The following is a 72,089-nucleotide window of genomic DNA, read 5'->3' on the forward strand; positions in this document are numbered from 1 at the left end:
TTGGCTTGGATGATATGACTCATGAGTTTAATTTCTCTAAATTTAGTAAACAACACCGTGAAGAAGAATTGCCTAGTAAGGATGAAATTATTGGTCTTGCTTCTATTGCCGTACCTCCTAATGATCCTTTAGAACAATATTTGCTAGACCATGAGAATGATATGTTTATGAATGAAAGAAGGGAAATAGATGAAGTATTCTTTAAACAAGAACCTATGCTAAAACACAATTTGTCTGTTGAAATCCTAGGGGATCCTCCTCCACCTAAGGATGATCCCGTGTTTGAGCTTAAACCGTTGCTTGATAATCTTAAATATGCTTATCTTGATGAAAAGAAGATATATCATGTTATTATTAGTGCTAACCTTTCAGAGCATGAAGAATAAAGATTATTGAAAACTCTAAAGAAGCACTGTGCTGCTATTGGATATACTCTTGATGATCTTAAAGGCATTAGTCCCACTCTATGTCAACATAAAATAAATTTGGAAGCAGATGCCAAACCAGTTCGTGATCCTCAACGATGTATGAATCCTAAAATGAAAGAAGTGGTAAGAAAAGAAATACTAAAGCTTCTAGAAGCAGGTATAATTTGTCCCGTTGCTGATAGTCAGTGGGTAAGTACTATTCATTGTGTCCCTAAGAAGGGAGGTATTACTGTTGTTCGTAATGATAAAGATGAATTGATTCCACAAAGAATTATTACAGGTTATAGGATAGTAATTGATTTCCGCAAATTAAATAAGGCTACTAAGAAAGATCATTACCCCTTACCTTTTATTGATCAAATGCTAGAAAGATTATGCAAACATACACATTACTGCTTTCTAGATGGTTATTCTGGTTTCTCTCAAATACCTGTGTCGGCTAAAGATCAATCAAAGACTACTTTTACATGCCCTTTTGGTACTTTTGCTTATAGACATATGCCTTTTGGTTTATGTAATTCACCCGCTACCTTTCAAATATGCATGATGGCTATATTCTCTGACTTTTGTGAAAAGATTTGTGAGGTTTTCATGGACGACTTTTCCGTCTATGGATCTTCTTTTGATGATTGCTTGAGCAATCTTGATCGAGTTTTGCAGAGATGTGAAGAAACTAATCTTGTCTTGAATTGGGAAAAGTGCCACTTTATGGTTAATGAAGGTATTGTCTTGGGGCATAAAGTTTCTGAAAGAGGTATTGAAGTTGATAAAGCCAAGGTTGATGCTATTGAAAAGATGCCATGTCCCAAGGACATCAAAGGTATAAGAAGTTTCCTTGGTCACGCCGGATTTTATAGGAGGTTCATTAAGGACTTCTCAAAAATTTCTCGGCCTCTAACTGATTTATTACAAAAAGATGTACCATTTGTCTTTGATGATGATTGTGTAGAAGCATTTGAAATACTTAAGAAAGCATTAGTCTCTGCACCTACTGTTCAGCCACCTAATTGGAATTTACCCTTTGAAATTATGTGTGATGCTAGCGATTATGTTGTAGGTGCTATTCTAGGGCAAAGAGTTGATAAGAAATTAAATGTTATCCATTATGCTAGTAAGACTCTAGATGATGCTCAAAGAAATTATGCTACTACTGAAAAAGAACTTTTAGCAGTTGTATTTACCTGTGATAAATTCAGACCTTATATTGCTGATTCTAAAGTAACTATCCACACTGATCATGCTGCTATTAAATATCTTATGGAGAAGAAAGATGCTAAACCTAGACTTATTAGATGGGTTCTCTTGCTACAAGAATTTGATTTGCATATCATTGATAGAAAAGGAGCTGAGAACCCCGCTGCAGAGAACTTATCTAGGTTAGAGAATGTTCTTGATGACCCACTACCTATTAATGATAGCTTTCCTGATGAACAATTAAATGTCATAAGTACTTCTCGTAGTACCCCTTGGTATGCTGATTATGCTAATTACATAGTTGCTAAATTTATACCACCTAGCTTCACATACCAACAAAAGAAAAAGTTCTTCTATGATTTGAGACATTACTTTTGGGATGACCCACATCTTTATAAAGAAGGAGTAGATGGTGTTATTAGACGTTGTGTACCTGAGCATGAACAGGAACAGATCCTATGCAAGTGCCACTCTGAAACTTATGGAGGACACCACGCGGGAGATAGAACTGCACATAAGGTATTGCAATCCGGTTTTTATTGGCCTACTGTCTTCAAGGGTGCCCATAAGTTTGTCCTTTCTTGTGATGAATGTAAAATAATTGGTAATATTAGTAGACGTCAAGAAATGCATATGAACTATTAACTTGTTATTGAACTGTTTGATGTTTGGGGCTGTGATTATATGGGACCTTTTCCTGCCTCTAATGGATATACACATATTTTAGTTGCTGTTGATTACGTTACTAAGTGGGTAGAAGCTATTCCAACTAGTAGTGCTGACCATAACACTTCTATTAAAATGCTTAAAGAAGTTATTTTTCTGAGGTTTGGAGTCCCTAGATATTTAATGACTGATGGTGGTTCACATTTTATTCATGGTGCTTTCCGTAAAATGCTTGCTAAATATAACGTCAATCATAGAATTGCATCTCCGTATCACCCACAGTCTAGTGGTCAAGTAGAATTGAGTAATAGAGAACTCAAATTAATTTTGCAAAAGACTGTCAATAGGTCTAGAAAGAATTGGTCCAAGAAACTTGATGATGCATTATGGGCCTATAGAACTGCATATAAAAATCCTATGGGTATGTCTCCGTATAAAATGGTATATGGAAAAGCATGTCACTTACCTCTCGAACTAGAACATAAGGCATATTGGGCTATTAAAGAGCTCAACTATGATTTCAAACTTGCCGGTGAAAAGAGGTTATTTGATATTAGCTCACTTGATGAATGGAGAACCCAAGCTTATGAAAATGCCAAGTTGTTTAAAGAAAAGGTTAAAAGATGGCATGACAAAAGGATACAAAAGCATGAGTTTAATGTAGGTGATTATGTATTGCTATACAATTCTCATTTAAGATTTTTTGCAGGGAAACTTCTCTCTAAATGGGAAGGCCCCTATGTTATCGAGGAGGTCTATCGTTCAGGTGCCATAAAAATCAACAACTTCGAAGGCACAAATCCGAAGGTGGTAAACGGTCAAAGAATCAAACATTAGATCTCAGGTAATCCCATAAATGTTGAAACCAATATTATTGAAACCGTAACCCCGGAGGAATACATAAGGGACACTTTCTAGAACGTTTCAGACTCTGAAAAGGAATAGGTATGTGGTACGGTAAGTAAACCAACTCCAAAACAATTTTTAAGGCAATATTTCTCCGTTTTGGAATATTTAGAAAAATAGAAAATTAAGTAGCAGTCCGGGAAGTACACGAGGGCCTCACGAGGGTGGAGGGCGCGCCCTACCCCCCTGGGCGCGCCCCCTACCTCGTGAGCTCCTTGTGTGCCTTTCGGACTCCGTTTTCTTGCACGATACCTATTTTGGTCAGTAAAAATTCATTATATAATCTCCTGGGAGTTTTGACTCCCATATCACACAAAAATCCTCTGTTTTTGCTTTGAGCTATTGCTGCTGCAGATTAGAGCAAGATGTCTTTTCAAGAGTCAGTCGGGGAGAGCCGAGTATCTAATCCGGCATCGGAACCAAGGGCAAACAGCGACCCTGGCCACTTTGGGCCAGCAACAGAGGAAGAGATGGAGGCTGGCCTAATGAGGGTAGATGCCATGGAGGATCAAGAGGTCACCTCTCGCTTCCATGCTGGATTCACAATGGGAGAACTGCAGAGCTCAGCTATTCCAAACTCGGTTATCCCTTCCAATGTTAGATTTCTTTCTTACGAGAATATGAAAAAGAGTGTCACTGGTTTTCCTGTAGCTATGCAACACCCTTGGGTGCAGGGAGCTTTGGCTGTTATAGGAAAACTCCGAAAGAAAATAATGGATCTCAAGAAGCAAGTCAACAAGCTTGAGGAGGAGAATCGTATTTTGAAGGGCATCATCACCAAAAACATCACATCACCATCCCCGAAAAGAGAGACATAATCACATGGGTATGGGCACTCCCCTTGGCAACTGCCAAGCTTGGGGGAGGTGCCCCGGTATTGTATCACAATCACAACTCCTACCTTTACCGTTTTCCTTAGTTCGATCCTATTAGTAGTATTTTGATCTAGTAGAATAAAGTTTATGGCATGATCTAGTTGTGAGTTTTGCTTTATTACCCTTCTATGTAATCGAGTCCGTGAGCTATATAACAAAGATTAGTGTTGAGTCAAGGGCTTGATTGTTTTTCCATGATCCTAAGTGAATAAAAGAAAAGAGAAAGAAATAAAAAGAAACAAAGAGATCATGTGAGTCTTGTGGAGAGTAATGAGCTCACATAGAAAGAGTATGATGAATAAAAGTTGTTGAGGGTTGACAAACACAATTTTGGTCATTGTTGCAACTAATAGGAAGTAATAAAGAAAGAGAGGTCCTCACATATAAATACACTACCTTGGACATCTTTTATGATTGTGAGCACTCATTAAAATATGACATGCTAAAGAGTTGACATTCGACAAGGAAAACAATGTAATGGGTTATGTTTTCGTACATCTGAGATAAATTATATTGTCTTGGATCCTCCAACATGTTGAGCTTGCCTTTCCCCCTCATGCTAGCCAAATTCATTGCACAAAGTAGAGATACTACTTGTGCTTCCAAATACCCGTAAACCAGTTTTGCCATGAGAGTCCATCATAACTACCTATGGATTGAGTAAGATCCTTCAAGTAAGTTGTCATCGGTGCAAAGCAATAAAAATTGCTCTCTAAATATGTCTGATTGATTGGTGTGGGAGAAATAAGCTTTATATGATCTTGTGATGTGGAAGTAATAAAAGCGACGGACTGAATAATAAAGGTTCATATCACAAGGGGCAATATAAAGTGACGTTCTTTCGCATTAAGATTTTGTGCATCCAACCATAAAAGTGCATGACAACCTCTGCTTCCCTCTGCGAAGGGCCTATCTTTTATCATTATCTTCTACCTTATGCAAGAGTCATGGTGATCTTCACCCTTCCTTTTTACATTTTACCCGTTGGCAAGCACAATATGTTGGAAAGATCCCGGTATATATGGCTAATTGGATGTGGGTTTTCATGAACTATTACTGTTGACATTACCCTTGAGGTAAAACGTTGGGAGGCAAGACTATAAGCCCCTATCTTTCTCTGTGTCCGATTAAAACTCCACACCCATAAGTATTGCGTGAGTGTCAGCAATTGTGAAAGATTATATGATAGTTGAGTATGTGGACTTGCTGAAAAGCTCTTATACATTGACTCTTTCCTATGTTATGATAAATTGCAATTGCTTCAATGACCGAGATTGTAGTTCGTTGGTTTTCAATGAAGTTTACGATTCATACTTGATATTGTGATTGAATTATTACTCTAGCATTAGAGATCATATGACAAAAATTATATAAGTTGATGTTCTAAGAATGATCATGATGCCCTCATGTCCGTATTTTATTTTTATCGACACCTTCATCTCTAAACATGTGGACATATTTTTGATTTCGGCTTTTCGCTTGAGGACAAGCGAGGTCTAAGCTTGGGGGAGTTGATACGTCCATTTTGCATCATGCTTTTATATCGATATTTATTGCATTATGGGCTGTTATTTCACATTATGTCACAATACTTATGGCTATTCTCTCTTATTTTACAAGGTTTACATAAGGAGGGAGAATGCCAGCAGCTGGAATTCTGGGCTGGAAAAGTAGCAAATATTAGAGACCTATTCTGCACAACTCCAAAAGTCCTAAAACAACACGGAACACCTTATAATAAATAATGAAAAATCCTCGCCAAAGATGAAGAGCAGGGGGCCCACACCCTTCTCACGAGGGTGGGCCCCCCCTAGGGCGCGCCCCCTGCCTCGTGGGGCCCCTGGTGGCTCTCTGATGACCATCTTCTCCTATATGAAGTCTTTCGTCAAGAAAAAAATAGGCAGCAACCTTTCGGGATGAAATTCCGCCGCCACGAGGCGGAACCTTAGCGGATCCAATCTAGAGCTCTGGCAGAGTTGTTCTGCTGGGGAAACTTCCCTCCCGGCGGGGGAAATCATCGCCATCATCATCACCAATGCTCCTCTCAACGGGAGAGGGAAATCTCCATCAACATCTTCATCAGCACCATCTCATCTCAAAACCCTAGTTCATCTCTTGTATCTGATTCTTGTCTTCAAGTCCGGGATTGGTGCTAGTAGGTTGCTAGTAGTGTTAATTACTCCTTGTAGTTAATGCTAGTTGGTTTAATTGGTGGAAGATCATATGTTCATATCCTTTATGCATATTAATACCCCTCTGATTATGAACATGTTTATGCCTTGTGAGTAGTTACATTTGTTCCCAAGGACAAGGGAGAAGTCTTGCTATTAGTAGTCATGTGAATTTGGTATTCGTTCGATATTTTGATGAGATGTATGTTGTCTAGCCTCTAGTGGTTTTATGTGAACGTCGACTACATAACACTTCACCATTATTTGGGCCTAGAGGAAGGCATTGGGAAGTAATAAGTAGATGATGGGTTGCTAGAGTGAAAGAAGCTTAAACCCTAGTTTATGCGTTGCTTCGTAAGGGGCTGATTTGGATCCATATGTTTCATGCTATGGTTAGGTTTACTTTAATACTTTTGTTGTAGTTGCGGATGCTTGCAATAGAGGTTAATCATAAGTGGGATGCTTGTTCAAGTAAGAACAACACCCAAGCACCCGTCCACCCACATATCAAATTATCAAAGTACCGAACGTGAATCATATGAACGTGATGAACACTAGCTTGACGATATTCCCATGTGTCCTCGAGAGCGCTTTTCCTTATATAAGAGTTTGTCCAGGCTTGTCCTTTGCTACAAAAAGGATTGGGCCACCTTGCTGCACTTTATTTACTTTTGTTATTTGCTGCTCGTTACAAATTATCTCATCACAAAACTATCTGTTACCACTTATTTCAGTACTTGCAGAGAATACCTTGCTGAAAACCGTTTATCATTTCCTTCTACTCCTCGTTGGGTTCGACACTCTTACTTATCGAAAGGACTACGATAGATCCCCTATACTTGTGGGTCATTAGGACTACCCAGCTATTTATTCGCAATCGTCCGATTGCGATCGGAGGGACGAGTTAGCCCCTAACCTAGATTCGTCTGATATAAATATCAGTCTAAACCCTAGCCCCTACCGGTCCAATCCACCCATTCCCATCCTGCCGCCGCCAGCCAACCACCTCTTTCATGTCTTCCTCGGGATCCCCTCCCACCAACTAGATCTCCGACAACCTCCCTCGTTCTGCGCGCCGCCCAAATCGCAGCAGCCTCGATCCCGAGCTCCTCCTCTGCTTCTTGCCCAGGCGCCTGAAGCCTACCTCTTCTTCCTCGATCCCGAATGGATCGTGTAGCTGCTCGATGCCCCGAGCAGGAGCGCTCGGCCTCATCCCCTCGCGCCACCGTCATTGGAAACTGGAACCACCAGGAGCTCCAGCGCCATGGCCATCCCAAGCTCGGCCCGCACAGCTCAAAGACTCCAAGCCCCCTCGTTCCAGCAGTCCAGGAAGATGCCGCCGTGCCCGTGCTGCATCCCGCGAACCCGCGGGTGACCCCGACCTTCAGGCTACCACGACGCGCCCGATGCCTCCTCGACCCCACTTTGAACCCCGATACCACCTCATCCTGCCGCCGCCGGCGACCAGCAGGAGCTCGTCGCCGTCATCCTCGCCTGCATCCGCCTCGTCCTCGCCAGCAAGCTGCCTCGCGCCAACTGCTTCCCTCGCTCTGCAAGCCTCATCACGGGTCAACCGCGTCCGCTGCCATGGACGTCCTCGTCCAGCCACCGTGTGCCCTCTTCTTCCCGTCTCGCATCGCCCCAGCACCGCCAAGTCCATCCCCGGCTGCCTCCGCATCGGAGCTCCTTCCTCTGCTCTCTGCCGAACCTCCGCCTTGCCAGAGTTCAAGCCGCGCCAGTCCGCCAAGCCGCGCCATGGATGCGCTCGTACTCCTTGCCCAGCCACATGAGCTTCTCCCAGCACCGCTGCCCCGACCCTCCACATCGCATCGCCGGCAAGCTCCGGTGAGCCGTAGGCCGTCGCCATGCCCTGCCTTTCTCTCCCTGACTTGCCGATGCAGAGAAACGCCGCCGCCAGGGAGCCTCCCGTGCCCAGCACCTCCTCCACCCTGCAGCCGCGCCTCCACCTTCACCCACTGCCGGCGAGCAGAGCCACCGGAACCCGTCGTCGCGCTGCCGTTTCAGGCCTCCTGCCGCTCAAGTCCCGCCTTGTCGTGCCTCTGCTTTGTGCGAACCGAGAACGAGCACGACCGCGCGCTCATCCCTGCTTGCGTTGACCCCCGCGTGGGCTGACTGATCTCGAGGCCCAGCTGCCTCCCCACCAGCGCCTGGGCTTGGCCCATGGTGAGGAACCCCCCCCCCCAAGCCCCTCATGTGCTTTGTTGGGCTAGCCGGATTTGGCCTGATTGTTTTGTTTCCTAACCTGTGAATTTGCTAATTATTCCTGGTTTTACAGATTTGCAGAAAACCCCTCCATGTTCATGCATATAATAATTAATTAATCATGCATCATATGTAAATAATTTATATATGTGTCACAGCCCTACCTTAGCCTTTGCTTGACCTTGCATGATCATCATGTCATCATGTTTAAGTTTTATGAAACTCTGAAATGGGGATGGTCAAGCCCTAGCACAAATGCAATTCAAATAGTTTCAAATAAAAATATTTTCAATGAAATCAAAATGCCTTTAAAAATGTTCATCATCTCTGGTTTAAGGTGGAAGCATCTACCCAAGATGATTTGCAATTTTGCTGGACACATTTGGGCTTTAAATTAAATCACTAGGTATTTGAATTTGGGCATTTAATCAATATAAATATTTTAAATGCTCGAATAATCCTGTAAACAATTTTGGGCAGTCGTAAATATTTCAAATAAAGCCTAAAATATATCCCAGGATTTATGGAAATGAGTTAGTATTATTACTAATTCCTAACATATCAAATAAATAGAAAACAGAAAACTAATAGAAGGAGAGAGAGAGTTTCCTTACCTGGCGCCACCTGGCGGCCCAGCTGGCCCAGCCAGCCCACCAGGGGCACGGGCGTCTTCTTCCCCGCGCCAGCGCACGAAGCAGCTCGCTGGAGCGCGCCGACGCCGCCTTGGCCACCTCCTGCTTCCTCCCCGGGCCTTCTAGCGACGCCACGGAGACGCCCCGTGGCCCCTCGCTCCTCTCCCTCACTCTCTGCTCTCCCCCTCGCCCTCTGCTCCCTCTCCCGAGCACACCCGAGCGGAGCTCGTCGTCGCCGACGCAATTTACCGCGGACACCGTCCATCCCGTGCCTCCCCGATGGGTCCAGAGGAACCGCCTCGACCCCCGCGTCCTCTGCACCAATCCAGGCACCGCCAGGAGCTCCGTGACGACGATCCCGAGCTCTTCTTCCTCCTCGGACCCGTGGGTCACCGCCGGTCGATTCGCGCCACCGAGGACGTCCCCAAGCCCGCTGAGCCGTTCTTTGACCTCCCTGTGAGCTCCTGTTGTTTCCGCCTCGCTCTCCCCCTCCGTTGCTGTTCCCTAGCCCAGTCTTCCGATCAAGCCCGAATCTCCCCGCCGCCGGCCATGTCGCCATCGTAGCTATGGCCGCGCAACTTGGCGTTCGACCTCACCGTTGCACTCACCACTCTTCCGTGAGTCGAACACGACTAACCACAGCTCCTCCCTTGCTCGGCATCGCCCAAACCATTGCCGGCCGAACTCCGGCCACCGCCCAACTCGCCGCCGCCGCCGCTACAGGCCACCCCAGCTCCGGTCACTACCACCACTGGATGCGCGCGTGTGCCAGCAACCCATAGCCGCAAACCTCGCCCGAAACCGTCGCCCGTAGCTCAATTCCGAGCGGACTCCGCCACGGCTTGAGGTCGCCGCCGGCCAAACTCCGACGTGCTGACGTGGCCGCATAATTAGTGCTAATCACCGCCAGCTAAACCACTTTTAGACGCTGACAACGGGCCCCGCAGCGGGTCAAAGCCCAAGTCAACGCAGGATTAGTGTCTGACTCACTGGCCAATGGACTCCACGGGTCAGTTTTGACCCTGTTGACCTTGCTGACGTCGTGCTGTCGTCATGTTGACGCAGTAAGTAATTTTCTAGATTTTAAAATAATCCAGGAATTCCAAAAAATTGCCTAAACTTCGAAAAATCATAGAAATTCAACCGTAACTCCAAATGAAATAATTTATATATGAAAAATTATCAAAAAATCAAGGAATCTGTTTATGGCATTTTCATGCATGTTAGAACAACTTATGGCTGCTGTTTAGGCCAATTCACATAAATGGAATTTAAACTCTCACATATGGAGTTTGAATTTGAACCTAGGGTTCAAACCAACTCCATTTAACATGTTGCTAGTTGCATTAGCTCAAAACACAGCATATTGACATGTCATGATCATGCATCATATTGTGCATTGCATTGATTGTGTTCATTCTCTGTTGCCGGTGGTTGTCCCCTCTCGATAGACGTTGTACCGACGTTGTGATCGTTGACACTGATGAAGACACAATGATATCTTCAGAAGTGCCAGGCAAGGAAAACCCCCTTGTTCATTCTGATACAATCCCACTCTCGCTCCTGCTCTCTTTTACTGCATTAGGACAACGACGATTCAACTGTTACATGCTGCGGTAGTTGAACCCTTTTCCTCTGCATGACCTGTCATTGCCACAGTAAATAGATGAAACCCACTAGCATGAGTAGGAGTTGTTTGAGCCCTGATGTGCCTACTCATTCATGTTTGTTTGTCATGCCTGCTACTGCTCAGAGTTGAGTCAGGTCTGATTCATCGGGGATGAATCGGAGGTGTGTAAACATGTCCTACTATTGAGAGCTAAGTGTGTGAACACGATTTGGTAAAGGTGGCGGTGAGAGGCCATGTAGGAGTACATGGTGGGTTGTCTCATTGAAACCGTTCTTAGAAACTGAGTTCTGTGTTTGTGATCCATGAAACAGTTACTACCATGCATTGGGCCCGAAACCAATGGACCCTCTCGGCTTCTTGATCAGCCTTGTCCTCTGTCCAGGAGTTGCAACTAGTTTCTGGGGTTTATAGGATATGTGTTGGCGGCCGTGCGTAGCGCTGACCCTAGGGGTGGGCTATGATGCGGTAGATACACCGTGGCCGGGCATGCCGGGTGCCCGTTTGGTGTCTCGGAACCCTGTACACATCGTCCAGGGCCGTATGTGGAAACCTCGGGCGGACTCCCTGCGGATGGAACCTAGATAGGCGATAAACCTGGACTAGAGACTTGAGTGTTTAGGTAGGCCGTGGCCGACACCCTCGTTGGGCTTCCGCTTGAAGGTTGCCGAGTACATGTCGTGTAAACGGTGGTAAGTGGCGAGAGCGTGTGTGAAGAAGTACACCCCTGCAGGGTTATAAATGATCTATTCGAATAGCCGTGTCCACGGTAAAGGACTTCTGGGTTGCCTATAACAGTTCATAGACAAGTGAAAGTGGATACTCTAAAACTCGCAAGATAAGTGTGAGTGCTATGGATGGCCTTCTCGTAGGGAGACGGGAGCGGATCCATAGTGGTGTATTGAATGGTGAATATGTGGACTCGTGTGCGCCACCTCAAAAGAGTTGCTTGCAGTCGTAGTTCAGGTTAGCTACTAAGTTAAAGCTGGCTTGCTGCAGTTAAACTCCACCACCACCCCTTATTGATACCGATGCATATGTAGCTAGTTCTGATGTAAGTCTTGCTGAGTACCTTTGTACTCACGTTTGCTTAATTTATGTTTTGCAGAGATATTTCAGTCTCGCTAGTATTTCCGCGTGGACTTCGACATTTAGCCTGATACCGCAGCTTCGATCTTGTGCCCTCGGCAGGATCTGGTAGATAGTCAGGCTTCTCAGCCTTTTTAATTTATAGATGTCTGTACTCAGACATGTTAAGCTTCCGCATGTGATTTGGTTTGTATGCTCTGAATGTTGGGTCATGAGACCCATGCTTGTATTTCTCGCTCCTCGGAGCCTAATGAATAATACTTGAGTTGTAGAGTTATGTTGTGATGCCATGTTGTATTTACACATATCGAGCATATTGTGTGTATGATTGAAATGCTTGGTATGTGTGGGATCCATCAATCTAGTTGTTTATCCTTGGCAGCCTCTCTTATGGGGAAATGTAGTCTAGTGCTTCCATGAGCCATAGTAGTCCGCTACAGCCCGATTCACCGGAGTCCTGTTAGCCCAGCACTACTGCTCAGGACTCTTGACTGGCCGGCATGTGTTTCACTTTGTTCCTATGTCTGTCCCTTCGGGGAAATGTCACGCAGTGACATCCGGAGTCCTGCCTAGCTGCTACAGCCCGGGTTCCCGGAGTCCTGTTAGCCCAGTGCTACAGCCCGGATTCACACGCTGCTGACCGACATGCTCGATGTGATTCATGTATGCATTTCCCCATAGGTTAGTGCCGCTTTGGGTTCACGACTAGCCATGTCGGCCCGGGTTCTCTGTCGTATGGATGCTAGCGACACTATCATATACATGAGCCAAAAGGCGCAAACGGTCCTGGGCCATGGTAAGGCGACACCCATGGGAATACCGTGCGTGAGGCTGCAAAGTGATATGAGGTGTTACCAGCTAGATCGATGTGACTTAGAATCGGGGTCCTGACAGCTTTGGTATCAGAGCCTGACTGCCTGTAGGATTACCAAGCCAAACCGGTCGAAGTTGTGTCTAGAAATGCTTTAGTTATGTAGGGGAATTCATTGTGGTAGGGAACGTAAGGCTCTTTTTACTCCTTATCCTCATGACCTTCTGATCTGAGTCATCTTATCTTTTCTACGGGGTTAAGTACTAGGCTTCTCTTCTATCTCTCAGGATGACGTGTTACTAAACCGTAGTTGCCTAGGATTGTTGAGTTCAAGCCTCAGTTCAGTTCCTACTACTTCCATATGTTCATAATTGGTCTCAGAACCTTGATATTGTGATGTTGAGTGGTTATGCCACCATTTTTGCAGGATGTCTCAAATCATTTTGAGCATTTACAGCCGTTATGTTGTCCGAGTCATCTCAGGTTTCTAAACAATCTGATGCATTTGCAAATCCTTCCTCCCAGTTCCCGATGTCCTTTTGGGCCAGTTTAAGCACACTAATCCGTTTGTTGAGGTACTCCGCTGCCTCGGCATTTATGTTGGAGCTATTATTATGACCCTAGGTGTCTAGAGTATCACCTGGTAATCTAGTAATGCTTTGCATCCCCAGTGTGATGATTCTGGCCACCATTCTCGAAAGCGTCCCGTGATGCCATTTAGTTAGTAGGCATTCTATTCCTGGGTTCTTGGCCCAAGATCCACTCTACTTACCTCGTGTTGATAGTGTTGCTCGTACCTTTAGGATATTAGTAGCCTTTGCGATGGTCCTCAAGGTCCATGGTATTTCCTTCTTCCAAATACCATGAACCATTAAGGCAGAAGTTCTTTGAACCAAAAGATCACCATTAGAGTACTCCTGAGGAGTTCTCCATTCATAATTGTGACTCTGCCAGTCCTACCTCTCAGCATGGGTTATCCGGAAGAAATATGTTGAACTTGTTCGACATACTAACCTATGCATCCACAACTCAGAAAGATATATGTTCCTTTGAGTTGTCCCTCTGTAGTTGTATTCCGATCCTTTTCTATCAGTTGATAGCCAAGTTTATGTCGTGCATTCGTGTTATCAATGCCTATTATTCTTGTGGTCCATCGAGCCATTCTATTCCAGAATGACTAGGAGAAACAAACTCCAGCACCTCATCCATTTCTTGGACTGGTCAAAGTAGTTGTATTCCGCAGATCAAAATGCCAATCCAGCTTTTGTTCTGTTCTACCTCAGAGTATTACCCCCTTTATGTCAGGATTGTCATAGGAAATGCAGCATCTCTCATGAATTCTTGACGTAGTGATACTCTCTCCATCATTATTCATTTCTCGGTTTCCGTGTTGTTGCAACCGGAATTTCGACAAGTGAATCATGATGTGTGAAATCAATACTCCTAGCAACCCCGTTGCTTGGTAGTTAAAGGACAATAACTTCATTCTTAGCATGTTGGTTATTGAATCATCGTTCTAAGGTAGATTGTGCTACATAATCATTGTTTCTGGTGCACTCTTCGACCAATGTGTTAGGAGTGTGTCAATCCATCACTCTCTTGATCACATTGTCTTGCCATGAAAAGCAAGATTGTTCTCGAGCTTAGTAACATATCGGCGGTTCGTGATGTTCCGAATATCTTCTTGGAAGTATTACCAGATTGTCACCTGCCCGCTATGTTGAGTTCGTGATCATGTTGGTTTTCCTCCAAACCGTCCTTTCTCCAAGAATCTGTGTCGGATACCCTGAGCAAGTTGGTTAAGCTAAACAACAACTTGGAGAGTTGAAAGATAAAAGCTTGTCCGACTCAGTTCATTCCAAAGGGATATCTTGCGTGTGTGTGCGTGTGTGTTGGAGAAAGATGATATCTTCATCAACCGATCCTCGTGATCAATTGTCGGTGCTAATGTCTTACCCAAACTTCGATTTGAGTGTGGGCTATCGTCAAATCAAATCAGAACCAACGATATTCGTAATGTTGTCCTACTCGTGGTTGATTCCTCGAGCATACATCATTATATTCTTTGGGTCTGACCAATGCTATCACCGTGTTCACTTAATTATGGATTTCCATTTATATGGAAACCTGGATGAATTGTTGTTGAGCCCATCGACAACATCCATGTCCTCTCCATGATTTTGTCAAACATTAAGCGAGTGTTGGAAACTTTTGAAATCATCTCTTCATGCTAGCTCATGAAGCATATGTTGGATGAAAGAAGTGACTTCCTCTGATTCACGTGCATTTGGTGCAAGTTGCCGCCGTGAGTTCGAGAAAGTTAGTTTTGCTTCCTCTGGAATCATCCCAAGTTAGTCATGCACGTGTGAAGTATTCCATGGTCTAATAGACTGATCATCTTCATTCCATATGAATTCCATAGCACACTAAGCCACTGATTGACCTGTTCCAGGAAAAGAAGTTCTTGTTCTATCCTAGGTCATGCACAAGATTTCGATATCCTCAATGATGGTTCCCCACCAGAACTCGGTAGTGTTTTATTATAAGACTACTGTGTGGTCATACTTGTCTGGGACAACGTGTTCACATGTTGTAGCAGAACCATCTCATGTTTTGGAGCTTGCTATCGCAGTTCATTCCCCGAGAATCTCGCAACATCGTCTCGTCGATTTGTGTTGCAAACTTTCATTTTCCTTTCTAGACTCGATGAGTCTGGAATATCCTGACACCAACCAGATCTAAATCTCAGGTAGATATGATGGTTGGAGCATTTTCCAAGAACTACAATATTGGTCCCTCGATAACCGGTAAAGTGGATGTCGTGGCCAACACATCCAGCCGGAAGACCTATTATTGTAGTATCTCGATTGAAGAAAGTTGGCCACCTCCCCATGAGGATTTCGTAGGATTTACCTCCGTAGTTAATCCTTACGGATTCTTGTGCTCCCGAAGTCCGACCTTTTACTTGATGTCCTAGATACCAAACCATATCAATAAATGGGTTATCCTAGCACATCAAGGAGAACATTAGAAGCGGAGCGCTAAATGTCTCTCGGTCGATCATCGAGATTTTGTTTCCTTGGCCTCGCTAAGGTGAAATCTGAGAAAGTGTTATCTTCCTTTGCATCTGCATCATCCATCACCATTCATCATGGTGGTATCTTGTGTTGCCAGGATCCTTGACACAGATATTGGTAAAACCTTGATGAATATGGAGATGCTCAAGTTCTTGAGAGCACGCGCAAGCACCAGGTTTTACCATTGGCGTTAACTGGGATTTGCTTCCAGTTTCCTCGGTTATGTTATAACCTTTTCAAACAGTGGACTCACTCTTGACTGTTGAGCTCTTCCCCAGTTACCAGAATCATTCCCAACATTTGCATTTTGTTCCCAGCCTGCACATCAGTAGTTGTTGTTCAGGATCATCTTCAAAAGTGGACTTACCATGGGTCTCATCCATTTCCAATGATAAGCAAAAATCATCCATTGCGTTGTCTTCAACAAGGTAGTCCACATCATCCATCCTAGTCCGAGTATGTCATTCTTTCGAACTCCTTCAAATGATCGTTTGTGATTGCCTTAGGCTGGTATAAAGAGTTTCAATGATCTCCGAATCAAAAGTAATTATTTTTGCCACTTAAGGGAATAATTCTACGAGTCACCTTCCCCGAGGTATCATGTTACGAAATCATGGCAAATATCTCCTTGCTACTTTGAAATTCATGCTCCATCTTATTCGAGTATGGAATGGTTGCCTACCTAGTGAACCTTCGCCAACCATTTCACTCCATCCCTTTAGGTGTATGCTTCGTGTCTCAGCTCGAGAGATGTTACTATGTCTCATTCCATGAGTTGATCTTGTGATCATTAAGATGATCCTAAGTTGCTCGAATCCCAGGAAGGTTGATTCTTCTTAAATTCTCCCTTTCTACTCATTGTCATGTTGGATGTAGTTGTCAAAGCAAGATGTCTGGATCGTGAAGATTGTGTTAGCTTGTGTCCCTCTGTCTTCTTACCTCACGGCTTGAATCTCGGGACAAGATTCTTGTTTAGTAGGGGTGAGTTGTCACAACCCTAGCCTTAGCCTTTGCTTGACCTTGCATGATCATCATGTCATCATGTTTAAGTTTTATGAAACTCTGAAATGGGGATGGTCAAGCCCTAGCACAAATGCAATTCAAATAGTTTCAAATAAAAATATTTTCAATGAACTCAAAATGCCTTTCAAAAATGTTCATCATCTCTGGTTTAAGGTGGAAGCATCTACCCAAGATAATTTGCATTTTTGCTGGACACATTTGGGCTTTGAATTAAATCACTAGGTATTTGAATTTGGCATTTAATCAATATAAATATTTTAAATGCTCGAATAATCCTGGAAACAATTTTGGGCAATCGTAAATATTTCAAATAAAGCCCAAAATATATCCCAGGATTTATGGAAATGAGTTAGTATTATTACTAATTCCTAACATATCAAATAAATAGAAAACAGAAAACTAATAGAAGGAGAGACAGAGTTTCCTTACCTGGCGCCACCAGGTGGCCTAGCTGGCCCAGCCAGCCCACCAGGGGCACGGGCGTCTTCTTCCCCGCGCCAACGCACGAAGCAGCTCGCTGGAGCGCGCCGACGCCGCCTTGGCCACCTCCTGCTTCCTCCCCGGGCCTTCTAGTGACGCCACGGAGACGCCCCGTGGCCCCTCGCTCCTCTCCCTCACTCTCTGCTCTCCCCCTCGCCCTCTTCTCCCTCTCCCGAGCACAACCGAGCAAAGCTCGTCGTCGCCGACGCAATTTACCGGGGCCACCGTCCATCCCGTGCCTCCCCGATGGGTCCAGAGGAACCACCTCGACCCCCGCGTCCTCTACACCAATCCAGGCACCGCCAGGAGCTCCGTGACGACGACCCCGAGCTCTTCTTCCTCCTCGGACCCGTGGGTCACCGCCGGTCGATTCGCGCCACCGAGGACGTCCCCAAGCCCGCTGAGCCGTTCTTCGACCTCCTGTGAGCTCCTGTTGTTTCCGCCTTGCTCTCCCCCTCCGTTCCTGTTCCCTAGCCCCGTCTTCCGATCAAGCCCGAAGCTCCCCGCCGCCGGCCATGTCGCCATCGTAGCTACGGCCGTGCAACTTGGCGTTCGAGCTCACCGTTGCACTCACCGCACTTCCGTGAGTCGAACACGACTAACCATGGCTCCTCCCTTGCTTGGCATCGCCCAAACCATTGCCGGCCGAACTCCGGCCGCCGCCCCAACTCGCCACCGCCGCCGCTATAGGCCACGCCCGCTCTGGTCGCTGCCACCACTGGATGCGCGCGTGTGCCAGCAACCCATAGCCGCAAACCTCGCCTGAAACCGTCGCCCGTAGCTCAATTCCGAGCGGACTCCGCCACGGCTTGAGGTCGCCGCCGGCCAAACTCCAGCATGCTGACGTGGCCGCGTAATTAGTGCTAATCACCGCCAGCTAAACCACTTTTAGACGCTGACAACGGGCCCCGCAGCGGGTCAAAGCCCAAGTCAACGCAGGATTAGTGTCTGACTCACTGGCCAATGGACCCCACGGGTCAGTTTTGACCCTGTTGACCTTGCTGACATCATGCTGTCATCATGCTGACGCAGTAAGTAATTTTCTGGATTTTAAAATAATCTGGGAATTCCAGAAAATTGCCTAAACTTCGAAAAATCATAGAAATTCAACCGTAACTCCAAATGAAATAATTTATATATGAAAAATTATCAGAAAAATTCAAGGAATCTGTTTATGGCATTTTCATGCATGTTAGAACAACTTATGGCTGCTGTTTAGGCCAATTCACATAAATGGAATTTAAACTCTCACATATGGAGTTTGAATTTGAACCTAGGGTTCAAACCAACTCCATTTAACATGTTGCTAGTTGCATTAGCTCAATACACAGCATATTGACATGTCATGATCATGCATCATATTGTGCATTGCATTGATTGTGTTCATTCTCTGTTGCCGGTGGTTGTCCCCTCTCGATAGACGTTGTACCGATGCTGTGATCGTTGACACTGATGAAGACCCAATGATATCTTCAGAAGTGCCAGGCAAGCAAAACCCCCTTGTTCATTCCGACACAATCCCACTCTCGCTCCTGCTCTCTTTTACTGCATTAGGACAACGACGATTCAACGGTTACATGCTGCGGTAGTTGAACCCTTTTCCTCTGCATGACCTGTCATTGCCATAGTAAATAGATGAAACCCACTAGCATGAGTAGGAGTTGTTCGAGCCCTGATGTGCCTACTCATTCATGTTTGTTTGTCATGCCTGCTACTGCTTAGAGTTGAGTCAGGTCTGATTCATCGGGGATGAATCGGAGGTGTGCAAACATGTCCTACTATTGAGAGCTAAGTGTGTGAACACGATTTGGTAAAGGTGGCGGTGAGAGGCCATGTAGGAGTACATGGTGGGTTGTCTCATTGAAACCGTTCTTAGGAACTGAGTTCTGTGTTTGTGATCCATGAAAAAGTTACTACCATGCATTGGGCCCGAAACTAATGGACCCTCTCGGCTTCTTGATCACCCTTGTCCTCTGTCCAGGAGTTGCAACTAGTTTTTGGTGTTTATAGGATATGTGTTGGCGGCCGTGCGTAGCGCTGACCCTAGGGGTGGGCTATGATGCGGTAGATACACCGTGGACGGGCATGCCGGGCGCCCGTTTGGTGTCTCGGAACCCTGTACACATCGTCCGGGGCCGTATGTGGAAACCTCGGCCGGACTCCCTGCGGATGGAACCTGGATAGGCGATAAACCTGGACTAGAGACTTGAGTGTTTAGGTAGGCCGTGGCCGACACCCTCGTTGGGCTTCCGCTTGAAGGTTGCCGAGTACATGTCGTGTAAACGGCGGTAAGTGGTGAGAGCGTGTGTGAAGAAGTACACCCCTGCAGGGTTATAAATGATCTATTCGAATAGCCGTGTCCGCGGTAAAGGACTTCTGGGTTGCCTATAACAGTTCATAGACAAGTGAAAGTGGATACTCTAAAACTCGCAAGATAAGTGTGTGTGCTATGGACGGCCTTCTCGTAGGGAGACAGGAGCGGATCCATAGTGGTGTATTGAATGGTGAATATGTGGACTCGTGTGCGCCACCTCAAAAGAGTTGCTTGCAGTCGTAGTTCAGGTTAGCTACTAAGTCAAAGCTGGCTTGCTGCAGTTAAACTCCACCCCCCCCCCTTGTTGATACCGATGCATATGTAGCTAGTTCTGATGTAAGTCTTGTTGAGTACCTTTGTACTCACGTTTGCTTAATTTATGTTTTGTAGAGAGATTTCAGTCTCGCTAGTAGTTCCGCGTGGACTTCGATGTTTAGCCTGATACCTCAGCTTCGATCTTGTGCCCTCGGCAGGATCTAGTAGATAGTCAGGCTTCTCAGCCTTTTTCATTTATAGATGTCTGTACTCAGACATGTTAAGCTTCCGCATGTGCTTTGGTTTGTATGCTCTAAATGTTGGGTCATGAGACCCATGTTTGTATTTCTCGCTGCTTGGAGCCTAATGAATAATACTTGAGTTGTAGAGTTATGTTGTGATGCCATGTTGTATTTACACATATCGAGCATATTGTGTGTATGATTGAAATGCTTGGTATGTGTGGGATCCGTCAATCTAGTTGTTTATCCTTGGCAGCCTCTCTTATGGGAAAATGTAGTCTAGTGCTTCCATGAGCCATAGTAGTCCGCTACAGCTCGTTTCACCGGAGTCCTGTTAGCCCAGCACTACTGCTCAGGACTCTTGACTGGCCGGCATGTGTTTCACTTCGTTCCTGTGTCTGTCCCTTCGGGGAAATGTCACGCAGTGACATCCGGAGTCCTGCCTAGCTGCTACAGCCCGGGTTCCCGGAGTCCTGTTAGCCCAGTGCTATAGCCTGGATTCACACGCTGCTGACCGACATGCTCGATGTGATTCATGTATGCATGTCCCCATAGGTTAGTGCCGCTTTGGGTTCACGACTAGCCATGTCGTCCCGGGTTCTCTATCATATGGATGCTAGCGACACTATCATATATGTGAGCCAAAAGGCGCAAATGGTCCCTGGCCATGGTAAGGCGACACCCGTGGGAATACCGTGCGTGAGGCCGCAAAGTGATATGAGGTGTTACCGGCTAGATCGATGTGACTTAGAATCGGGATCCTCACAATATGAAACATGCTTAGAATTTCATCTAGTTTAATAATATGCCACTTTCATGCATGTTAAAAATGTTTAAACTTGTTGTTTGCTTTATTTGCTTAATTGCCATGCTAAAATGATTTATTTCATGACTTAATAACCGTAGCTCCATTTTAAATAAACTTGATATGTAAATGGGGTAGAAAAATGCCTAGTTTAACATGGTGCACTTGTTTTGCATGTTTAACCACTCTAAAATATGCTTTAGTTCAGAATAGTACCAAATCCATAAATATGCATATATGGGGATTTTTCGGAATTGTTGTTTATTGTTTCCGGCCTCATTTAAACTTGACTAGATAATTAGTTTACTTATGCTTCACCCTCTTGCCATGTTTAACAACATTTAATATTTTTGGGTACATAACCGAGGGAGAACTAAATAAGTCATGTGGTGTTCCGTCAATATGCAACTCGTTGCATATTGAGATCCACTTAATTTGTAGGATTGTTTGTGCATTTTTCCATGCCATGCCTCATTAAACTGGACATGCATCATACTTGGCTATGCATCATGCCATGTTTATGTGATGGTTGTTTACCATGTTGTTTGCTTCTTTCCGGTGTTGCTTCTTCGGGTTAGTTTCGATAATGTCACATTTGTGAGGATCCATTCGACTATGTCCGTTTGTCTTATTCATGGACTTGTTCTTCTTCCTTGCAGGATCTCAGGCAAGATGACCATACCCTTGAAATCACTTCTATCTTTTCTTGCTAGTTGCTTGCTCTATTGCTATGTCGCGATACCTACCATTTGCTATATCATGCCTCCCATATTGCCATGTCAAGCCTCTAACCCTCCTTTCCTAGCAAACAGTTGTTTGGCTATGTTACCGCTTTTGCTCAGCCCCTCTTATAGCGTTGCTAGTTGCAGGTCAAGATGAAGTTTGTTCCATGTTTGGAACATGGTTATTGTTGGGATATCACAATATCTCTTATTTAATTAATGCATCTATATACTTGGTAAAGGGTGGAAGGCTTGGCCTTATGCCTGGTGTTTTGTTCCACTCCTGCCGCCCTAGTTTCCGTCATGCCGGTGTTATGTTCCTTGATTTTGCGTTCCTTACACGGTTGGGTGTTATGGGGACCCCTTGACAGTTTGCTTTGAATAAAACTCCTCCAGCAAGGCCCAACCTTGGTTTTACCATTTGCCTCACCACCACCTACTTTTCCCTTGGGAGTCGCGCTCCCGAGGGTCATCTTTATTTTAAACCCCCCTGGGCCAGTGCTTCTTTAACTGTTGGTCCGAAATAGAGCCACTTGAAGGGCCGCCTCGGGGAAACTTGAGGGTTGGTTTTAGTTGTATGTAGTGTTCATCCAGTGTTGCCCTGAGAACGAGATATGTGCAGCTCCTATCAGGATGTCGGCGCATCGGGTGGTCTTGCTGGTTTTGTTTTACCATTGTAGAAATGTCTTGTAACCGGGATTTTGAGTCTGATCGGGTCTTCCTGGGAGAAGGAATATCCTTCGTTGACCGTGAGAGCTTGTGATGGGCTAAGTTGGGACACCCCTGCAGGATTTTGAACTTTCGAAAGTCGTGCCCGCGGTTATGGGCAGATGGGAATTTGTTAATATCCGGTTGTAGAGAACTTGACACTTAAATTAATTAAAATGCATCAACTGCGTGTGTAGCCGTGATGGTCTCTTTTCGGCGGAGTCCAGGAAGTGAACACGGTTCTTGTGTTATGTTTGAACATAAGTAGTTTCAGGATCACTTCTTGATCACTTCTAGCTTCTCGACCGTTGCTTTGCTTCTCTTCTCGCTCTTATTTGCGTATGTTAGCCACCATATATGGTTAGTGCTTGCTGCAGCTCCACCTCATTACCCCTTTCCTACCCATAAGCTTAAATAGTCTTGATCTCGCGGGTGTGAGATTGTTGAGTCCTCGTGGCTCACAGATACTTCCAAACGGTTGTATGTGCCGATGATACCAGTGTAGGTGACGCAACCGAGCTCAAGTGGGAGCTCGATGAAGATCGTGTTTGTTGTGCGGTTTTGTTTTCTAGTTAATCAGTAGTGGAGCCCAGTTGGGACGGTCGGGGATCTAGCATTTGGGGTTGTCTTCTTTTATTTTGGTTCCGTAGTTGTGTTCTAGATGATGTGTGTGTAACTTGTATTTGTGTGAAGTGGAGATTGTAAGGCAACTCTTTATCCCATTCTTATTCAGTACATGGGATTGTGTGAAGATTACCCCTCTTGCGACAAACCTACCATGTGGCTATGCCTCTAAGTCGTGCCCCGACACGTGGGAGATATAGCCGCATTGTGGGTGTTACATAGGGTCTGCACGCTTAACGTTCGGTGACGATCGATATTATGAGTTTATGTGTTTTGATGTACTGAAGGTAGTTCGGAGTCCCGGGTGTGATCACGGACATGACGAGGAGTCTCAAAATGGTCGAGACATAAAGATTGATATATTGGACGGCTACATTTGGACACCGGAAGGGTTTCGGATAATCTCGGGGAAAACCGGAGTGCCGGAGGGGTTACCAGAACCCCCAGGGGACTAATGGGCCTTAATGGGCCCTAGTGGAGAGAGAGAGGGGCCGGCCAGGGCAGGCCACGCGCCCCTACCCTTGAGTCTGAATAGGACAAGGAAGGGGGGCGGCGCCCCCTTTGCCTTTCATGTCTCCCACTCCTTCCTTCCCCCTCCTAGTGGGACTAGGAAAGGGGATTCCTACTCCCACTAGGAGGAGGACTCCTCCTCTTGGCGCGCCCTCCTAGGGTCGGCCGGCCTCCCCCCTTGCTCCTTTATATACGGGTGCAGGGGGCACCCCATGGACACACAAGTTGATCATTGTCTTAACCGTGTGCGGTGCCCCCCTCCACCATAATCCACCCCGGTCATATCGTAGCGGTGCTTAGGTGAAGCCCTGTTCCGGTAGCTTCATCATCACCGTCATCACGCCATCATGTCGAAGAAACTCTCCCTCGACACTGAGCTGGATCTAGAGTTCATGGGACGTCACCGAGCTGAACGTGTGCAGATCGCGGAGGTGCCGTACCTTCGGTGCTAGGATTGGTCGGATCGTGAAGACGTTTGACTACATCAACCGCGTTGTCATAACGCTTCCGCTTACGGTTGCTACCTCGTGAGCACTGCATTGGTTTTCCCTTGAAGATGAAAGGGTGATGCAGCAAAGTAGCATAAGAATTTCCCTCAGTTTTTTAGAACCAAGGTATCAATCCAGTAGGAGACTACATGCAAGTCCCTCGTACCTACACAAACAAATAAGAACCTCGCAACCAACGCGATAAAGGGGTTGTCAATCCCTTCACGGTCACTTACGAGAGTGAGATCTGATAGAGATAATAATAATAAGATAAATATTTTTGGTATTTTTGTGATATACATTGAAAGTAAAGATTGCGAAATAAAATAGATACGAAACTTATATGATAAAAGATAGAACCGGGGGCCATAGGTTTCACTAGTGTCTTCTCTCAAGATAGCATAAGTATTACGGTGGGTGAACAAATTACTATCGAGCAATTGATAGAAAAGTGAATAATAATGAGAATATCTAGGCATGATCATGTATATAGGCATCACGTCCGCGACAAGTAGACCGAAACGATTCTGCATCTACTACTATTACTCCACACATCGACCGCTATCCAGCATGCATCTAGAGTATTAAGTTCATAAGAACAGAGTAATGCATTAGGCAGGATGACATGATGTAGAGGGATAAACTCAAGCAATATCATATAAACCCCGTCTTTTTATTCTCGATGGCAACAATACAATACGTGCCTTGCTGCCCCTACTATCACTGGGAAAGGACACCGCAAGATTGAACCCAAAGCTAAGCACTTCTCCCATTGCAAGAAAGATCAATCTAGTAGGCCAAACCAAACTGATAACTCGAAGAGACTTGCAAAGATAACCAATCATACATAAAAGATTTCAGAGAAGAATCAAATATTGTTCACAGATAAACTTGATCATAAACCCACAATTCATCGGATCTCGACAAACACACCGCAAAAAGAGTTACATCAAATAGGTCTCCAAGAAGATCGAGGAGACCATTGTATTGAGATCCAAAGAGAGAGAAGAAGCCATCTAGCTAATAACTATGGACCCGAAGGTCTAAGGTAAACTACTCACACATCATCGGAGAGGCTATCGTGTTGATGTAGAAGCCATCCGTGATCGATGCCCCCTCCGGCGGAGCTCCGGAAAAGGCCCCAAGATGGGATCTCTTGGGTACAGAAGGTTGCGGTGGTGGAAATAGGGTTTCGTGGTGCTCCTCAATGTTTTCAGGGTATGTGGACATATATAGGAGGAAGAAGTAGGTCGGTGGAGCCACGAGGGTCCCACAAGGGTGGAGGGCACGCCCAGGGGGATAGGCGCGCCCCCTACCTCATGGCCTCCTCGTTGATTGCTTGACGTCCACTCCAAGTCCCCTGGATCGCGTTTGTTCCAAAAATAACTTTCCCAGAGGTTTCATTCCATATGGATTCCGTTCGATATTCCTTTTCTGCGAAACACTGAAATAGGCAAAAAAAATAGCAATCTGCACTGGGCCTTGGGTTAGTAGGTTAGTCCCGAAAATAATATAGAAGTGTATAAATAAGCCCATTAACATCCAAAACAGATAATATAATAGCATGGAACAATCAAAAATTATAGATACGTTGGAGACATATCAAGCATCCCCAAGCTTAATTCCTGGTCGTCCTCGAGTAGGTAAATGGTAAAAACAGAAATTTTTTATGTGGAATGCTACCTAGCATAATTCTCAATGTAACTTTCTTTATTGTGGCATGAATGTTCAGATCCGAAAGATTCAAGACAAAAGTTTAATATTGACATAAAAATAATAATACTTCAAGCATACTAACTAAGTGTAACGCCCCAAGACCAGAGCTTCTGATGCCTTCCAGGGTTTCCGAGTTTCGTCATGTGATTTGTTTTGCTTGTTGCTTTCCTCTTTGCATATTTTTGCATTGCATCATGTCATCATGCCATCTTTTTCTCAAAGCTAACTAAAACTCTCTTAAATAAATTGCATGGATCTTCGGTACATTTAAACCGAGGGAATTGACGTGGTGATTCTCTTTACAACATATATACCATATTAGGGAGCTATAATAAATATTCCTTTATTTTGGAATTACCTTTAACACACTTGCAAATAATCACATGCCTTTTTCCGCTTCAAGTTTGGTCCCCAAACTTTTCATGTGAATTCTTGCGTCACTTCCCGGAGCTCCACCTAAATTCTCAACATTTTTGGGCACTTCGAAAAAATTGTCGTAGTTCAAACCTTTTGAATAAAATTCAAATGAGTTTGAATTTAATCTGTCAATCTTGGCCATTTCTATTTTCTGGGAACGAGCACAATTTTTGTGAGTCCGGGAAAATCATCTCCATGTCCAACTTCTTCCCCTAACTCCTCCTTCCTTTTTCTTCTCTTCTTTGTTTTTTTCTGTTTTAGAAATAAGAATGAGGGAGGGAGAGCGCCCCTGCCAGCTCTACCAGGCCGGCCAACCAGCAGCCCTCCACCGCTTCGGCCCATCTTCCCTAGGCCCACTTAAACCCCTCACCTAACCCTAGCCCAACCCACCTATCGCTCCTTCCTCTCCCCTGCCCGATCCCCATCCGCACCCTCTCCCTCTCATTCTTTCTCTCCAGCGCCACCAGAGAGAGAGAGGGAACAACCTTGCCGCACCCGATCCCCCAACTCTCCCTCGCAGCCTCTTTCTCCCTGGCCCAGCGCCCTCCACTCCTCTCGATCCCCATCTTCCTTGTGTGCCGCCGCCACACTCAACCATCGCCCCATTGCGCGCCAGCACCCGACCTCCACCTCGCTTCTATGGTGTCGCCACCCACAGCCACCGCCGGCTCCCTGCAGCTCCCGCCGCCGTCCTGCCCGTGCTCGGCCGGATCCTGCCGGCAGGGACCCGCGTCCCCGCCTCAGACGACCGCCGCTGCCTCGCGACCTCGGCTCTACCTGCGAAGCCCGACGGCGACCTCCACCACGGCCCTGTTCGCGTTGAGCCCCTGCTCCACCGTCATAAGTGTCCGGCAGCACCTCTTCTGTCTGCGTCTTGTGCTGCTGCTCGCCCTGCCTCCATGTCCACTATGTGCGCCAGCGCCCATGTCCGAGTACCACGTTTTCTCCGCTGCCCCGTGCACCTTTGGCTGCTTCCTGCTGCACCATCGCCTCCTTGCTGCTGCCCGCCTGAGGCCCTTTTGTCTCGCTGGGTTTTGGATTGGCAAGAACAACATGCCAAGTCCCTCGGGTCGGATGCGTAAGACCGCCCCGGTTGTTGCGAAGTACCACGACGTCCGGAGTCATCGGATCCATCAAGTTCCACTATGAGATGTACAACTACCGTCGACCTCGAAGACCTCGGATTCACCAAGTTCCCACGACGACATGTGTAACCCATCAGATCGCCAAGTCGGTTACCGTCGCAACCATGTACAACTACTTCCACTACCGCCGTTGAAGGTCGTTGAGTGAAGAAACTACCGACGACGTGTACGACTACTCCGTGAATGTGTACCACTACCGCCGCTCGAACGTCTACAGAACATGTACCATCGACCCTCGAAGACCCATGGACGTCAAGTTCCTTGTTTTGACCCTGAACACCTACGGAGTGTGAACATCTATGAAGCGAGGACGACTACTTCCACTACCTCTGTCGCGAGAACGCCTACTTCCCTCTACGAACTCGTTCCGCCCGAAACGCATGCTTCGAAGGTATACCACCGAGATGACGCCCGTGGACGAATGCTTGCGATGTATGAGTCGAACCGTGTGTTGCTCTGTGTCCAAGTTGTTCGTTGCACAAAGCCCCTCTTTTGCCTTGTCGCCGTCATGTGGGAATCCGGAATCCGGGAGCACCCCATCTTCTTGCATGACACACTCGCACCCACTTCCTTTTGCACCAGTATCCCCGTGAGCTACCGGATCATTGGAATGTTGCCGCGGCATTATTTCCATTTCGTCGCCGTGGCACCGCTTTCTTTCTACCGCGGTGACAAATGCTCTCATCACGCTCATGTCAACTTTAATAAAAATTGCATAAGACTTGCAAATGTCATCCGCATCATGATAACAACATCAAGAGTGTTTAAATTGTTGTTTGCATTAATTTGCTAAATGCATATGAGGATTTTCCGGACTTGTTGCTTGTTGTTCCGGCCTCATTTAAACTTGCCTAGATAGGTAGTTTTACTTTGCTTCACCCCTTGCCATGCTAAACAACATTTAATATTGTTGAGTACATAAACGAGATCGAACTAAATAACTTGTTGTGGTGTTTCGTCAATATGCAACTCGTTGCGTATTGAGCTCCACTTAATTTGTAGAATTGCTTGTGCACTTTGCCATGCCATGCCTCATTAAACCAGACATGCATCATACTTAATTGTGCATCATGCCATGCTTATGTGATGGTTGTTTACTATGTTGTTTGCTTCTTTCCAGTGTTGCTTCTTCGGGTTAGTTCCGATAATGTTGTGTTTGTGAGGATTCATTCGACTTCGTCTGTTTGTCTTCTTCATGGACTCATTCTTCTTCCTTGCGGGATCTCAGGCAAGATGACCATACCCTCGAAATCACTTTTGTCTTTGCTTGCTAGTTGTTCGCTCTATTGCTATGCCGTGATACCTACCACTTGCTATATCATGCCTCCCATATTGCCATGACAAGCCTCTAACCCGCCTCTCCTAGCAAACCGTTGTTTGGCTATGTTACCGCTTTGCTCAGCCCCTCTTATAGCGTTGCTAGTTGCAGGTGAAGATGGAGTTTGTTCCTTGTGGGAACATGATTATTGTTGGGATATCAGTACTATCATATCTTGTTTACCTTAATGCACCTATATACTTGGTAAAGGGTGGAAGGCTCGGCCTTATGCCTGGTGTTTTGTTCCACTCTTGCCGCCCTAGTTTCTGTCATACCGGTGTTATGTTCCTTGATTTTGCGTTCCTTACGCGGTTGGGTTATAATGGGAACCCCTTGACAGTTCGCCTTGAATAAAACTCCTCCAGCAAGGCCCAACCTTGGTTTTACCATTTGCCACCTAAGCCTTTTTCCCTTGGGTTCTGCAGACTCGAGGGTCATCTTTATTTAAACCCTCGGGCCAGTGCTCCTCTGAGTGTTGGTCCAAACTAGAGCACCATGCAGGGCCGTCCCTTGGAAGCTTGGGTTACGTTGGCTCTTGTATGCTTAGCTTATCCAGTGTGCCCTGAGAACGAGATATGTGCAGCTCCTATCGGGATTTGTCGGCACAGTGGGTGGTCTTGCTGGTCTTGTTTTACCATTGTCGAAATGTCTTGTAACCGGGATTCCGAGTCTGATCGGGTCTTCCTGGGAGAAGGAATATCCTTCGTTGACCATGAGAGCTTGTGATGGGCTAAGTTGGGACACCCCTGTAGGGTTTGAACTTTCGGAAGCCGTGCCCGCGGTTATGGGCAGATGGGAATTTGTTAATATCCGGTTGTAGAGAACTTGACACTTAACTTAATTAAAATGCATCAACCGTATGTGTAGCCGTGATGATCTCTTTTCAGCGGAGTCCGGGAAGAGAACATGGTCTCGTGTTATGCTTGAACGTAAGTAGTTTCAGGATCACTTCTTGATCACTTCTAGTTCACGACCGTGCTTTGCTCCTCTTCTCGCTCTCATTTGTGTAAGTTAGCCACCATTTATGCTAGTGCTTGCTGCAGCTCCACCTTACTACCTTTTCCTACCCATAAGCTTAAATAGTCTTGATCGCAAGGGTGTGAGATTGCTGAGTCCCCGTGACTCACAGTTTACTTCCAAAACCAGATGCAGGTGCCGACGATGCCAGTGCAGGGACGCAACTGAGCTCAAGCGGGAGCCCGATGAAGATCTTGATCGTAGTCTTGTTTCGTCTCTAGTTGGTCAGTAGTGGAGCCCAGTCGGGGCGATTGGGGATCTAGCATTAGGGGTTGTCTTTCTTTATTTGGTTCCATAGTCAGACCTTGATTGTACTTTGGATGATGTAATGCTATATTTATGTATTGTGTGAAGTGGCGATTGTAAGCCAACTCTTCATCCCTTTCTTCTTCAGTACATGGGATGTGTAAAGATTACCCCTCTTACGACAGGCCTACTATGCAGTTATGCCTCTAAGTCATGCTCCGACACGTGGGAGATATAGCCGCATCGTGGGTGTTACACTAAGCAATCATGTCTTCTCAAAATAACATGGCAAAAGAAAGTTATCCCAGCAAAATCATATAGTCTTGCTATGCTCTATCTTCACCACACAAAGTATTTAAATCATGCACAACCCCGATGACAAGCCAAGCAATTGTTTCATACTTTTGATGTTCTCAAACTTTTTCAATCTTCACGCAGTACATGAGCGTGAGCCATGGACATAGCACTATATGTGGAATAGAATGGTGGTTGTGAAGAAGACAAAAAGGAGAAGATAGTCTCACATAAACTAGGCGTATCAATGGGCTATGGAGATGCCCGCCAATAGATATCAATTTTAGTGGTTAGGAATTGCCATGCAATGTATGCACTAGAGCTATAAGTGTATGAAAGCTCAAAAAGAAACTAAGTGGGTGTGCATCCAACTCGCTTGCTCACGAAGACCTAGGGCATTTTGAGGAAGCCCATCATTGGAATATACAAACCAAGTTCTATAATGTAAAATTCCCACTAGTATATGAAAGTGACAACATAGGAGACTCTCTATCATGAAAATCACGGTGCTACTTTGAAGCACGAGTGTGGTAAAAGGATAGTAACATTGTCCCTTCTCTCTTTTTCTCTCATTTTTTCTTATTTTTTATTTGGGCATTCTTCCTTTTTTATGGCCTCTTTTCTTTCTTTTTTTTGTCCGAAGTCTTATCCCGACTTGTGGGGGAATCATAGTCTCCATCATCCTTTCCTCACTTGGGACAATGCTATAATAATGATGATGATCACACTTTTATTTACTTACAACTCAAAGATTACAACTCAAAAACTTAGAACAAAATATGACTCTATGTGAATGCTTCCGGCAGTGTATCAGGATGTACAATGACTCAGTGACATATATGAAAGAATTATGAACGGTGGCTTTGCCACAAATACGATGTCAACTACATGATCATGCAAAGCAATATGACAATAATGAAGCATGTCATAATAACGGGACGGTGGAAAGTTGCATGGAAATATATCTCAGAATGGCTATGGAAATGCCATAATAGGTAGGTATGGTGGCTATTTTGAGGAAGATGTATGGTGGGTTTATGGTACCAGCGAAAGTTGTGCGGTACTAGAGAGGCTAGCAATGGTGGAAGGGTGAGAGTGCGTATAATCCATGGACTCATCATTAGTCATAAAGAACTCACATACTTATTGCAAAAATTTATTAGCTATCGAAACAAAGTACTACGTGCATGCTCCTAGGGGGATAGATTGGTAGGAAAAGACCATCGCTCATCCCCGACTGCCAGTCATAAGGAAGACAATCAATAAATAAATCATTCTCCAACTTCATCACATAACAGTTCACCATACGTGCATGCTACGGGAATTACAAACTTTAACACACGTATTTCTCAAATTCACAATCACTCAACTAGCATGACTCTAATATCACCATCTTTATATCTCAAAACAATCATCAAGTATCAAACTTCTCATAGTATTCAATGCGCTTTTTATGATAGTTTTTATTATACCCATTTTGGATGCCTATCATATTAGGACTAATTTTATAACCAAAGCAAATTACCATGTTGTTATAAAGGACTCTCAAAATAATATAAGTGAAACACGAGAGATCAATAATTTCTATAAAATAAAACCACCACCGTGCTCTAAAAGATATAAGTGAAGTACTAGAACAAAATTATCTAACTCAAAAGATATAAGTGAAGCACATAGAGTATTCTAATAAATTCCCATTCATGTGTGTCTCTCCAAAAAGGTGTGTACAGCAAGTATGATTGTGGTAAACTAAAAATCAAAGACTCAAATCATACAAGACGCTCCAAGGAAAACACATATCATGTGGTGAATAAAAATATAGCCTCAAGTAAAGTTCCAATAGAAGAAAATGAAAGAGGGGATGCCTTCCGGGGCATCCCCAAGCTTAGGCTTTTGGTTGTCCTTGAATTTTACCTTGGGGGTGCCTTGGGCATCCCCAAGCTTAGGCTCTTGCCACTCTTTATTCCATAATCCATCAAATCTTTACCCAAAACTTGAAAACTTCACAACACAAAACTTAAACAGAAAAACTCATGAGCTCCGTTAGTATATGAAAACAAACGACCACTTAAGGTACTGTAATGAACTCATTATTTATTTATATTGGTGTGAAACCTACTGTATTCCAACTTCTCTATGGTTCATAACCTCCAATACTAGCCATAGATTCATCAAAATAAGCAAACAACACGCGAAAAACAGAATCTGTCAAAAACAGAACAGTCTGTAGTAATCTGTAGGTTTCGAATACTTCTGTAACCCCAAAAATTCTAAAATAAATTGCTGGACTTGAGGAACTTATCTATTAATTATATTCAAAAAGAATCAACTTAATCGCACTCTTCCGTAAAATATGGCAGCAAATATCGTGAGCACTAAGTTTCTGGTTTTTACAGCAAGATTACTAAAACTTCCCCCAAGTCTTCGCAAATGTTCTACTTGGCACAAACACTAATTAAAAGCATAAAACCACATATAAACAGAGGCTAGATGAATTATTTATTACTAAACAGAACCAAAAATCAAGGAACAAAAATAAAATTGGGTTGCCTCCCAACAACCGCTATCGTTTAACGCCCCTAGCTAGGAATAAAAGCAAAAATAGATCTAGGTATTATCATCTTTGGTATGCAATCCATAAGTGGCTCTCATAATAGATTCATAAGGTAATTTAATTTTCTTTCTAGTAAAGTGTTCCATGCATTTCTTAAACGAAAATTGGAATCTAATGTTACTTCTTTCATATCAATAATTGCACCAATCGTTCTAAGGAAAGGTCTACCAAGAATAATGGGACATGTAGGATTGCAATCAATGTCAAGAACAATGAAATCTACGGGCATATAATTTCTATTTGCAACAATAATAAAATCATTAATTCTTCCCATAGGTTTCTTAATAGTGGAATTCGCAAGATGCAAATTTAGAGCGCAATCATCAAATTCACGGAAACCTAACACATTACACAAAGTTTTCGGAATTGTGGAAACGCTAGCACCCAAATCACATAAATCATATCATTCATGATCTTTAATTTTAATTTTAATTTTAATAGTGGGTTCCCACTCATCACAAAGTTTTCTAGGGATATAAACTTCCAATTCAAGCTTTTCTTCATAAGATTGCATTAAAGCATCAACGATATGTTTGGTAAAAGCTTTATTTTGATTATAAGCATGCGGCGAATTTAGCACGGATTGCAACAAGGAAATACAATCTATTAAAGAACAATTATCATAATTCAATTCCTTGAAATCCAAAATAGTGGGTTCATTACTATGTAAAGTTTTGACCTCATCAATCCCACTTTTACCAATTTTTGCATCAAGATCTAAAAACTCTGAATCATTGGGACGCCTTTTAACTAAAGTTGACTCATCGCCAGTCCCATCATTATCAAGATTCATATCACAAAACAAAGATTTAATAGGAGACACATCAATCACTTTTAGATCTTCATCCTTATTATCATCAAAACTAGAAGAACACGCTTTCACGAAGCAATCTTTTTTAGCATGCATCCTAGCGGTCCTTTCTTTGCACTCATCAATGGAAATTCTCATAGCTTTGAGAGACTCATTGATATCATGCTTAGGTGGAATAGATCTAAGTTTCAAAGAATCAACATCAAGAGAAATTATATCCACGTTCCTAGCCAACTCATCGATCTTAGACAATTTTTCTTCAATCAAAGCATTGAAACTCTTTTGCGAACTAATAAATTCTTTAATATTAGATTCAAAATAAGAGGGCATCTTATTATAATTTCCATAAGAATTGCTGTAGGAATTACCATAATTATTAGAGGAATTACTAGGAAACGGCCTAGGATTAAAATTACCTCTATACGCGTTATTACCAAAATTGTTCCTACCAACAAAATTCACATCCATAGATTCATTATTATTCTCAATCAAAGTAGACAAAGGCATATCATTAGGATCAGAAGAAACACTCTTATTAGCAAACAATTTCATAAGTTCATCCATCTTTCCACTCAAAACATTAATTTCTTCTATTGCATGCACTTTTTTACTAGTAGATCTTTTAGTGTGCCATTGAGAATAATTAACCATAATATTATCCAATAGTTTAGTAGCTTCTCCTAAAGTGATTTCCATAAAAGTGCCTCCCGCGGCCGAGCCTAAAAGATTTCTAGAAGCAAAATTCAATCCGGCATAAAATTTTTGTATATTCATCCAAAGATTCAAACCATGAGTAGGGCAATTACGAATCATTAATTTCATCCTCTCCCAAGCTTGTGCAACATGCTCATGATCCAGTTGCTTAAAATTCATAATATTCCTAAGAGAGATGATCTTAGCGGGAGGAAAATACTTAGAGATAAAAGCATCTTTGCACTTATTCCATGAATCAATACTATTCTTAGGCAAAGAGGAAAACCAAGTTTTAGCACGATCTCTAAGAAAAAATGGGAATAGTTTCAATTTAACAATATCATTATCCACATGTTTCTTCTTTTGCATATCACACAAATCAACAAAATTGTTCAGATGGGTAGCTGCATCCTCACTAGGAAGGCCGGAAAACGAAGCTTTCATAACAAGTTTCAGCAAGGCAGCATTAATTTCACAAGATTCAACATCGGTAAGAGGAGCAATTGGTGTGCTAATAAAATCATTATTGTTGGTATTAGAAAAGTCACACAATTTAGTATTATCTTGAGCCAAAGTGACAAGCAATCCAACACACAAGCACACAAGAAGCAAGCGAAAAGAGACAAACTAAGAAAAGGGAAGGGGAACCGAAGAAAGAGGGCGAATAAAATGGCAAGGTGAAGTGGGGGGAGAGGAAAACGAGAGGCAAATGGAAAATAATGTAATGCGAGGGATAAGAGTTTGTGATGGGTATTTGGTATGTCTTGACTTGTGGTAGATATCCCCGGCAACGGCGCCAAAAATCCTTCTTGCTACCTCTTCAGCACTGCGTTGGTTTTCCCTTGAAGAGGAAAGGGTGATGCAGCAAAGTAGCGTAAGTATTTCCCTCAGTTTTTCAGAACCAAGGTATCAATCCAGTAGGAGACTACACGCAAGTCCCTCGTACCTACACAAACAAATAAGAACCTCGCAACCAACGCCATAAAGGGGTTGTCAATACCTTCACGGTCACTTACGAGAGTGAGATCTGATAGAGATAATAATAATAAGATAAATATTTTTGGTATTTTTATGATATAGATTGAAAGTAAAGATTGCAAAATAAACGGCGCTAGAAATAACTTGTTGATGGGAGATTAATATAATAGAGAATAGACCCGAGGGCCATAGGTTTCACTAGTGGCTTCTCTCAAGATAGCATAAGTATTACGGTGGGTGAAGAAATTACTGTCGAGCAATTGATAGAGAAGTGAATAATTATGAGAATATCTAGGCATGATCATGTGTATAGACATCATGTCCGCAACAAGTAGACCGAAACGATTCTGCATCTACTACTATTACTCCACACATCGACCACTATCTAGTATGCATCTAGAGTATTAAGTTCATAAGAACAGAGTAATGCATTAGGCAAGATGACATGACGTAGAGGGATAAACTCAAGCAATATGATATAAACCCCATCTTTTTATCCTCGATGGCAACAATACATTATGTGCCTTGCTGCCCCTGCTGTCACTGGGAAAGGACACCGCAAGATTGAACCCAAAGCTAAGCACTTCTCCCATTGCAAGAAAGATCAATCTAGTAGGCCAAACCAAAATGATAATTCGAAGAGACTTGCAAAGATAACCAATCATACATAAAAGATTTCAGAGAAGAATCAAATATTGTTCTTAGATAAACTTGATCATAAACCCACAATTCATCGGATCTCGACAAACACACCGCAAAAAGAGTTACATCAAATAGATCTCCAAGAAGATTGAGGAGAACGTTGTATTGAGATCCAAAGAGAGAGAAGAAGCCATCTAGCTAATAACTATGGACCCGAAGGTCTGAGGTAAACTACTCACACATCATCGGAGAGGCTATGGTGTTGATGTAGAAGCCCTCCGTGATCGATGCCCCCTCCGGTGGAGCTCCGGAAAAGGCCCCAAGATGGGATCTCTTGGGTACAGAAGGTTGCGGCGGTGGAAATAGGGTTTCGTGGTGCTCCTCAATGTTTTCGGGGTATGTGGACATATATAGGAGGAAGAAGTAGGTCGGTGGAGCCACAAGGGGCCCACGAGGATGGAGGGCGCGCCCAGGGGGTAGGCGCCCCCCTGCCTCATGGCCTCCTCGTAGGTTGCTTGACGTCCACTCCAAGTCCCCTGGATCATGTTTGTTCCAAAAATAACTCTCCCGAAGGTCTCATTCCGTTTGGATTCCGTTTGATATTCCTTTTCTGCGATACACTGAAATAGGCAAAAAAACAGCTATTTGCACTGGGCCTTGGGTTAGTAGGTTAGTCCCAAAAATAATATAAAAGTATATAAATAAGCCCATTAACATCCAAAACAGATAATATAATAGCATGGAACAATAAAAAAATTATAGATATGTTGGAGATGTATCAAGCATCCCCAAGCTTAATTCATGCTCGTCCTCGAGTAGGTAAATGATAAAAACAGAATTTTTGATGTGGAATGCTAGCTAGCATAATTCTCAATTTAACTTTCTTTATTGTGGCATGAATGTTTAGATCTGAAAGATTCAAGACAAAAGTTTAATATTGACATAAAAATAGTAACACTTCAAGCATACTAACAAAGCAATTATGTCTTCTCAAAATAACATGGTCAAAGAAAGTTATCCCTAAAAAATCATATAGTCTGGTATGCTCCATCTTCACCAAATAAAGTATTTAAATCATGACAAGCCAAGCAATTGTTTCATACTTTTGATGTTCTCAAACTTTTTCAATCTTCACGCAATACACACTACTACAAAAACAGCTATAGCCAATATGGACACTAATGGCGCACTGTACATGTGGTGCGCCATTACTAAATACTAATGGCGCACCATGTGTTGGTGCGCCATTAGTGTGCAAATACTAATGGCGCACCACATCCACAGTGCGCCATTAGTAAAAAAATTAATTTTTTCAAAACTACTAATGGCGCACCGTGGGATGGTGCGACTAGTAATGGCGCACCACTCCCATGGTGCGCCATTAGTAATTATGTTTAAAAAAATTCAATTTTTTTATTTTTATTTTTTAAACTACTAATGGCGCAATTACTAATGGCGCACCATGGGAGTGGTGCGCCATTACTAGTTGAACTAATAATGGCGCACCATCCCACGGTGCGCCATTAGTAATTTGGCCCAAACATTCCGCCGAATGCCCCCCCCCCCCCCCGTGGACCACCTTTTCAGTTTCAAAAAAAATAAAAGAAAATGATAGAAATGTCAAAAAAATAAAAGAAAATAAGATTCCCATGTGATATGTGGTCTAGTTGTTAGCAAAATTTACAAACATGAATTTTCGACTTTTTTGCAAAATCTCTCGAGAAATTGTAAAAATGGGCATAACTTTTGCATACGAACTCGGATGAAAAAGTTTTTTATATGAAAAATCATCTACTCGAAAAGTTACATCCATATTTAACGGGCAAACCCCGTTAAACATTTTTAAAATCCTCAAAAACTAACAGAAAAAAAAGATACGGGGCTTTTAAGATCTGGAGAGGCAAAAAATTCAAAAAAAAATCAAACTTACTAATGGCGCACCTGCCCATGGTGCGCCATTACTATCTTCCCGCCTTCAAAATTCAAAATAAATCAAAAAAATAAAAAAAGTTACTAATGGCGCACCTGCCCATGGTGCGCCATTAGTATCTTCCCACCTTCAAAATTCAAAATAAATAAAAAAATAGTAATGGCGCACCTGCCCACGGTGCGCCATTACTATGCCGTATATATGGCTGGGCGTGTCCTCTCCTCCTTACCTTTTCAATCTTCTCCTCCACTCCACCTCTCCTCCACTCCATCTCCTCCTCTCCTCCACTCCATCTTCCCTTCTCTCCTCCACCATACTACCCTCCTCCTCTCCGGTGACCTCCTCCTCCTCCTCTTCGGCGACCTCCTCCTCCTCTCCGGCGACCTCCTCCTCCTCCTCTCCGGCGACCTCCTCCTCCCTCCTCTCCTCCCCTCCCCTCCCCTCACGGTTTCTCCTCCCTCCTCTCTGGTGAGCTCCTCCTCCCTCCTCTCCGGTGAGCTCCTCCTCCCTCCTCTCCTCTCATCCCCTCATGGTTTCTCCTTCCTCCTCTCCGATGCTCCGGTGAACTCCTCTCCAGCGACCTCCTCCTCCTCTCCGGCGATGTAGGCGAGAGCCTCTCCGGTTACCTCCTCCTCCTCTCCGGCGAACTCCTCTCCGGCAAAAGAACACGGCAAAAGAACGTACAAGATCCAAAAACGAGAACAAAATTTGAAATAATATCGTACAAAAAAAGGAGCAAAAAAAGAGCAAAAAATGGGGAAAAAATCATGATCCAGATCCAAATTCAAAAATAGCAATGGCGCACGGTGGGGGTTAGATGGTGCGCCACTACTATTTTCCCGCCTTCAAAATTCAAAAATATTAATGGCGCACTGTGGCCTATACTAATGGCGCACCAGTGGCCTATACTAATGGCGCACCAGTGGCCTATACTAATGGCGCACCAGTGGTGCGCCATTAGTATACCAGATACTAATGGCGCACCACTGGTGCGCCATTAGTAAAAAAAACTAGTGGCGTGGTACTAGTGGCACACCAGTAGTGCGCCATTAGTAGGCAAAACTGGTGCGCCACTAGTAGGCCTTTTCCTAGTAGTGACATGAGCGTGAGCCATGGACATAGTATTATATGTGGAATAGAATGGTGGTTGTGGAGAAGACAAAAAGGAGAAGATAGTCTCACATCAACTAGGCGTATCAACGGGCTATGGAGATGCCCATCAATAGATATCAATGTGAGTGAGTAGGGATTGCCATGCAACGGATGCACTAGAGCTATAAGTGTATGAAAGCTCAAAAAGGAACTAAGTGGGTGTGCATCCAACTCGCTTGCTCACGAAGACCTAGGGCATTTTGAGGAAGCCCACCAATTCTATAATGTAAAATTCCCACAAGTATATGAAAGTGACAACATAGAAGACTCTCTATCATGAAAATCATGGTGCTACTTTGAAGCACAAGAGTGGTAAAAGGATAGTAACATTGTCCCTTCTCTCTTTTTCTCTTATTTTTCATTTTTTTTCTTTTTTAATTTGGTCCTTTTCTCTTTATTTTGGCCTCTTTTTTTCTCTTTTTTTTCGTCCGGAGTCTCATCCCGACTTGTGGGGGAATCATAGTCTCCATCATCCGTTCCTCACATGGGACAATGCTCTAATAATGATGATCATCACACTTTATTTACTTATAACTAAAAAATTACAACTCAATTCTTAGAACAAAATACGACTCTATGTGAATGCCTTCGGTGGTGTACCGGGATGTGCAATGACTCATGAGTGACATGTATGAAAGAATTATGAACGGTGGCTTTGCCACAAATACGATGTCAACTACATGATCATGCAAAGCAATATGACAATGATGAAGCGTGTCATAATGGAACGGTGGAAAGTTGCATCGCAATATATCTCGGAATGGCAATGCCATAATAGGTAGGTATGGTGGCTATTTTTAGGAAGGTGTATGGTGGGTTTATGGCACTGGCAAAAGTTGCACGGTGCTAGAGAGGCTAGCAATGGTGGAAGGGTGAGAGTGCGTATAATCCATGGACTCAACATTAGTGATAAAGAACTCACATACTTATTGCAAAAATTTATTAGTTATCAAAACAAAGTCCTACGCGCATGCTCCTAGGGGGATAGATTGGTAGGAAAAGACCATCACTCGTCCCCGACCGCCACTCATTAGGAAGACAATCAATAAATAAATCATGCTCCGACTTCATCACATAACGGTTCACCATACATGCATGCTACGGGAATCACAAACTTCAACACAAGTATTTCTCAAATTCACAACTACTCAACTAGCATGACTCTAATATCACCATCTTCATATCTCAAAGCAATCATCAAGTATCAAACTTCTCGTAGTATTCAATGCACCTTTTATGATAGTTTTTATTATACCCATCTTGGATGCCTATCATATTAGGACTAATTTTATAACCAAAGCAAATTGCCATGCTGTTCTGAAGAACTCTCAAAATAATATAAGTGAAGCATGAGAGATCAATAATTTCTATAAAATAAAATTACCACCATGCTCTAAAAGATATAAGTGAAGCACTAGAGAAAAATTATCAAGCTCAAAAGATATAAGTGAAGCACATAGAGTATTCTAATAAATTCCAATTCATGTGTGTGTCTACCAAAAGGGGTGTCCAGAAAGGATGATTGTGGTAAACTAAAAAGCAAAGACTCAAATCATACAAGACGTTCCAAGCAAAACACATATCATGTGGTGAATAAAAATATAGCCTCAAGTAAATTTACCGATAGAAGAAGACGAAAGAGGGGATGCCTTCCGGGGCATCCCCAAGCTTAGGCTTTTGGTTGTCCTTGAATTTTACCTTGGGGTGCCTTGTGCATCCCCAAGCTGAGGCTCTTTCCACTCCTTATTCCATGATCCATCAAATCTTTACCCAAAACTTGAAAACTTCACAACACAAAACTTAAACAGAAAATCTCATGAGCTCCGTTAGTATAAGAAAACAAACCACCACTTAAGATACTGTAATGAACTCATTCTTTATTTATTTTTTGGTGTTAAAACTACTGTATTCCAACTTCTATATGGTTCATAACCTCCGATACTAGCCATAGATTCATCAAAATAAGCAAACAACACGCGAAAAACAGAATCTGTCAAAAACAGAACAGTCTGTAGTAATCTGTAGGTTTCGAATACTTATGTAACCCCAAAAAATCTAAAATAAATTGCTGGACATGAGGAATTTATCTATTAATCATCTGAAAAAGGAATCAACTTAATCTCTCTCTCCAGTAAAAGATGGCAGCAAATATCGTGAGCGCTAAAGTTTCTGTTTTTTACACCAAGATCGCAAAGACTTCCCCCAAGTCTTCCCAAAGGTTCTACTTGGCACAAAAACTAATTAAAAGCATAAAACCACATCTAAACAGAGGCTATATGAATTATTTATTACTAAACAGAACCAAAAATCAAGAAACAAAAATAAAATTGGGTTGCCTCCCAACAAGCGCTATCGTTTAACGTCCCTAGCTAGGCATTGATAATTTCGACAATGCTCACATGAAAGACAAGAATTGGAGCACAAAGAAAGCATCATATAACACGTGACAAACACATATAAGTCTAACATACTGCTTATGCATAGGCATCTTATAGGCAAACAAATTATCAAGGCAAGCAAAAACTAGCATATGCAAGGAAGCGGAAAGAAACAATAGCAATCTCAGCATAACAAGAGGTGATTTAGTAACATGAAAATTTCTACAACCATATTTTCCTCTCTCATAATAATTACATGTGGGATCATAAGAAAATTCAACGAAATAGCTATCACATAAAATATTTTCAACAAGATCCACATGCATGCAAAGTTGACACTCTTCCAAAATAGTGGGATTAACATTAACTAAAGTCATGACCTCTCCAAACCCACTTTTATCAAAAATACCATAAGATTGAACATTCTCAAAATATGTGGGATCTAAAGTTTACACTCTTCCAAACCCACTTTCAATATTATTGAAAACACTATTATCAATCTCATATTCATCATGGGGCATAAATAAATTTTCAAGATCATAAGAAGAATCACCCCAATCATGATCATTGCAACAAGTAGTAGACATGGCAAAACTAGCATCCCCAAGCTTGAGGTTTTGCATATCATTAACACAATTGTCATTAAGAGAATTTATAATAACATCATTAAAATCATGCTTTTCATCGAAGGAACTATCAAGTATGGGTGCAATAGCAACGATCTCATGTTTAACATAAGGAACTATAGCAAACTCATCTTCAAAAATATTGGCATCATGGACACAAGAATAGCAAGCATCATGTTCATCAAGGGATATTTCAATCAAATCATCGGAATCATAATTATCTATAGATTCATGCATATCATTATTTTCTTCAGAAGCAACGGTCATTCTTTCAATAAATTCTTTGACATAGACATTATGAGCATAGTTTTCATAGAAATATTTAAGTATGTCAAAATTTTCAGATCCGTAGAGAGTAACATCATATTTTTCAATCAAAGAAGCAACTTAATAAGCACCCTTAAAAGCAACAAATTCTTCAATTTGTTCAATATTGTAGTAACTATAAACACCCTTTGCATAAGAAGATAAGATTTCATTATCATTAAACTCACATAGGTAGGGGAGGTGTTTTTTAGAGTTCTTAGAGCAACAAGTAAAATCACAAATTTCACAAAGATTCCAAGCATAACACAACAATCTTTTTATTTGATCCCATAAGAGTCTCCCTTTTTCAGACAAACGGTGACGCGCAAAATGATCATGCTCATCTAAAGATTTCCCATCAACTAGGCTAGTTGGGGTTTCAGCATGAGCGCATAAGGATCGAAGATGATCCAAGTAGAACACTTTAAGTGGATCCATATCAACAGATTTTTTAGCAAGCAAAGATGCAGGCAAATAGAAGGCGCATGGAAACACAAACAAAGATACATACGGGAAGAAGGCGAAGAAAAGGCAAAGGTTTTCGAAAATCGTTTTAGAAGTGGGGGAGAGGAAAATGAGAGGCAAATGGAAAATAATGTAATGCGAGGGATAAGAGTTTGTGATGGGTACTTGGTATGTCTTGACTTGTGCATAGATCTCCCCGGCAACGGCACCAGAAATCCTTCTTGATACCTCTTGAGCACTGCGTTGGTTTTCACTTAAAGAGGAAAGGGTGATGCGGCAAAGTAGCGTAAGTATTTCCCTCAGTTTTTGAGAACCAAGGTATCAATCCAGTAGGAGACTACACGCAAGTCCCCCATACCTACACAAACAAATAAGAACCTCACAACCAACACCATAAAGGGGTTGTCAATCCCTTCACGGTCATTTACGAGAGTGAGATCTGATAGAGATAATAATAGTAAGATAAATATTTTTGGTATTTTTATGATATAGATTGCAAAATAAACGGCGCTAGAAATAACTTGTTGACGAGAGATTAATATAATAGAAAATAGACCCGTGGGCCATAGGTTTCACTAGTGGCTTCTCTCAAGATAGCATAAGTATTACGGTTGGTGAACAAATTACTGTCGAGAAATTGATAGAAAAGTGAATAATTATGAGAATATCTAGGCATGATCATGTATATAGGCATCACGTCCGTGACAAGTAGACCGAAACGATTCTGCATCTACAACTATTACTCCACACGTCGACCACTATCCAGCATGCATCTAGAGTATTAAGTTCATAAGAACGGAGTAATGCATTAGATAAGATGACATGATGTAGAGGGATAAACTCAAGTAATATGATATAAACCCCATCTTTTTATCCTCGATGGCAACAATACAATACGTGCCTTGCTGCCCTTGCTGTCACTGGGAAAGGACACCGCAAGATTGAACCCAAAGCTAAGCACTTCTCCCATTGCAAGAAAGATCAATCTAGTAGGCCAAACCAAACTGATAATTCGAAGAGACTTGCAAAGATAACCAATCATACATAAAAGATTTCAGAGAAGAATCAAATATTGTTCATAGATAAACTTGATCATAAACCCACAATTCATCGGATCTTGACAAACACACCGCAAAAAGAGTTACATCAAATAGATCTCCAAGAAGATCGAGGAGAACATTGTATTGAGATCCAAAGAGAGAGAAGAAGCCATAGAGCTAACAACTATGGACCCGAAGGTCTGAGGTAAACTACTCACACATCATCGGAGAGGCTATGGTGTTGATGTATAAGCCCTCCGTGATTGATGCCCCCTCCGGCAGAGTTCCAGAAAAGGCCCCAAGATGGGATCTCTTGTTGGGGAACGTAGTAATTTCAAAAAAAATCCTACGCACACGCAAGATCATGGTGATGCACAGCAACGAGAGGGGAGAGTAGTGTCTACGTACCCTCGTAGACCATAAGCGGAAGCGTTATGAGAACGCGGTTGATGTAGTCGTACGTCTTCACGATCCGACCGATCCAATTACCGAACGCATGGCACCTCCGAGTTCAGCACACGTTCAGCTCGATGACGTCCCACGAACTCCGATCCAGCAGAGCTTCACGGGAGAGTTTCGTCAGCACGGCGGCGTGATGACGTTGATGATGTTGCTACCGACGCAGGGCTTCGCCTAAGCACCACTACGCTATGATCGAGGTGGATTATGGTGGAGGGGGGCACCGCACACGGCTTGGAACAATCAACTTGTGTGTTCTAGGGTGCCCCCCTGCCCCTGTATATAGAGAAGCAAGGGGGAGGCCGGCCGGCCCTTGCAGGGCGCGCCAGGAGGAGGAGTCCCCCTCCTAGTAGGAGTAGGACTCCCCTTTCCTACTCCTACTAGGAGGGGGAAAGGAAGGAGGAGAGGGAGAAGGAAGGAGAGGGAGGAAAGGAGGAAAGGGGGGCCGGCCCCCTAGTCCAATTCAGTTTGGGCTAGGGGGGGCTGCGCGCCCTGCCTCCTCTCTTCCACCACTTGGACCATGAGGCCCAATACTTCTTTCCCGTATTCCCGTAACTCCCGGTACTCCGAAAAATACCCGAATCACTCCGAACCTTTCCGATGTCCGAATATAGTCGTCCAATATATCTATCTTTACGTCTTGACCATTTCGAGACTCCTCGTCATGTACCCGATCTCATCTGGGACTCCCGACTACCTTCGGTACATCAAATCACATAAACTCATAATACCGATCGTCACCGAACGTTAAGCGTGCGGACCCTACGGGTTCGAGAAGTATGTATACATGACCGAGACACGTCTCTGGTCAATAACCAATAGCAGAACCTGGATGTTCATATTGGCTCCTACATATTCTACGAAGATCTTTATTGGTCAAACCGCATAACAACATACGTTGTTCCCTTTGTCATCGGTATGTTACTTGCCCGAGATTCGATCGTCGGTATCTCAATACCTAGCTCAATCTCGTTACCGGCAAGTCTCTTTACTCGTTCTGTAATGCATCATCCTGCAACTAACTCATTAGTTGCTTTTGCTTGCAAGGCTTATAGTGATGTGCATTACCGAGAGGGCCCAGAGATACCTCTCCGACAATCGGAGTGACAAATCCTAATCTCGATCTATGCCAACTCAACAAGTACCATCGGGGACACCTGTAGAGCACCTTTATAATCACCCAGTTATGTTGTGACATTTGGTAGCACACAAATTGTTCCTCCGATAATCGGGAGTTGCATAATCTCATAGTCATAGGAACATGTATAAGTCATGAGAAAGCAATAGCAGTAAACTAAAACAATCAAGTGCTAAGCTAACAGAATGGGTCAAGTCAATCACATCATTCTCCTAATGATGTGATCCCGTTTATCAAATGACAACTCATGTCTATGGTTAGGAAACATAACCATCTTTGACCAACGAGCTAGTCAAGTAGAGGCATACTAGTGACGCTCTGTCTGTCTATGTATTCACAGATGTATTATGTTTCTGGTTAATACAATTCTAGCATGAATAATAAACATTTATCATGAAATAAGGAAATAAATAATAACTTTATTATTGCCTCTAGGGCATATTTCCTTCATCTCTTGGGTACAGAAGGTTGCGGCGGTGGAAATAGGGTTTCGTGATGCTCCTGGATGTTTTCGGGGTATGTGGACATATATAGGAGGAAGAAGTAGGTCGGTGGAGCCACGAGGGGCCCACGAGGGTGGAGGGTGCGCCCAGGGGGTAGGCGTGCCCCCTGCCTCGTGGCCTCCTCGTAGGTTGCTTGATGTCCACTCCAAGTCCCCTAGATCATGTTTGTTCCAAAAATAACTCTCCCGAAGGTTTCATTCTGTTTGGATTCCGTTTGATATTCCTTTTCTGTGAAACACTGAAATAGGCAAAAAAACAGCAATTTGCACTGGGCCTTGGGTTAGTAGGTTAGTCCCAAAAATAATATAAAAGTGTATAAATAAGCCCATTAACATCCAAAACATATAATATAATAGCATGGAACAATCAAAAATTATAGATACGTTGGAGACATATCAACGGTCTATGAGGGTACGTAGACAACACTCTTCTCCTCTCATTGCTATGCATCACCTAGATAGATCTTGCATGTGCGTAGGAAATTTTTGAAATTAATGTGTTCCCCAACAAGCATGCCAAGTTTCAGGAATTTCTTACGAGTTTTGGATTTACTAGAATTTAAACACCATTAGCAATTCTAAACATCATGTCACTCAAGCGATCAATCATGTAGGCATTATGTTTCAATTGTTTCATAACATATGCATTAATTTTTTTTGCTTAACAATGTAATTGTCAAATTCATCCAAGCATTGACTAGCATATTTATTATAAGGGATATCGCCTTCATCAAATCTTATAAGAGAATTTACCTCTACTACTTGTGTCGGGGTGTCAAGTCTATGTATTTCTTCAATAGGTGGTAGATTCTTAACATCTTCAGCTTTGACACCCTTTTCTTTCATAGATTTCTTTGCCTCTTGCATATCTTCAGGACTGAGAAATAGAATGCCCCTTCTTCTTCAGAGTTGGTTTAGGCGGTGGTTCAGGAAATGTCCAATCATTATCATTACTCAATAAATTATTCAATAGTTCTTCAGCTTTTTCAATAGTTCGTTACTGAAAACACAACCAGCACAACTATCTAGGTAGTCCCTAGAAGCATCGGTTAGTCCATTATAAAAAAATATCAAGTATTTCATTTTTGTTCGAAGGATGATCAGGTAAAGCATTAAGTAACTGGAGAAGCCTCCCCAAGCTTGCGGGAGATTCTCTTCTCCAATTTTCACAAAGTTAAATATTTCCTATAAGGCAGCTTGTTTCTTATGGGCGAGAAAATATTTTTTAGAGAAGTAATATATCATATCCTGGGGACTACGCACACAACCAGGAGCAAGAGTATTAAACCATATCTTAGCATCACCCTTTAACGAGAAAGGAAACAACTTAAGAATATAATAGTAGCGATTTTTTCCTCATGAGCGGATAGGGTGGCTATATCATTCAACTTAGTAAGATGTGCCATAACGGTTTCAGATTCATAACCATGGAAAGGATCAGATTCAACCAAAGTAATTAACTCAGGATCAACGAATAATTCATAATCCTTATCGGTAACAAAGATAGGTGAAGTAGCAAACTTAGGATCATATTTCATTCTAGCACTCAAAGATTTTTCTTTAAGCTTACATAGTAGTTTCTTAAGATCATCTCTATCATTACAAGCAAGAAATTCCCTAGCTATCTCTTCATCCATAACATAACCCTCAGGTATCTTAGGCATTTCATATCTAGGATAGCTAGGCCCAATAGGTGACTCATAATGTTCAGTTTCAATAATTTCATCAGTTTTAATAATTTCATCAGTTTCAGCATTCTCAAATTCTTTAGCTTTAGCAAGTTGTTCATCAAGAAATTCATCTAGTGGCACAGTTTCATCAGGCAAAGTACTAGCATCATTCATAGCAGAAGTAGCATCATCAATTACTTGCGAAATACCATAATTAATAGCAGGTGGTGGTGTTGCAAGCTTACTCAAAACAAAAGCTGAATCAAGTGCAGAGCTAGATAACAGTTCCTTACCTCCCCTCATTCTAGAGGGAACAATCTTGGTTCTATCATCCTTAAGATTCTTCATAGTGATCAACAGATATAAATCCCAAGTGACTTAGCAAATAGAGCTATGCTCCCCGACAACGGCACTAGAAAAAGGTCTTGATAACTGATAAATATAGGGGATCGCAACAGTTTTTGATGGTAGAGTATTCAACCCAAATTTATTGATTCAACACAAGGGGAGACAAAGAATATTTGCAAGTATTAACAGTTGAATTGTCAATTCAACCACACATGGAGAACTAAATATCTGCAGTAGAGTGACCAGTAGCACAGTAATATGGTAGTTTGATAGCGATAACAATAATAGTAGTAGTAACGGTAACAGTAGCAGCAATAGTTTTGTAGCAACTGTGATAGTAGCAGCAATAATAATAATTTAGCAAAGAACTAGCTCCAATTCATCGTGTAACCTAGGCATTGGATCGGTGATGGATAATTATGTTGGATAACATTCATCATGCAACGATTATAACCTAGGGCGACAGAAAACTAGCTCCAATTCATCAATGTAATGTAGGCATGTATTTCGTATATAGTCATACGTGCTTGCGATAAGAACTTGCATGACATCTTTTGCCGTACCCTCCCGTGGCAGCGGGGTCCATAAGGAAACTAAGGGATATTAATGTCTCCTTTTAATAGAGAACCGGAACAAAGCATTAACACATAGTGAATACATGAACTCCTCAAACTACGGTAATCACCGGAAAGAATCCCAACTATTGTCACCTTGGGGTATGCGGATCATAACACGTAATAGGTGCGGATAACTTGCAAGATAGGATCAAGAACACAAATATATTCATGAAAACATAAAGGGTTCATATCTAAAGTCATGGGACTCGGGCCCTAATGAAAAGCATTAAGAATAACAAAGTCATACCAACATCAATCTCAGAACATAGTGGATACTAGGGATCAAGCCCTGACAAAACCAACCCGCTTACATGATAAATCTCATCCAACCATCACCGTCCAACAAGCCTACGAAGGAATTACTCACTCCCGGCGGTGAGCATCATGAAATTGGTGGCAAGGAAGGGTTGGTGATGATGATGACGATGAATTCCCCTCTCCGGAGCCCCAAATGGACTCCAGATCTAGCCTCCCGATGTAGAACAGGAGGTGGCAGCGGCTCCGTATTGTAAAACCCGATGAAACTTCCTCTCTTATTTTTTTCTCGGGAATTATGAATTTATAGTGCCGAGATTAGGGTCAGCGGAGCCTCATGGGCCCGACAAGCCACTAGGGTGCACCCAGGGGAGTGTGCGCACCCTGGTGCCTCATGGGCAGCAGGTGGCCCCCCTCTAGTGGGTTTTTGTTCCAGTACATTTTACTTATTCCATAAAAAGATCTCCAAAAAAATCGTCCAATTCCGAGAACTTTTATTTCTGCACAAAAAATAACACCATGGTAGTTTTGCTGAAAACAACGTTAGTCTGGGTTAGTTTCATTCAAATCTTGCAAATTAGAGTCCAAAGCAAGAGCAAAAGTGTGTGGAAAAGTAGATACAACGGAGACGTATCATTGTTTTTTGTTGTGCATGTTTTTGGTTTTCCATAAAATCCATACCTACATAAGTCCAAACACGATGACACTTTTGATGATTCTTTATGGCTAATAAGAGACCCTAGAAGCTTCGGGGAGGACGAGAAGACGCACGAGGGCCCCACAAGGCAGGGGCGTGCCCTATCCTGGCTTGTTGGCCCCTCGTGGCCCTATTTGCCCTAATTCTTGGCCTATAATTTCCCAAATATTCAGATACCCTCGAAGCGAAACCCGAAAGAATTTTATCGTTGTTGCAAGCCTTTGTTTCGAAGCAATCCCATCTGGAGTTGTTCCAATACGTTGCTAGAGGAGGGAATCATTGGGGGGGGGCCATCTTCATCAACCTTGCTGCCTCCACGATGATGTGTGAATAGTTCCCTTAGGACCTACGAGTCCATAGTTCTAGCTAGATCTCTCTCTCTCTCTCTATTCAATATAATAATCTTCTTTAAGATCAACTGATGCAATTTTTTGCGGTGTGTTTGTTGGATCCGATGAATTGTGGGTTTATGATCAGATTATTCCTTGATCTATTTTGGATCTCTTGAAGTTTCTCCCTTGTGTAATTTTATAACTATGTATGCTTTTCAATCTATGAGTCCTCTTTGGCCAATTGGATGAGTAGGTCTTCAGAGGGAGTGGTACATAGTAGTGGGTTCAACCTTATCGTGATCTTGCCCTGTGAGATGAAGGAACATATTTTGTTGTTGACACTAAGGGTAAAATGATGGGTGTTGTTCATATTGATTGATCTTTTTCTGTCTACATTATGTCATCTTGCTTATTGCGTTAATATGTCTATCATGAACTTGATACTTTGATATGCATGCTGGATAGCGGTTTTGGGTGGAGTAATAGTAGTAGATGCAGTTGGATTAACGGTCTACTTGTCATGGACGTAATGCCTATGTGAGATTATGCCATGAATGATCAGAACTATTACTATGCGCAATTCTATCAATTGTCCAACAATAATTCGTTTACCACACCATTTTCTATGCTTTCGAGAGAGCTACCACTAGTGAACTACGGCCCCCGAGTCTATTCTCCGACAATAGAAAAGCCTTTATTGCTCTCTATTTTCTCTTTTACCTTTTGTTACTTTGCTAACCACTATCTACTTTTAATCTTGTAACTGGAAAGAACAAGGGGAATGAAAACCCCCTTGCCTTTGTTGGGTGTAAGCAATTGTTGTGTTTGTGTGCAGGTACTGCTAATGTTGTTAGTGTGGTGCCTCCTACTGGTTCGATAAACCCTGGTTCTTAATTGAGAGAAATACTTTCTGCAGTTGTGCTACATCACCTTTCCTCTTCGGGGCATCCAACAACTCCTATGGGAGAAGAAACCATCGGTTCAGGGACGCCACGTGGTCACAGATGGGCCCAGGGGCAACACATGGTTGTACTGTTAGAGCCAGATCGGGTTGTCATCATGCGTCGAGCACAGAAAAACTTCACGACTAAGGAACGACCAGGATGGAATATTTCTGACGAACAGTCCAGACACTTGCTAGAGGCTGAGGTGATCCGAAAACTTTTTGGGCAAAATTCGACAGCCGAAGATTAGATACATGAGACGAATTCGATGAACTAGTTTTCAAGACTAGCAACAAAGATCTCCTCGGAAGAGCCGAAGCGCGCCCAAACTTGAAGAGTGATTTAGGGGCTGCTAATGGTGTCTCGGCTAGGGGGGTCTCTCACCACGTAGTCTCTCGGCCTGGCGGGACTGGCCGAGGACCCCCATGCCAGTTCAGGAGTGGGGCACATCAGACGACCCAGATGTGTGTCTGGCTATTAGTTCACCAGGGAGGTACCAAAGTAATCCAGGAGTGGATCACTGGACAGCGATCAAGAACATCCTAAAATACCTGAAAAGGACTAAGGATATGTTTCTTGCTTATGGAGGTGACAAAGATCTCGTCGTAAATGGTAGCGTCGATGCAAGCTTTGACACTGATCCGGATGACTCTAAGTCCAAATCGGATATGTATTTATATTGAACGGTGGAGCTGTCAGTTGGTGCAGTTCTAAGCAAAGCGTCGTGGCGGCATCTACATCTGAAGCGGAGTACATAGATGCTTCGGAAGCAGCAAATGAAGGAGTCTGGATGAAGGATTTCATATCCGATCTAGGTGTCATACCTAGTGCATCGGGTCCAATGAAATTTTTTTGTGACAATACTGGTGCAATTGCCTTGGCAGAGGAATCCAGATTTCACAAGAGAACCAAGCACATCAAGAGACGCTTCAATTCCATCCGTGATCAAGTCAAGGAGGGAGACATAGAGATTTGCAAGATACATACGGATCTGAATGTTGCAGACCCGTTGACTAAGCCTCTCTTACGAGCAAAACATGGTCAGCACCAAGACTCCATGGGTGTTAGAATCATTACTGTGTAATCTAGATTATTGACTCTAGTGCAAGTGGGAGACTGAAGGAAATATTCCCTAGAGGCAAAAATAAAGTTGTTGTTTATATTTCCTTATATCATGATAAATGTTTATTATTCATGCTAGAATTGTATTAACCGGAAACTTAGTACTTGTGTGAATATATAGACAAACAAAGTGTCACTAGTATGCCTCTACTTGACTATCTCGTTGAATCAAAGATGGTTAAGTTTCCTAACCATAGACATGAGTTGTCATTTGATTAACGGGATCACATCATTAGAGAATGATGTGATTGACTTGACCCATTCCATTAGCTTAGCATTTGATCGTTTAGTATATTGCTATTGCTTTCTTCATGACTTATACATGTTCCTATGACTATGAGATTATGCAACTCCCGAATACCGGAGGAATACTTTGTGTGCTACCAAATGTCACAACGTAACTGGGTTATTATAAAGGTGCTCTACAGGTGTCTCCAATGGTACTTGTTGAGTTGGCATAGATCAAGATTAGGATTTGTCACTCCGATTGTCGGAGAGGTATCTCTGGGCCCTCTCGGTAATGCACATCACTATAAGCCTTGCAAGCAATGCAACTGATGAGTTAGTTGCAGGATGATGTATTACGGAACGAGCAAAGAGACTTGCCGGTAACGAGATTGAACTAGGTATTGAGATACCGACGATCGAATCTCGGGCAAGTAACATACCGATGACAAAGGGAACAGCGTATGTTGTTATGCGGTTTGACCGATAAAGATCTTCGTAGAATATGTAGGAACCAATATGAGCATCCAGGTTCCACTATTGGTTATTGACCGGAGATGAGTCTTGTTCATGTCTACATAGTTCTCGAACCCGTAGGGTGTGACGCCCCGAGTCCGATGCGCCAGGTGTCTTCCAGTTATTCACCGACGTTGTCATGTCATTTGCTTGCGTGTTGCATTTCATCATGTCTTCATGTGCATTGCATCATCATGTTTTCAGAACTTGCATCCGTCCTGGTCTCCTTGTTCTCTCCATTGTCCGTTCTGAGCCCAGACACACTTGCACGCGCCCGTGGCATGTCCGAAATATTATTTTATAAGTGGCCGGAAAATGTTCTCGGAATGGGTTGAAAGTTGGTGTGCGGTCTTATTTTAGTGTAGGTAGACCGCCTGTCAAATTTCATCGCGTTCGGAGTCCATTTGATGCCCCCAACGGATAATTATAGCGGCAATATAGCCGGTCTAATGACGGACGTTTTCGGTCTTCGAAGACAGTGCCGAGCTGCATCTCTCCCCTCTTCTCTCTGACCAACCCGCTCTCCACGGTCCACCTAGGCCCAGCCTACCCCTCTTTGCGCTCTGCATAGACCTCTCTCGCACGTCCGAAGCTGTCCCGGACCTAATCCGGACAGTCGTCACCGTTGGATTCGGATCATCCCCAAACATCCCTAAATCATCATCGGTTTCTCATTTGGATTCCCTAGCTATTTATTCGCGATTGTCCGATTGCGGTCGGAGGGACGAGTTAGCCCCTAACCTAGATTCATCTGATATAAATATCAGTCTAAACCCTAGCCCCTACCGGTCCAATCCACCCATTCCCATCCTGCCGCCGCCAGCCAACCACCTCTTTCATGTCTTCCTCGGGATCCCCTCCCACCAACCAGATCTCCGACCACCTCCCTCGTTCTGCGCCGCCCAAATCGCAGCAGCCTCGATCCCGAGTTCCTCCTCTCCTTCTTGCCCAGGCGCCTGAAGCCTACGTCTTCTTCCTCGATCCCGAATGGATCATGTAGCTGCTCGAGGCCCCGAGCAGGAGCACTCAGCCTCATCCCCTCGCACCGCCGTCGTCGGCAACTGGAACCACCAAGAGCTCCAGCGCCATGGCCATCCCGAGCTCGGCCCGCATAGCTCGAAGACTCCAAGCCCATTCGTTCCAGCAATCCAGGAAGATGCCGCCGTGCCCGTGCTGCATCCCGCGAACCCGCCGGCGACCCCAACCTTCAGGCTACCACGACGCGCCCGATGCCTCCTCGACCCCACTTTGAACCCCGACGCCACCTCTTCCTACTTCCGCCGGCGACCAGCAGGAGCTCGTCGTCGTCATCCTCGCCTGCATCCAACTCACCCTCGCCAGCAAGCTGCCTCGCGCCTACTGCTTCCCTCGCTCCGCAAGCCTCATCGCGGGCCAACCGCGTCCGCTGCCATGGACGTCCTTGTCAAGCTGCCGTGTGCCCTCTTCTTCCCGTGTCGCGTCGCCCCAGTGCCGCCAAGTCCATCCCCGGCTACCTCTGCACCAGAGCTCCTTCCTCTGCTCTCCGCCGAACCTCCGCCTTGCGAGAGTTCAAGCCGCGCCAGTCCGCCAAGCCACTCCATGGATGCGCTCGTGCTCCTTACCCAGCCACATGAGCTTCTCCCAGCACCGCTGCCCCGACCCTCCACATCGCGTCGACGGCAAGCTCCGGCGAGCCGCAAGCCGTCGCCATGCCCTGCCTCTCTCTCTCCCTGACTTGCCGCAGCAGAGAAACGTCGCCGCCAGGGAGCCTCCCGTGCCCAGCGCCTCCTCCACCCTGCAGCCGCGCCTCCACCTTCACCCACCGCCGGCGAGCAGAGCCACCGGACCCCGTCACCGCGCTGTCGTTTCAGGCCTCCTGCCGCTCAAGTCCCGCCTTGCCGTGCCTCTGCTTCGTGCGAACCGAGAACGTGCACGGTCGCGCGCTCGTCCCTGCTCGTGTTGACCCCCGCGTGGGCTGACTGATCTCGAGGCCCAGTTGCCTCCCCACCAGCGCCTGGGCTTGGCCCATGGTGAGGAACCCCCCAAGCCCCTCATGTGCTTTGTTGGGCTAGCCGGATTCGGCCCGATTGGTTTTTTCCTGACCTACGAATTTGCTAATTATTCCTGGTTTTACAGATTTGCAGAAAACCCCTCCATGTTCATGCATATAATAATTAATTAATCATGCATCATATGTAAATAATTTATATATGAAACATGCTTAGAATTTCATCTAGTTTAATAATATGCCACTTTCATGCATGTCAAAAATGTTTAAACTTGTTGTTTGCTTTATTTGCTTAATTGCCATGCTAAAATGATTTATTTCATAACTTAATAACCGTAGCTCCATTTTAAATAAACTTGATATGTAAATGGGGTAGAAAAATGCCTAGTTTAACATGGTGTACTTGTTTTGCATGTTTAACAACTCTAAAATATGGTTTAGTTCAGAACAGTACCAAATCCATAAATATGCATATGGGATTTTCCAGAATTGTTGTTTGTTGTTTCTGGCCTCATTTAAACTTGACTAGATAGTTAGTTTACTTATGCTTCACCCTATTGCCATGTTTAACAACATTTAATATTGTTGGGTACATAACCGAGAGAGAACTAAATAAGCCATGTGGTGTTCCGTCAATATGCAACTTGTTGCATATTGAGCTCCACTTAATTTGTAGGATTGTTTGTGCATTTTGCCATGCCTCATTAAACCGGATATGCATCATACTTGGTTGTGCATCATTCCATGTTTATGTGATGGTTGTTTACCATGTTGTTTGCTTCTTTCTAGTGTTGCTTCTTCGGGTTAGTTCCGATAACGTCACATTTGTGAGGATCCGTTCGACTACGTCTGTTTGTCTTCTTCATGGACTTGTTCTTCTTCCTTGCGGGGTCTCAGGCAAGATGACCATACCCTCGAAATCACTTCTATCTTTGCTAGTTGCTCGCTCTATTGCTATACCGCGATACCTACCATTTGCTATATCATGCCTCCCATATTGCCATGTCAAGCCTCTAACCCTCCTTTCCTAGCAAACCGTTGTTTGGCTATGTTACCGCTTTTGCTCAGCCCCTCTTATAGCGTTGCTAGTTGCAGGTGCAGATGAAGTTTGTTCCATGTTTGTAACATGGTTATTGTTGGGATATCACAATATCTCTTATTTAATTAATGCATCTATATACTTGGTAAAGGGTGGAAGGATCGGCCTTATGCCTGGTGTTTTGTTCCACTTTTGTCGCCCTAGTTTCCGTCATACCGGTGTTATGTTCCTTGATTTTACGTTCCTTACACGGTTGGGTGTTATGGGGACCCCTTGACAGTTCGCTTTCAATAAAACTCCTCCAGCAAGGCCCAACCTTGGTTTTACCATTTGCCTCACCACCACCTACTTTTCCTTTGGGTGTCGTGCTCCCGAGGGTCATCATTATTTTAAACCCCCCTGGGCCAGTGCTTCTTTAAGTGTTGGTCCGAAACAGAGCCACTCGCAACGCCACCTCGGGGAAACTTGAGGGTTGGTTTTAGTTGTACGTAGTGTTCATCCGGTGTTGCCCTGAGAACGAGATATGTGCAGCTCCTATCAGGATGTCGGCGCATCGGGCGGTCTTGTTGGTCTTGTTTTACCATTGTCGAAATGCCTTGTAACTGGGATTCCGAGTCTGATCGGGTCTTCCTGGGAGAAGGAATATCCTTCGTTGACCGTGAGAGCTTGTGATGGACTAAGTTGGGACACCCCTACAGGGTTTTGAACTTTCAAAAGCCGTGCCCGCGGTTATGGGAAGATGGGAGTTTGTTAATATCCGGTTGTAGAGAACTTAACACTTAACTTAATTGAAATGCATCAACCGCGTGTGTAGCCGTGATAGTCTCTTTCCGGCGGAGTCCGGGAAGTGAACATGGTTCTTGTGTTATGTTTGAACGTAAGTAGTTTCAGGATCACTTCTTGATCACTTCTAGCTTCTCGACCGTTGCTTTGCTTCTCTTCTCACTCTTATTTGCGTATGTTTGCCACCATATATGCTTAGTGCTTGCTCCAGCTCCACCTCATTACCCCTTTCCTACCCATAAGCTTAAATAGTCTTGATCTCGCGGGTGTGAGATTGCTGAGTCCTCGTGGCTCACAGATACTTCCAAATAGTTGTAGGTGCCGATGATACCAGTGCAGGTGACGCAACCGAGCTCAAGTGGGAGCTCGATGAAGATCATGTTCGTTGTGCAGTTTCGTTTTCTAGTTGAACAGTAGTGGAGCCCGGTTGGGATGATCGGTGATCTAGCATTTGGGGTTGTCTTCTTTTATTTTGGTTCCGTAGTCGGACCTTGATTGTATTCTGGATGATGTATGTGTAACTTGTATTTGTGTGAAGTGGCGATTGTAAGCCAACTCTTTATCCCATTCTTATTCAGTACATGGGACTATGTGAAGATTACCCCTCTTGCGACAAACCTACCATGCGGCTATGCCTCTAAGTCATGCCCCGACACGTGGGAGATATAGCCGCATTGTGGGTGTTACAAGTTGGTAATCAGAGCCTTCCCCGACTTAGGAGCCCCCTGCTTGATCGAATCGCTGACGTTGTTGAGTCTAGAACAAAATGTTTTGAGTCTTAGGATTATATATATCGGAGAGTAGGATTCTTTTTTCTCCTCAGTCCCTTCGTCGCTCTGGTGAGGCATCCTGACATAGAGTTTTGACTATTCTCTCCTCAAATTTCACTAAAAAATTAGGATCACACGAGTATCTTGGAATCGTTCCGATGGTTTTGTGACGAGAACATTGTTCTTGGTGCCTCCTGACATTTAGGGGTTGTGTTAGTGTCCTGGGGAGTTGAGCTCCGAGGTGTTGTCGTCACAATTTTATTGTTGCAGTTCTAGAATACCTGAGTTCGCCGACATCGAAAATCTCCTTTATACAGTTGTTGGTGAGATAACCTTGACGCCACCCAGTACTGGGGCGGTAGTTTGGGAGTATTGCCATTACTCGTATAATAGATGCTTTTCGAAGGTTGAGGTAAATGATTTCCGAAGGTTTCTTGGTTATGTGTTGAAGGATGGATACAGCTGGATGTAGGATTTGCTAGTTTTGGGTGAGATGTTATGCTTCCCTTGTATCCCCAACACCTGATTGCATAACCAGAAAGTTTCAGGAGTTCATAAGTGGGAATTCAAGTAGCTCGTAGGAATTCTCTCCAACAGACACATGATATGACATGGGGTCTATCATATGTTTGCTTCCGGCTTATTCTGCAAGCCAATCCTTTGTTTTGTTTTTCAGTTGTGGTATTCGAGTTGCTTCGAAGTCAAATGTTGATTCCATACCTTCCCTAAGCGGTGTTCTCATATTCCTATGTGAATACAAATCCTTCTTGATCTTCGAGTTTGCCATCTCAATTTCTTCTAAACCGGTGTGTCTCTCTTCAAGTGGATCCGATCTTTTTCAACATCTGCAAGATCAACTCAAGTCTTCTCAACGTTGTTTGTTTCATCCGTCCCAAATTGCCTTTGTTTTCCCACCCTTCCACCCTTTTGTTCCTTCGAGGACTCAGATTTCTTATTCAAGTACCCTTTTACTGATGGGAAGTCTCTCCATTCCTTTCCGTCAATGTTCTTATCCGGTGATTCTCAGGAAGATTCTAACGGAGCTTCAAGTTCATCATTCTTCTTTCTTTTCTTCTTCGGTGGATTTAATTGAAGCTTTGTCGATCATATTTTTTCCTCGGTTCAAATGCTTTCCCATGCTGGCGCACCTCTTAATCATTCACCTCTCACTATTCAATTGTTTCGGAGTGCTGAAGATTCGTGTTTTCCATTGCTAATTCATTAAAGATATCTCGAGGTTGTTATCTCTTTCGAGCCATTTAATTCAACCGGCGCAATCTCTCTTTTAAATCGTTCAACGATGTTTCTTTTGAGTGGGCCCTAACCCACAGGTCTTTTCCCAGGATCTTACCTGACTCTCCTAATTTTCCCGGAGTTACTCTCAAATTCTTCTCCAAGTTGACGTAAGAATGAATTATCATCAGCCATATGTCTTCCTCCAAGATCTTTCAAATTCTTTCATTGTTGGCTCAACCTCTTCGCTTTTGATTCTCCCGGAGTGTCTAAACAATTCTTAGTGGTGGTTCTCGTCATCATTCTCAACATTTGAAGACCAAAGAAGATTTTCTCTTAAATCTTGCTTCGTTCTCTTGAAGATGCATAGTTCAAGCTTGATGCCATCCTCTCATAGTTGTTTTCGATTGTGAGAATTATTTTCACCCATTCGGAGCAATTCAAGAGTCTTTCAGTTTGATTCTCCGAAGGCCATCATTTCGGGACTATTCATTCCAGCTTTCAGCTCTCGTTCTCCAAATCTTACCGGTGCATCATTCAAATTTCTCTAATAAGCTCGGGATCTCTTCATTCACTTATATCTAAATCCCTTCAAGTATCTTCATTCGTTCTCTCATTCTTCCCGGTGTTTCTTTATTTTTTTTCTTCGTTCTTTTTCAATTCTTACGGTGGCTTGTTCAAGTTTCTTCTTCCTTCGTTTGCATATCAATTCATTCGTTGTTTCCAAATCCTACCGGTGGTTCGTTGAAGGCCTCTTCAAGTTGGCGCTATATCTATCTTAATCCTTTCTACGAGAATAAGTAGTATGCAAAAATCCGTTGCTTGTCATAAATTTAAATTGGTGAATGATAAGCATAATGTAATTCTTATTCTTTTTTCATCGAATAAATTCAATTCCTTATTCTGGAGGCTCATCAAGTTCTCGGTTTTCAATTGTTTCATCTTTTCTTTCCCGGAGTTCCAAGCTCTCGCAATTATATCACCACGGAGATCCATCTAAATCATTATAAGGCTTCACATTGTGTTGTCAACTTCTCTTTCTTTTTATCATCATTTTGTTACCGGAGTTCTTCATGGAGGCTCTACATGGTGGTTCATCAAGGATTCCTTTCATTCTTCAGTTGTTCGTCAAAATTTCCCTCGAAGTTTTGATCTGCCAAGATATACTCTAAAATAAACATGGTGTTCAACACATGTCTTGTTTTGAGGAGTTCAAGCTCTCTTCATCTTGCATTCCGAAGTGCAATTCGTTCTACCTTATCTTTTGAGGTGGTGTTATGTCACTCTTGACAATTTTTCCCTTCGTGTTTCATGATTCACAAGTTTTCTAGAGTGACATATCTAAATCCATCATTTTCTCTTCGCTCAAGACATCTTTTCAATCCATCAATCTCTTCGTTGGAGTTATCTTGGGTTATATTTCACCTAAAGATTTCCCTAAGGATTGTTGCTAATTATGGTGCTTATAAATGAACCAAGTCCTTGATTTATCCTCCAGCTGAAATAAGCTTCTCGTCTTCTTGTTGGTATCAATCCAATCTATTGTTTTCCATTAGTGGCAGAATTTCGCCTCAATTTTGAGAAGTTTTCCATAAGCCCACTACAAGATTTTTCGTTTCGTTGTTGGTTTTCCAACAACTCCATTTTAACCTTCTTGGAAGGGTGCTCTCCAAGCTCTTTTGTGCCAGAAGTTGCTTTTTCTTCTCCATTCTTTCATTCCAATGATCTATCTTCTTTTCTTTCTTCCGGAGGCATTGTGACATTGCTCTCTTCACTCATCATCTCGATTTGTGAGGATCATGTTCTTTTCTTGCTTATCCATTTAACCGAAGTGTTGTGTCTATCATTCCTCTTTTAACCGGAGTCTCATCCAAGTGCTTTCATTTTGCCAAGTTCATATTCTATCCCATCCATTTTCAACCGGAGTGTTGTCGTAATTGTTCTTTATCGTTCCTTGTACATCTTGTTTCACTCGGAGTGCTTGCATATACTTCTTGTCCAGTGTAACCCTTTTCTTATGTCTTTCAACCCACAAGGTTCTCATAATGTTGCTTGTTCCTCGTGTCTAATGGAGTGTTTTCAATCTCGTTCATCTCCCTCATATTCTCTCTTTCAGTTTGTTCAACCTCTCAAGGTTCTTTGGTTTCACTCATTTCTCAAAGAAGAAATTAGTTAACTCTTCCCCTTCCTCTTCCGTTTTCCCCGGTGCCAACCTAGATCTCGGGACGAGATCCTCTCATAGTGGTGGAGTGTTGTGACGCCCCGAGTCTGATGCACCAGGTGTCTTCCAGTTATTCACCGACATTGTCATGTCATTTGCTTGCGTGTTGCATTTCATCATGTCTTCATGTGCATTGCATCATCATGTTTTCAAAACTTGCATCCGTCCCGGTCTCCTCGTTCTCTCCGTTGTCCGTTCTGAGCCTAGACACACTTGTGCGCGCCCGTGGCATGTCCGAAATATTATTTTATAAGTGGCCGAAAAATGTTCTCAGAATGGGTTGAAAGTTGGTGTGCGGTCTTATTTTAGTGTAGGTAGACCGCCTGTCAAATTTCATTACGTTCGGAGTCCATTTGATGCCCCAACGGATAATTATAGCGGCAATATAGCCGGTCTAATGACGGACATTTTCGGTCTCCGAAGACAATGCCGGGCTGCATCTCTCCCCTCTTCTCTCAGACCAACCCGCTCTCCATGGTCCACCTAGGCCCAGCCTACCCCTCTTTGCGCTCTGCATAGACCTCTCTCGCGCGTCCGGAGCTGTCCCGGACCCGACCCGGACAGTCGTCACCATTGGATTCGGATCATCCCCAAACATCCCTAAATCATCATCGGTTTCTCATTTGGACTCCCTAGCTATTTATTCGCAATCGTCCGATTGCCATCGGAGGGACGAGTTAGCCCCTAACCTAGATTCATCTGATATCAATATCAGTCTAAACCCTAGCCCCTACCGGTCCAATCCACCCATTCCCATCCTGCCGCCGCCAGCCAACCACCTCTTTCATGTCTTCCTCGGGATCCCCTCCCACCAACCAGATCTCCGACCACCTCCCTCATTCTGCGCCGCCCAAATCGCAGCAGCCTCGATCCCGAGTTCCTCCTCTACTTCTTGCCCAGGCGCCTGAAGCCTACCTCTTCTTCCTCGATCCCGAATGGATCGTGTAGCTGCTCGAGGCCCCGAGCAGGAGCGCTCGGCCTCATCCCCTCGCGCCGCCGTCGTAGGCAACCGGAACCACCAGGAGCTCCAGTGCCATGGCCATCCCAAGCTCGGCCCACACAGCTCGAAGGCTCCAAGCCCCCTCGTTCCAGCAGTCCAGGAAGATGCCGCCGTGCCCGTGCTGCATCCCATGAACCCGCCGGCGACCCCGGCCTTCAGGCTACCATGACGCGACTGATGCCTCCTCGACCCCACTTTGAACCCCGACACCACCTCATCCTACCGCCGCCGGCGACCAGCAGGAGCTCGTCACCATCATCCTCGCCTGCATCCGCCTCGCCCTCACCAGCAAGCTGCCTCGCGCCTACTACTTCCCTCGCTCTGCAAGCCTCGTCGCGGGTAAACCGCGTCCGCTGCCATGGACGTCCTCGTCAAGCCGCCGTGTGCCCTCAACTTCCCGTCTCGCGTCGCCCCAGCTCCGCGTCCATACCAGGCTGCCTCCGCACTGGAGCTCCTTCCTCTGCTCTCCGCCGAACCTCCGCCTTGCCAGAGTTCAAGTCGCGCCAGTCCGCCAAGCCACGCCATGGATGCGCTCGTGCTCCTTGCCCAGCCACATGAGCTTCTCCCAGCACCGCTGCCCCGACCCTCCACAACGCGTCACCGGCAAGCTCCGGTGAGCCGCAGGCCGTTGCCACGCCCTGCCTCTCTCTCTCCCTGACTTGCCGCAGTAGAGAAACGCCGCCTCCAGGGAGCCTCCCGTGCCCAGCACCTCCTCCACCCTGCAGCCGTGCCTCCACCTACACCCACCGCCGGCGAGCAGAGCCACCGGACCCCGTCGCCGCGCTGCCGTTTTAGGCCTCCTGCCGCTCAAGTACCGCCTCGCCATGCCTCTGCTTCGTGCGAACCAAGAACAAGCACGACCACGCGCTCGTCCATGCTTGCGTTGATCCCCGCGTGGGCTGACTGATCTCGAGGCCCAGCTGCCTCCCCACCCGCGCCTGGGCTTGGCCCATGGTGAGGAACCCCCCCCCCCAATCCCCTCATGTGCTTTGTTGGGCTAGCCGGATTCGGCCCGATTGGTTTTTTCCTGACCTACGAATTTGCTAATTATTCCTGGTTTTACAGATTTGCAGAAAACCCCTCCATGTTCATGCATATAATAATTAATTAATCATGCATCATATGTAAATAATTTATATATGAAACATGCTTAGAATTTCATCTAGTTTAATAATATGCCACTTTCATGCATGTTAAAAATGTTTAAACTTGTTGTTTGCTTTATTTGCTTAATTGCCATGCTAAAATGATTTATTTCATAACTTAATAACCGTAGCTCCATTTTAAATACACTTGATATGTAAATGGGGTAGAAAAATGTCTAGTTTAACATGGTGTACTTGTTTTGCATGTTTAATAACTCTAAAATATGGTTTAGTTCAGAACAGTACCAAATCCATAAATATGCATATGGGGATTTTCCGGAATTGTTGTTTGTTGTTTCCAGCCTCATTTAAACTTGACTAGATAGTTAGTTAACTTATGCTTCACCCTCTTACCATGTTTAACAACATTTAATATTGTTGGGTACATAACCGAGAGAGAACTAAATAAGCCATGTGGTGTTCCGTCAATATGCAACTCGTTGCATATTGAGCTCCACTTAATTTGTAGGATTGTTTGTGCATTTTGCCATGCCTCATTAAACCAGATATGCATCATACTTGGTTGTGCATCATTCCATGTTTATGTGATGGTTGTTTACCATGTTATTTGCTTCTTTCAGGTGTTGCTTCTTCGGGTTAGTTCCGATAACGTCACGTTTGTGAGGATCCGTTCGACTACGTCCGTTTGTCTTCTTCATGGACTTGTTCTTCTTCCTTGCGGGATCTCAGGCAAGATGACCATACCCTTGAAATCACTTCTATCTTTGCTTGCTAGTTGCTCGCTCTATTGCTATGACGCGATACCTACCATTTGCTATATCATGCCTCCCATATTGCCATGTCAAGCCTCTAACCCTCCTTTCCTAGCAAACCGTTGTTTGGTTATGTTACCGCTTTTGCTCAGCCCCTCTTATAGCGTTGCTAGTTGCAGGTGAAGATGAAGTTTGTTCCATGTTTGGAACATGGTTATTGTTGGGATATCACAATATCTCTTATTTAATTAATGCATCTATATACTTGGTAAAGGGTGGAAGGCTCGGCCTTATGCCTGGTGTTTTGTTTCACTCTTGCCGCCCTAGTTTCCGTCATACCGGTGTTATGTTCCTTGATTTTGCATTCCTTACATAGTTGGGTGTTATGGGGACCCCTTGATAGTTCGCTTTGAATAAAACTCCTCCAGCAAGGCCCAACCTTGGTTTTACCATTTGCCTCACCACCACCTACTTTTCCCTTGAGAGTCGCGCTCCCAATGGTCATCTTTATTTTAAACCCCCCTGGGCTAGTGCTTCTTTTAAGTGTTGGTCCTAAATAGAGCCACTTGCAGCACCACCTCGGGGAAACTTGAGGGTTGGTTTTAGTTGTACGTAGTGTTCATCCGGTGTTGCCCTGAGAACGAGATATGTGCAGCTCCTATCAGGATGTCGGCGCATCGGGCGGTCTTGCTGGTCTTGTTTTACCATTGTCCCAATGTCTTGTAACCGGGATTCCGAGTCTAATCGGGTCTTCCTGGGAGAAGGAATATCCTTCGTTGACCGTGAGAGCTTGTGATGGGCTAAGTTGGGACACCCCTGCAGGGTTTTGAACTTTCGAAAGCCGTGCCCGCGGTTATGGGCAGATGGGAATTTGTTAATATCCGGTTGTAGAGAACTTGACACTTAACTTAATTAAAATGCATCAACTGTGTGTGTAGCCGTGATGGTCTCTTTCCGACGGAGTCCGGGAAGTGAACACGGTTCTTGTGTTATGTTTGAACGTAAGTAGTTTCAGGATCACTTCTTGATCACTTCTAGCTTCTCGACCGTTGCTTTGCTTCTCTTCTCGCTCTTATTTGCGCATGTTAGCCACCATATATGCTTAGTGCTTGCTGCAGCTCTACCTCATTACCCCTTTCCTACCCATAAGCTTAAATAGTCTTGATCTCGCAGGTGTGAGATTGTTGAGTCCTTGTGGCTCACAGATACTTCCAAACAGTTGCAGGTGCCGATGATACCAGTGCAGGTGACGCAACCGAGCTCAAGTGGGAGCTCGATGAAGATCGTGTTCGTTGTGCGGTTTCTTTTGCTAGTTGAACAGTAGTGGAGCCCAGTTGGGACGATCGGGGATCTAGCATTTGGGGTTTTCTTCTTTTATTTGGGTTCCGTAGTCGGACCTTGATTGTATTCCGGATGATGTATGTGTAACTTGTATTTGTGTGAAGTGGCGATTGTAAGCCAACTCTTTATCCCATTCTTATTTAGTACATGGGATTGTGTGAAGATTACCCCTCTTGCGACAAACCTACCATGCGGCTATGCCTCTAGGTCGTGCCCCAACACGTCGGAGATATAACCGCATTGTGGGTGTTACATAGGGTCCGCACGCTTAACGTTCGGTGACGATCGGTATTATGAGTTTATGTGTTTTGATGTACCAAAGGTAGTTCGGAGTCCCGGGTGTGATCATGGACATGACGAGGAGTCTCAAAATGGTCGAGACATAAAGATTGATATATTGGACGGCTACATTCGGACACCGGAAGGGTTTCGGATGATCTCGGAGAAAACCGGAGTGCTGGAGGGGTTACCCGAACCCCCCGGGGACTAATGGGCCTTAATGGGCCCTAGTGGAGAGAGAGGGGCCGGCCAGGGCAGGCCACGCGCCCCTACCCTTGAGTCCGAATAGGACAAGGAAGGGGGCGCCCCCCCCCCTTTGCCTTTCACCTCTCCCACTCCTTCCTTCCCCCTCCTAGTGGGACTAGGAAAGGGGAGTCCTACTCCCACTAGGAGGAGGACTCCTCCTCTTGGCGCGCCCTCCTAGGGCCGGCCGGCCTCCCCCCTTGCTCCTTTATATACGGGTGTAGGGGGCACCCCATGGACACACAAGTTGATCATTGTCTTAACCGTGTGCGGTGCCCCCCTCCACCATAATCCACCTCGGTCATATCATAGCGGTGCTTAGGTGAAGCCCTGTTCCGGTAGCTTCATCATCACTGTCATCATGCCATCATGCTGAAGAAACTCTCCCTCGACACTGAGCTGGATCTAGAGTTCGTGGGACGTCACCGAGCTGAACGTGTTCAGATCGCGGAGGTGTCGTACCTTCGGTGCTAGGATTGGTCGGATCGTGAAGACGTTTGACTACATCAACCGCGTTGTCATAACTCTTCCGCTTACGGTTGCTACCTCTTGAGCACTGCATTGGTTTTCCCTTGAAGAGGAAAGGGTGATGCAGCAAAGTAGCGTAAGTATTTCCCTCAGTTTTTGAGAACCAAGGTATCAATCCAGTAGGAGACTACACGCAAGTCCCTCGTACCTACACAAACAAATAAGAACCTCGCAACCAACACGATAAAGGGGTTGTCAATCCCTTCATGGTCACTTACGAGAGTGAGATCTGATAGAGATAATAATAATAAGATAAATATTTTTGGTATTTTTATGATATAGATTGGAAGTAAAGATTGCGAAATAAAATAGATACGGAACTTATATGATAAAAGATAGAACCGGGGGCCATAGGTTTCACTAGTGGCTTCTCTCAAGATAGCAAAAGTATTGTGGTGGGTGAACAAATTACTATCGAGCAATTGATAAAAAAGTGAATAATAATGAGAATATCTAGGCATGATCATATATATAGGCATCACATCCGCGACAAGTAGACCGAAACGATTCTGCATCTACTACTATTACTCCACACATCGACCGCTATCCAGCATGCATCTAGAGTATTAAGTTCATAAGAACAGAGTAATGCATTAGGCAGGATGACATGATGTAGAGGGATAAACTCAAATGATATGATATAAACCCCAACTTTTTATCCTCGATGGCAACAATACAATACGTGCCTTGCTGCCCCTGCTGTCACTGGGAAAGGACACCGCAAGATTGAACCCAAAGCTAAGCACTTCTTGCTACCTCTTGAGCACTGCGTTGGTTTTCCCTTGAAGAGGAAAGGGTGATGCAGCAAAGTAGCGTAAGTATTTCCCTCAGTTTTTGAGAACCAAGGTATCAATCCAGTAGGAGACTACACGCAAGTCCCTCGTACCTACACAAACAAATAAGAACCTCGGAACCAACGCGATAAAGGGGTTGTCAATCCCTTCACAGTCACTTAAAAGAGTGAGATCTGATAGAGATAATAATAATAAGATAAATATTTTGGGTATTTTTATGATAAAGATTGAAAGTAAAGATTGCAAAATAAAAGGCGCTAGAAATAACTTGTTGACGGGAGATTAGTATAATAGAGAATAGACCTGGGGGCCATAGGTTTCACTAGTGGCTTCTCTCAAGATAGCATAAGTATTACGGTGGGTGAACAAATTACTGTCGAGCAATTGATAGAAAAGTGAATAATTATGAGAATATCTAGGCATGATTATCTATATAGGCATCACGTCCGCGACAAGTAGACCGAAACGATTCTGCATCTACTACTATTACTCCACACATCGACCGCTATCCAGCATGCATCTAGAGTATTAAGTTCATAAGAACAGAGTAATGCATTAGGCAAGATGACATGATGTAGAGGGATAAACTCAAGTAATATGATATAAACCCCATATTTTTATCCTCGATGGCATAAATACAATATGTGCCTTGCTACCCCTGCTGTCACAGGGAAAGGACACCGCGAGATTGAACCCAAAGCTAAACACTACTCCCATTGCAAGAAAGATCAATCTAGTAGGCCAAACCAAACTGATAATTTGAAGAGACTTGCAAAGATAACCAATCATACATAAAAGATTTAAGAGAAGAATCAAATATTGTTCATAGATAAACTTGATCATAAACCCACAATTCATCAGATCTCGACAAACACACCACAAAAAGAGTTACATCAAATAGATCTCCAAGAAGATCGAGGAGAACATTGTATTGAGATCCAAAGAGAGAGAAGAAGCCATCTAGCTAATATCTATGGACCCGAAGGTCTGAGGTAAACTACTCACACATCATCGGAGAGGCTATGGTGTTGATGTAGAAGCCCTCCGTGATCGATGCCCCCTCCGGCGGAGCTCCGGAAAAGGCTCAAAGATGGGATCTCTTGGGTACAGAAGGTTGCGGCGGTGGAAATAGGGTTTCGTGGTGCTCCTCAATGTTTTCGGGGTATGTGGACATATATAGGAGGAAGAAGTAGGTCGATGGATCCACGAGGGGCCCATGATGGTGGAGGGCACGCCCAGGGGGTAGGCACGCCCCCATGCATCATGGCCACCTTGTTGATTGCTTGACATCCACTCCAAGTCCCCTGGATCACGTTTTTTCCAAAAATAACTCTCCCGAAGGTTTAATTCCGTTTGATATTCCTTTTCTGCGAAACACTGAAATAGGCAAAAAAACAGCAATCTGCACTGGGCCTTGGGTTAGTAGGTTAGTCCCAAAAATAATATAAAAGTGTATAAATAAGCCCATTAACATCCAAAACAGATAATATAATAGCATGGAACAATAAAAAATTATAGATACATTGGAGACGCATCATGCATCCCCAAGCTTAATTCCTGCTCGTCCTCGAGTAGGTAAATGATAAAAACAGAATTTTTGGTGTGGAATGCTACCTAGCATAATTCTCAATGTAACTTTCTTTATTGTGGCATGAATGTTCAGATCCGAAAGATTCAAGACAAAAGTTTAATATTGATATAAAAATAATAATACTTCAAGCATACTAACTAATCAATCATGTCTTCTCAAAATAACATGGCAAAAGAAAGTTATCCCTACAAAATCATATAGTCTGGCTATGCTCTATCTTCACCACACAAAATATTTAAATCATGCACAACCCCGAAGACAAGCCAAGCAATAGTTTCATACTTTTGATGTTCTCAAACTTTTTCAATCTTCACGCAATACATGAGCGTGAGCCATGGACATAGCACTATATGTGGAATAGAATGGTGGTTGTGGAGAAGACAAAAAGGATAAGATAGTCTCACATCAACTAGGAGTATCAATGGGCTATGAGATGCCCATCAATAGATATCAATGTGAGTGAGTAGGGATTGCCATGCAACGGATGCACTAGAGCTATAAGTGTATGAAAGCTCAAAAATAAAATAAGTGGGTGTGCATCCAACTCGCTTGCTAACGAAGACCTAGGGCATTTTGAGTAAGCCCATAATTGGAATATACAAGCCAAGTTCTATAATGTAAAATTCCCACTAGTATATGGAAGTGACAACATAGGAGACTCTCTATCATGAAAACCATGGTGCTACTTTGAAGCACAAGTGTGGTAAAAGGATAGTAACATTGTCCCTTCTCTCTTTTTCTCTCATTTTTTCTTTTTTTATTTGGGCCTTCTTCCTTTTTTATGGCCTCTTTTCTTTCTTTCTTTTTTGTCCGGAGTCTCATCCCGACTTGTGGGGGAATCATAGTCTCCATCATTCTTTCCTCACCTGGGACAATGCTCTAATAATGATGATCATCACACTTTTATTTACTTACAACTCAAAGATTACAACTCAAAAACTTAGATCAAAATATGACTCTATGTGAATGCCTCCGGCGGTGTACCGGGAATGACTCATGAGTGACATGTATGAAAGAATTATGAACGGTGGCTTTGCCACAAATATGATGTCAACTACATGATCATGCAGAGCAATATGACAATGATGAAGCGTGTCATAATAGCAGAACGGTGGAAAGTTGCATTGAAATATATCTCGGAATGGCTATGGAAATGCCATAATAGGTAGGTATGGTGGTTGTTTTGAGGATGGTGTATGGTGGGTTTATGGTACCGGCGAAAGTTGCGTGGTACTAGAGAGGCTAGCAATGGTGGGAGGGTGAGAGTGTGTATAATCCATGGACTCATCATTAGTCATAAAGAACTCACATACTTATTGCAAAAATTTATTAGCTCTCGAAACAAAGTACTACGCGCATGCTCTTAGGGGGATAGATTGGAAGGAAAAGACCATCGCTCGTCCCCGACCGCCACTCATGAGGAAGACAATCAATAAATAAATCATGCTCCGACTTCATCACATAACAGTTAACCATACATGCATGCTACGGGAATCACAAACTTTAACATAAGTATTTCTCAAATTCACAATTACTCAACTAGCATGACTCTAATATCACCATCTTTATATCTCAAAACAATCATCAAGTATCAAACTTCTCATAGTATTCAATGCACTTTTTATGATAGTTTTTATTATACCCATCCTGGATGCCTATCATATTAGGACTAATTTTATAACCAAAGCAAATTACCATGCTGTTTGAAAGGACTCTCAAAATAATATAAGTGAAGTATGAGAGATCAATAATTTCTATAAAATAAAACCACCACCGTGCTCTAAAAGATATAAGTGAAGTACTATAGCAAAATTATCTAACTCAGAAGATATAAGTGAAGCACATAGAGTATTCTAATAAATTCCCATTCATGTGTGTCTCTCCCAAAAGCTGTGTACAGCATGGATAATTGTGGTAAACTAAAAAGCAAAGACTCAAATCATACAAGACGCTCCAAAGCAAAACACATATCATGTGGTGAATAAAAATATAGCCTCAAGTAAAGTTACCAATAGAAGAAAACGAAAGAGGGGATGCCTTCCGGGGCATCCCCAAGCTTAGGATTTTGGTTGTCCTTGAATTTTACCTTGGGTTGCCTTGGGCATCCCCAAGATTAGGCTCTTGCCACTCTTTATGCCATAATCCATCAAATCTTTACCCAAAACTTGAAAAGTTCACAACACAAAACTTAAACAGAAAATCTCATGAGCTCCGTTAGTATAAGAAAACAGACCACCACTTAAGTTACTGTAATGAACTCATTCTTTATTTATATTGGTGTTAAACCTACTGTATTCCAACTTCTCTATGGTTCATAACCTCCGATACTAGCCATAGGTTCATCAAAATAAGCAAACAACACGCGAAAAACTGAATCTGTCAAAAACAGAACAGTCTGTAGTTATTCGTAGGTTTCGAATACTTACGTAACCCCAAAAATTCTAAAATAAATTGCTGGATGTCAAAAGTTTATCTATTAATCATCTTCAAAAAGAATCAACTTAATCGCACTCTCCAGTAAAAGATGGAAGCAAATATCATGAGCGCTAAAGTTTCTGTTTTTTACTGCAAGATTACTAAAACTTCCCCCAAGTCTTCCCAAAGGTTCTACTTGGCACAAACACTAATTAAAAGCATAAAAGCACATATAAACAGAGTCTAGATGAATTATTTATTACTAAACAGAACCAAAAAGCAAGGAACAAAAATAAAATTGGGTTGCCTCCCAACAAGCATTATCGTTTAATGCCCCTAGCTAGGCATAAAAACAAAAATAGATCTAGGTATTATCATCTTTGGTATGCAATCCATAAGTGGCTCTCATAATAGATTCATAAGGTAATTTAATTTTCTTTCTAGGAAACTGTTCCATGCCTTTCCTTAACGGAAATTGGAATCTAATGTTTCCTTCTTTCATATCAATAATTGCACCAACCGTTCTAAGGAAAGGTCTACCAAGAATAACGGGACATGTAGGATTGCAATCAATGTCAAGAACAATGCAATCTACCGGCACATAATTTCTATTTGAAACAATAAGAACATAATTAATTCTTCCCATAGGTTTCTTAATAGTGGAATCCGCAAGAATCATATTTAGAGAGCAATCGTCAAATTGACGGAAATCTAACACATCACACAAAGTTTTTGGAATTGTGGAAACGCTAGCACCCAAATCACATAAAGCATAGCATTCATGATATTTAATTTTAATTTTAATAGTGGGTTCCCACTCATCATAAAGTTTTCTAGGGATAGAAACTTCCAATTCAAGCTTTCCTTCATAAGATTGCATTAAAGCATCAACGATATGTTTCGTGAAAGCTTTATTTTGATTATAAGCATGCGGCGAATTTAACACAAATTACAACAAGGAAATACAATCTATTAAAGAACAATTATCATAATTAAATTCCTTGAAATCCAAAATAGTGGGTCATTACTATGTAAAGTTTTAACCTCATCAATCCACCTTTACCAATTTTGCATCAAGGCCTAAAAACTCCGAACCATTGGGACGCCTTTTAACTAAAGTTGACTCATCTCGAGTCCCATCATTATCAAGATTCATATCGCAAAACAAATATTTAATAGGAGACACATCAATCAATTTTAGATCTTCATCCTTATTATCATCAAAACTAGAAGAACACGCTTTCACAAAGCAATCTTTTTAGCACGCATCCTAGAGGTCCTTTCTTTGCACTCATCAATGGAAATTCGCATAGCTTTGAGGGACTCATTGATATCATGCTTAAGTGTAATAGATCTAAGTTTCAAAGAATCAACATCAAGAGAAATTATATCCACGTTCCTAGCCAACTCATCGATCTTAGACAATTTTTCTTCAATCAAATAATTGAAACTCTTTTGCGAACTAATAAATTCTTTAATATTAGATACAAAATCACAAGGCGTATTATTATAATTTCCATAAGA

The 72,089-nt window shown here is 43.5% G+C and overlaps 3 pseudogenes; all 3 read left to right on the plus strand.

Moving 5' to 3' along the window:
* The first annotated feature begins 7,253 nt into the window (after positions 1–7,253).
* Positions 7,254–8,030, plus strand: LOC147985230 (uncharacterized; annotated as a pseudogene).
* A 45,291-nt stretch (positions 8,031–53,321) lies between these two features.
* On the plus strand, positions 53,322–54,096 carry LOC147985231 (uncharacterized; annotated as a pseudogene).
* A 7,206-nt stretch (positions 54,097–61,302) lies between these two features.
* Positions 61,303–62,074, plus strand: LOC147985232 (uncharacterized; annotated as a pseudogene).
* Positions 62,075–72,089: the final 10,015 nt, after the last annotated feature.

This window comes from Triticum urartu, chromosome 2A (assembly GCF_056163025.1).
Source record: "Triticum urartu cultivar PI428250 chromosome 2A, HENAU_Tu73, whole genome shotgun sequence".
Lineage (NCBI taxonomy): Eukaryota > Viridiplantae > Streptophyta > Magnoliopsida > Poales > Poaceae > Triticum > Triticum urartu.